This window comes from Meles meles, chromosome 20 (genome assembly GCF_922984935.1).
Source record: "Meles meles chromosome 20, mMelMel3.1 paternal haplotype, whole genome shotgun sequence".
Taxonomy (NCBI): Eukaryota; Metazoa; Chordata; class Mammalia; order Carnivora; family Mustelidae; genus Meles; species Meles meles.
In genome coordinates, this window is record NC_060085.1 from 9622588 (window position 1) to 9673194 (window position 50607).

General features: G+C 55.1%; 6 protein-coding genes across 8 annotated transcripts; 3 read left to right on the plus strand and 3 right to left on the minus strand.

Annotated features, from left to right (window-relative positions):
- The first annotated feature begins 222 nt into the window (after positions 1 to 222).
- RLN3 (relaxin 3) lies at positions 223 to 2666 on the plus strand. Its single transcript, XM_045991321.1, has 2 exons — positions 223 to 556; positions 2098 to 2666. Exons 1-2 carry the CDS (start codon positions 367 to 369, stop codon positions 2310 to 2312), a joined length of 405 nt encoding a protein of 134 aa, XP_045847277.1. The 5' UTR covers positions 223 to 366; the 3' UTR covers positions 2313 to 2666.
- A 379-nt stretch (positions 2667 to 3045) lies between these two features.
- IL27RA (interleukin 27 receptor subunit alpha) lies at positions 3046 to 18736 on the plus strand. The gene is made up of 14 exons (XM_045991320.1): positions 3046 to 3274; positions 3744 to 3861; positions 7289 to 7446; positions 7537 to 7694; positions 9085 to 9244; positions 9346 to 9419; positions 12354 to 12537; positions 12632 to 12820; positions 14539 to 14640; positions 14715 to 14873; positions 17465 to 17590; positions 17972 to 18065; positions 18247 to 18340; positions 18466 to 18736. Exons 1-14 carry the CDS (start codon positions 3181 to 3183, stop codon positions 18718 to 18720), a joined length of 1965 nt encoding a protein of 654 aa, XP_045847276.1. The 5' UTR covers positions 3046 to 3180; the 3' UTR covers positions 18721 to 18736.
- A 792-nt stretch (positions 18737 to 19528) lies between these two features.
- Positions 19529 to 28083, minus strand: PALM3 (paralemmin 3). 2 transcript variants are annotated; one of them, XM_045991318.1, is made up of 7 exons: positions 27872 to 28083; positions 25391 to 25439; positions 24256 to 24336; positions 23556 to 23698; positions 23330 to 23414; positions 21441 to 21486; positions 19529 to 21324 (listed from the first exon to the last, which is right to left on the minus strand). In XM_045991318.1, exons 1-7 carry the CDS (start codon positions 27910 to 27912, stop codon positions 19541 to 19543), a joined length of 2229 nt encoding a protein of 742 aa, XP_045847274.1. In that variant the 5' UTR covers positions 27913 to 28083; the 3' UTR covers positions 19529 to 19540. The 2 variants fall into 2 exon arrangements, with proteins under 2 accessions (XP_045847274.1, XP_045847275.1); XM_045991319.1 differs by having other exon boundaries at positions 25391 to 25459.
- A 6422-nt stretch (positions 28084 to 34505) lies between these two features.
- MISP3 (MISP family member 3) lies at positions 34506 to 39080 on the plus strand. Of its 2 annotated transcripts, none has more exons than XM_045990614.1 (3): positions 34506 to 36004; positions 36445 to 36518; positions 38801 to 39080. In XM_045990614.1, the coding sequence occupies exons 1-3, from the start codon at positions 35437 to 35439 to the stop codon at positions 38819 to 38821; spliced, it is 663 nt and encodes a 220-aa protein (XP_045846570.1). In that variant the 5' UTR covers positions 34506 to 35436; the 3' UTR covers positions 38822 to 39080. The 2 variants fall into 2 exon arrangements, with proteins under 2 accessions (XP_045846570.1, XP_045846571.1); XM_045990615.1 differs by lacking the exon at positions 38801 to 39080 and adding an exon at positions 36878 to 37262.
- A 3104-nt stretch (positions 39081 to 42184) lies between these two features.
- On the minus strand, positions 42185 to 44951 carry C20H19orf67 (chromosome 20 C19orf67 homolog). Its single transcript, XM_045990613.1, has 6 exons — positions 44617 to 44951; positions 43783 to 43927; positions 43561 to 43661; positions 43288 to 43473; positions 42811 to 42945; positions 42185 to 42359 (listed from the first exon to the last, which is right to left on the minus strand). The coding sequence occupies exons 1-6, from the start codon at positions 44949 to 44951 to the stop codon at positions 42185 to 42187; spliced, it is 1077 nt and encodes a 358-aa protein (XP_045846569.1).
- Positions 44952 to 46152: 1201 nt separating this feature from the next.
- On the minus strand, positions 46153 to 49697 carry SAMD1 (sterile alpha motif domain containing 1). Its single transcript, XM_045990611.1, is given in 7 exon segments — positions 46153 to 46880; positions 46983 to 47094; positions 47192 to 47288; positions 47380 to 47674; positions 48107 to 48463; positions 48465 to 49217; positions 49582 to 49697. Coding segments are annotated over 6 exon segments (1617 nt in total). The 5' UTR covers positions 49062 to 49217; positions 49582 to 49697; the 3' UTR covers positions 46153 to 46721.
- Between the last annotated feature and the right edge of the window lie 910 nt (positions 49698 to 50607).

The following is a 50607-nucleotide window of genomic DNA, read 5'->3' on the forward strand; positions in this document are numbered from 1 at the left end:
CCTGCCCTATGGGGGGCGGTGCGGTGTCTGGCTGTGTCCTCTCTTCCAGTGTGGAGGGATCTGGATTCCTGGTCTTTGTTGAACTGAGAACTTCTCGCCCTCTCTGTTGAAGACGACAGTGAACTGGACCACGTCACTCCATCCATGGTTAAAGGTTATCGCTCCGTCCTGGAAACAGGAAAGGTCGGGGTGGGGGGGCCATGCCCATGTCCCCTCTGCAGAAGGAGATAAAGGAGGTCACTTGCCTTCTCCATGATGAGTGGGGGGAGCCAGGATATATAAATGGGGGGCCAGGAGGCAGCAGAGACACAGACACCCAGGGAAGTGCCTCGCTGAGCCCCAGAGTCACAGGTGTTCCTGTCCAGCATGGCCAAGCGCCTGCTGCTGCTGCTGCTAACTGTGTGGGTGCTGGCTGGGGAGCTGTGGCTGACGCCTGAGGCCCGGACATCGCCCTATGGGGTGAAGCTCTGTGGCAGGGAATTCATCCGGGCAGTCATCTTCACCTGCGGTGGCTCCCGGTGGAGAAGGCTGGACATCCTGGCCTCTGAAGCTACAGGTGAGGCTGGGAAGGGAGGGTGTGGGGGGAGGGTGTGGACAGTGGATGGAACATGGGATGGTCCAAAGAGCCAGGGACGGGGCAGAAGAGTCCTGTCCTACTACATGCAACTGGGGAAACTTGCCCAGGCCTCAAAGCTGGGCAGAGGTGAGGGGAGCCAGTTAGCAGAGCTGGGATGGGGGAGGCAAGCCATCCACACCCTCTAGTCATCACAGAACTCGCTGCTATTTCTGAAGCACCTGCCGAGTGTGAGCCTGCCTTAAGGAAGAAGGCGGCTGCTTGCACAACTCCTAGGATGGGGGGTGGGGGTGAGAGGTGGGACGCCATTTAGACACCCACACTGAAGTGCTTTTCAGCCTCTGAGGAAGATGGGGGGGTACACAAGGCCAGATTTTGCCACCTAGCAGGTGACTGTCCTAATGAGTCGATTACCCTCTCCGAGCCCCTTTTATCTGAAAACAGGCACAGTCCGTGACTCTCCCAGGATGGTTAAGTGACGATACTGAGTCCAAAGCAGCTTCGGACACTGTCTAAACTGGGCGGGGGTCTCAGTCGGGGCTCAAGCGGGGGGCGTGGGGCCTCGTTTCATGAGGGGCGGGAGCTGGAAGACACACTGCCTGGGTTCAAGTAGCAGCCCTACAACTTCATAGCTGGGTTTTCTTGTGCAAGATAGTCCACCAGATGTTGCCTCAGGGTTCTCGTCTGGAAATTGGGGATGATAACAGCTGCACCCACCTCGTGGGGTTGTCATTGTGAGGAATAAAGGAGTTAATCCACTGAATCCTTTAAAGCAGTGTCTGGCGCACAGTAAGTGCTCAATAAGTGATCAGTGCTATTTTGAGGGCTTCTCGTATGCCAGACACTGTTTGAAGCTTTTCTGTGGGTATTGATTATCTCATCTACTCCATATAAAACTCTAGAAGACAGGAGTGACTACTACCCTCACTTTGCAGAGGAAACCGAGAGTCAGAGAAGTAAATTCATTTGCTCAAGATTGTAACTCAGAGAGACTGGATGGGTGCCTAGCTCTGCTCCCAAACACACGCTCTTTTTTTTTTCCTTTTCTTTTTAAGAGCCCCATTTTATTATTTTTTAATTTAGATTTATTTATTGATTTTCGAGAAAGAGAACTAGCCTGAGTTGGGGGGGTGCAGACAGGAAGGGAGAGAAAGAATCCTCAAGCAGACGCCCCACTTGAGCGAGCGAGGCTTGACCCATGACCCTGAGATCATGACATAAGCCAGAATCAAGAGCCGGATGCTTAACAGATGGGAGCCACCCAGTGCCCCCCAAACACATGTTCTTAACCATCAGTTTCTCAATAAATAAAGAGTAGGAGAAGAGAAATGACAAGAGAGGAAAGGCAAGCTCGGTGAGGTTGAATAATTTGCCCATCAAACCTGGAACCCGGGCCTGCATAGAATAAAACCTTTGGCTGTGAGGCTGCATCACAAGAATCGATGTAGCTAGACCAGCCAGACTGTGCGTTTGACAGAAGCTGAGTCCCAAGCACTAACTCTTTTCATCTTTCCGCTTCCCAGATGCAGACTTGGACACAGACAGTGAGGGGGATGAGGCAGTAGCCTCCAGCGAGTGGTTGGCCCGGACCAAGAACCCCCTGGCTTTCTATGGGAGCGAACCCGGCTGGCAGGGAGCTCCAGGGGCTCTGCGGGGTGGCCGCGATGTCGTGGCAGGTCTCTCCAGCAGCTGCTGCAAGTGGGGGTGCAGTAAGAGTGACATCAGCGGCCTCTGCTAGACCAGCGACTGGGCGGCCGGGGGCCCGGGTCCGGCTGGGCACCCACCTCTGGCCCCTCATGCATTCATTCATCAGCAAGTCAAGTCAGGTGCTTGCACTTGGACACAGTCACCCCTAAATGACCCTGACCTTTGACCAGCCTATCCTGACCCTGAGCAAACTGCATCTACCTGGCCAAATGGGAACCTCTGACCCTGACCTCTCCCCAGGCCATATCACCCCTTTGCCTGGCCTGCACTGTTCTCTGCTGCTGTGGTGCCCCGACCCTACCCCAACGGATCTACCCCCATCCAGACCTTTGCCCACACTGATTCTCTTGCCCCCACTGGCCACTGTCTCCTGACCAGAGCAAATTAGGTTCCTGCTCCATCCCAGCCTTTGCCCACTCCTTCCTCCCTGCCTTCCTCCCCCTCCCCCTCCCCCTGCTGGGGTTCTCAAGCTGGAGACCCTAGAACTGGTGGTGGGAGCCCTGGGTTCCTTCACATCCTGGGGGGGGGGGTCTGGGTGGGAGGACGGATCAGAACCTTCTTCAACCCCCAAAATAAAAGTTCCTAAGGACTTAGCGGCAGCGTGTGTGTGTGTCATGGGGAGGGAGGATGCCGCACTCGTCTCAGCGGTGCTCGGCGGCGCCCTGCAGCAAGCCCCGGGCTGTGCCCCCTCCCCTTCCGCGGCCGCAGCCGGCGCCGCGGGGGACTTTCCGCCTCGGAGGGAAGGGGCGGGGTCCCGGAGAGCAAGGTGCGGAGGCGGCTGGGAGCTGAGGGACGCTTCCCTTCGCCGCTCGCTGCTGGGGCGGGAGAGCCAGGCGGGCGGCGCGGCCGCGCTGGGCCGGGCAGGGCCAGGCGGGACTCGGGGGGCGCGGTGGGGCGCCATGCGGGGGCCCCGGGCCCTCCTCTTCGGGCCGCGGCCGAAGCTGGTGCTGCTGCCCCTGCTGTTGCTGCTGGGCCACCGGACCCGGTCCCGGGGTGAGTTGTGGAGCGAGCTCGTGTCAGGCGCCCTGCCGCCGCGATCGCCACGAGAGCGCCGAGCCTCCGCGTGCACCGCAAGTTTGCGGAACGAACCCGGGAGGGGCAGATGCCCCTCTGCACCTCCCCGGGCAGGGACCAGGCTGAGAGAAGAGTTGGCGAAGGGGGTGGGGGGCGGGGGGGCGGCCTCGAGGTGGGAGCCCGAGGCCCAGGGGTGGGGTGGAGGCTCTAGGGGTGGTAACAGGATGTGGCTGGCAGAGGGAGGGGAGGAGTTGTGCCCAAAGACTGGGGAGGGGTATCCATCGCCCCCTTCCTGCTGCTCTCGCCGGGAAGGGAGTCCCGGATCGCCCTCCACAATTGGCAGAAGTCGGGGGAAATTCAGGTTCTGGGATGTGCAGGATGGGGGAATTGAGCCCCTTCTCTCGGACACCCTGCGCGCCCCCACCCCCATCCCCGCCTCCCTCTCCAGACAGCCCTGGGCCTCTGCAGTGCTATGGAGTTGGACCCTTGGGCGATCTGAACTGCTCGTGGGAAGCTCTTGGGGACCTGGGAGCACCCTCCACGCTGCACCTCCAGAGCCAGAAGTAGTGAGTACAACCGGCGGACTTGGGGAAACTGACGCTTTAGAGGGTGGCCGCTCAGGTCCTAGCATACTCGGGTTGAGAGGACCCCAATAGTTCTGCTCTGCAGCCCTCCCCCTTTCAAGCCCTTCGGTTCCAGGTTTCAGCATTTCCTTGTTGTGTGACCCTAGACCAGTCACCGACCCGCCCCCCCCACCGCAGCCTCTCCTTCCTCCTCTGTCAAAAGAGGATGATAAAGAAACCTGCCTCCCGGCGTTAGTTCTGAAGGTTCAATGAATTAGGCATCGGCAAAGAGATATTGCTTAATAATTAGAAGGTGTTTTTTATTGCTGTGTGACCGTAGGCAAGTAACCTAACTTCTCTGAGGGTATAAAAAGATAATTTGGTCTGGTGCCAGGGATGCAGCAATGAAAGAGGCAGTCAGAAAGCCTGTCCCTCGTGGAGTCAAGGGGAGACCTAGGTTCCTTCATGATGAAGCACACCTGCAAACTCGAATTCATTTCAAATTTGGCTGCTTGAGGGAGGAGTAAAAGGGGCATTGAAAGGTGGGAACCACAGTGGGGTGGGTGGGTTGGGTTTTATTTATTTATCTATTTATTTGAGAGAGATTGAGAAATAGAGAGTGAGCAAGCACACGCAGAGGGAGAGGGAGAAGCAGGCTCCCCACTGAGCAGGGAGCCCCATGCAGGGCTCAATCCCAGGACCCTGGGATCATGACCTGAGCCAAAGGCAGACACTTGACCACCTGAGCCACCCAGGCACCTGGTTTTTGTTTTTTATTTTGGGGGAGTTTTTAAAAAAGATTTTATCTATATATTTGTCAGAGAGAGAGAGAGAGAGCGCACAAGCAGGGGGAGCTCAGGCAGAGGGAGAAGCAGGGTCCAGTGCAGGACCCTGGGATCATGACCCAAGCCTAAGGCAGACGCTCAACAGACTAAGCCATCCAGGTGCCCCTTGTTTGTTTGTTTTTAATGATGGGTAAAATACTCGTAAAATTTACCATCTTTTTTTCTCAACTATTTTTAGTGTACAGTTCAGTGGCATCAAATACATTCACATTGTTGTGCAATCATCACAGCCATTCCGTTCCAGAGGGGCCTAGTTTTAAATGGTGTAAGATGGAGGAGTCGGAGAAGGCCTCCCCTTTTTTTAATGAGATAAATCCACATCACATAAAGCTAACCCATTTTTATTTTTTTTTAAAGATTGTATTTATTTATTTGACAGAGATCACAAGTAGGCAGAGAGGCAGGCAGAGAGAGAGAGAGGAAGGAAGGAGGCTCCCCGCTGAGCACAGAGCCCGACATGGGGCTCGATACCAGGACCCTGGGATCATGACCCGAGCTGAAGGCAGAGGCTTTAACCCACTGAGCCACCCAGGTGCCCCAAAGCTAACCCATTTTTAAATGAACAGTTCAGGGGGCACCTGGGTGGCTCAGTTGGTTAAGCGTCTGCCTTCTGCTCAGGTCATGATCCTGGCCTCCTGGGCTCAAGCTCCATGTCGGGCTCCCTGCTCAGCTGGGAGTCTACTTCTGCCTCTCCCTCTACCCCTCCCCCTACTCATGCTCTCTTCCTCTCTCTCTCTCTGTCAGATAAATAAATAAAATCTTAAAAAACCCAAACAAACAATGAACAATTCAGTGGCATTTGGTACATTCACAGTGTTGTGCAACCATCACCTCTGTCTAGTTCCAGAACATTCTCATCACCCCAAAAGGAAGTTCCATCCCCATTAGCAGCCACTCCTCATCCTCCTCTCCCTGCCCCCTACCAGCCTCTGACAAGCACCACCCTGCTTTCTGTCTCTATGGATCTGCCTGTTCTGAACATTTCCTATAAATGGAATTCTAAGAAATGTGGCCTTTCGTGTGTGGCTTCTTTCACTTAGTATGTTTTTGAGGTCCATCCACGTTGTAGCAGGAATCAGAACACCCTTCCTTTTTTATGGCTCAGTGATACTCCACTGTATGGATCTATCACGTGTGGGGTATCCACTCATCTTTTGGTGGATATTTGGTTTGCTTTCATCTTTTGGTGATTGTGACTCGCACTGTTATGAACGTGCATGGCCAAGTTCTTGAGTTCCTGTTTTTCAATTCTTTGGGGTCTGTGCCTAGGCATGAAATTGCTGGGTCCTATAGCAATTCTGTGTTTAACTTTTTGAGGAACTGCCAAACTGTTTTCTGCGGCAGCTGCGACATTTTCCATTCCCTCCAGCAGTGTACCATGGCTGCAGTTTCTCCACATCTTCACCAGCACCTGCGTTTTTGTTGTTACTGCTGTTTTATGAAGGCCTTGTTCTGAACTTTTGAAATCTAATCAGACAGGACATCCTAAACACTGCTCGCTGTCACCCGCATCTGGTCTGTCAGCAAGCCTTGCCAGCTCCACCTTCTACGTTATCCAGAATCTGACGTGCTCTCCTTCCTGGGCACCCACCCTGGTCCAGCCCCCATCCACCATGGCTAACGTGGGCCATGCGGTCAGTCACCTTCTCCCCTGGGGCCCCTGGCTTGCACCTTCCAGCCCACAAGTCTGTTCTTCGCCACAGCCGCCAGGGGGCACCTGTGAACATCCCTGTCAGGGCACATCTCTGCTTTGCTTCCGGCCCTCGAGGAGTCCCACCTCACTGGGGTAAAAACCCAAGTCTTTCCTGTGGCCTGCTAGGCCTCGCACAGTCTGCCTTTCGCCTCGCTGCCCTTGCCTCCTCCCACTCTCCCCCTCACTCATTCCACTCCTGCCGTGTGGGCCTCCTCCTTGCTGTTCCTCAAACACAGCCGTGAGTGTACCTCAAGGCCTTTGCACCTGCGGAGGCTGCTTTTTCCTGAAATGCTTTCCCCGAGGTACTGCATGGCTCCGCCCTTATGTCCTTCAGGCCTTTGTTCAAAAGTCTCATCTGAGAGATCTCTGACCTGAAACAGCGCTGTCATTCCTCACCACCCTGATGATTGTTCTTTATCATCCATTATATACATTAGGGATTCTGCCTCCCGCACAGGAAGAGCAGCTCCAGAGAGCGGGTCCTCACCCGCCTTGGTTGTAACCCTGTCCCCAGCTTCTAGGAGAGGGCCTGTCAGTAAGTATCTGCTGACTGGATAGTTGCGTAAGGGCAAATGGCATACTCATAGCAGGTGCCAATGAACACAATAAGCCATGCTCGCATGACATGTACTGGGCAGCCAGTGCAGTTTTAAACACATTCTGTTTATTGTCTCATTGATTGCCCTCACTCTCCAGCCCTTCAGCAGGTACTGCTCTCACCCTCGTTTTGTAGATGAGGACACAGGCACAGAGAAGTCAAGTCAGTTGTTCAAGCTCACGCAGCTCTGAAGCGGCAGGGATTTGAACCCAGGGAGAGGAGCTATCATTATGGCTCTGGCCCCAAACCGATATATACCACACCGCCTCATCCCCACCTCATCTCTCCTCACAGCCATTCCAACAGAACGTGGACTGTGCCAGTGCCTGCCGGGCAGAGCTGGGTGACCATTCCGAGGGAACAGCTTACCATGTCTGATGAACTGCTTGTCTGGGGTACCAAGGCAGGCCAGCCTCTCTGGCCCCCAGTCTTCGTGAATCTGGAAACCCAAAGTAACCGGTGGGATGGGGGGGGGTGTGCTCTATGTGGGGTGGGTGGTCCCGGAGGTCCTGGCTTAATGCACCTGGCCTCCCCTTCCTCAGTGAAGCCAGATGCCCCCAGGCTGTACCCTGACGTGGACTTTTCAGAGGATGAGCCCCTGGAGGCCACTGTCCATTGGGCCCCACCTGTGTGGCCACCCCATAATGTCATGGTCTGCCAGTTCTACTATCGAAGATGCCAGGGGACGGCCTGGACCCTGGTGAGTGTCAGGGGCCCCCCTTTTCCTCACTCTCTTCTAGGCAGGGCCCAGGGCATTATACCCAAATCAGAAACTCAGCCCAGGACCTGTTCCTTACTTGCCCTTATGATCTGTCCACATCTCACACAAAAGGCCTGTACGTGCATCTTGTTCAGCTAAAAAATCACCCCCCACCACCAAATAATCTAAAATTCCTTGCAGTCCCGATCCCAAATTCCAGTTGGAATTTTTGAGAAACTCAGTAAATGTCCTCAGACATTTTTGTGAAAGAATAGAAGTTCACCAATAGCTTACACTAACCTTAAAATTATGGAACCCTTCCAAGAACTCTTTGAAGTGGGTGCATTTTATACCTACCCATTTTACAGATAAGGAGCAAGGTTTAAACACCCCAAAATAATGAATAAAGGCAGCTGACATTTCTGAGCACCTGGTGTACATCAGGGCCCAAGCTAATTGCATGGATTATCTTGATGAGTCCCTCCCCACCTCCCTCTATAGTAGATGCTTTTATTTATTTGTTTGTTTGTTAATTTTTCTTTAAGTAAGCTCTGCCCCGCACATGGGGCTCAAACTCAGGACGCCAAGATCAAGAGTCGCATACTCCACTGACTGAGCCCGCCAGGTGCCCCTATAGTAGATGCTTGTAAGATTTTTATTTCATAGCTGGGGGAGCCAACCTCAGAGAAGTGAAGCACCTTAGCAAGCTCACACAGCAAGAAAAATGGAAGAGAACTTTAGAGCAAGGAGACCCCAGAAGGAGTTGGGGACCAGCCCATGTCCTTGGTACAACCCAGAAGTTACCAGGATTGTTTCCTCTTATATCCATTGGCCAGAGCACAGTCACGTGGTCTCGCCTGATTGTAAGGGAGGCTGGGAAATGGAGTCCTTACTCTTGACAGCCACGTTTCCAGCTGATATTCAGAGCTTCCATTTCCAAAGGAAAAAGGGGAGAATAGATATTAGGGATAACCAATAGTCAACTTTGACATGTAGAAGACAATTGTTGCGGTGATTACTCATGCAATTCAGAGAAATGCTGAGATACAGGCTTTGGAATCTGACTGCCCGATTATGACTCTCAGCTCCAGCATTCATCTGCTTTGTGACCTTGGGCAAGTCACTTCCCCTCTCTGGGCCTCAGTTTTCCTCAACTGTAAAATGGGGATAATGGTAAACTTTACTACCTACTGCTATACATGACCCATAGGGTGGCCAGTTCGTCTCTTCTTCTTGCCTGGGATTGTCCCAATTTCAGATACAAAAGCCCTGTGTCCTGAGAACCGCGGGGTTTGGGACAAAGCAGGCTAGTTGGAGTCTGCTGACATACTGGGTCAAGTACTCTCAACTCAGTCCTCAGCTTCATTGCTCTTTCCCCTCTCTCCCCCAGCTGGAGCCGGAAGTGAAGTCCATTCCCCTGGCACCTGTTGAGATTCAGGACCTGGAGCTGGCCACGGGCTATGAGGTGCGGGGCCGCTGCCGAATGGAGAAAGAAGAGAATCTGTGGAGCGAGTGGAGCCCCATTTTGTCCTTCCAGACGCTGCCCTCTGGTGAGGGTCTCCAGGCTTGCCCCTATAACCCCGTCTCCCCTCCTGGCAGCCTGTCCCACTAGGCCGCTTTCATTTGTACCCCCTTCCCTTATCCTTGGCAGCTCCGAAAGATGTATGGATATCTGGGAACCTCTGTGGGACACCAGGCAGACGGGAACCCCTGCTTCTGTGGAAGGTGAGCTATGGAGAGCCGTTCCGTTCTTTCCGCACATGTCAAGAAGCCCCAGATAACGCCAGTGTAAACAAGATGGCGGTTCCAGGGCCGCCTTCTGGAGATTGCTCCGAGGCTCCAAGGAGGGGTGCTCAGAGAGGCCCTGGCATAGTGCTGGGCACAGAGCTAGTCTCCACCCAGGTCAGCTACTTCTGGGAGATCTGAGCTGAGACATGAAGGTGTGTACAGGTGTTCCAAGCAGGGGGGAACAGCAGGTGCAGAGGTTTGAAAGCCAGACTAGGCTCAGCTCCATAAAATACAGCACAGTGTGCCAGGGCTTGAATGCTAGTATCGGAATGACATTAGGAGCTGATGGACAATGATGTAGCCGTCCTCACTGATCCAAATCCGTTGAGCATCTGCTATGTTCCAGGCATTGCTAGGCCCTACAGTAAATATGGCAAGGAACGAAACACCAGAGCCCATACCCTCTTAGGCCACACAATCAAATATTAATTTTAACCACATGGAACACAGACCTCTTACTATGTGCCAGGTTCTAGCCTAGTTTCTATTAACTGACTTTGCAGATAAGAAAAATGAGACACACTGGGGCGCCTGGGTGGCTCAGTGGGTTAAGCCTCTGCCTTCGGCTCAGGTCATGATCTCGGGGTCCTGGGATCGAGACCCGCATTGGGTTCCCTGCTCAGCGGGGAACCTGCTTCCCCGTCTCTCTCTGTCTGCTGCTCTGCCTACTAGTGATCTCTCTCTCTCTGTCAAATAAATAAAATCTTAAAAAAAAAAAAGAGAGAGAGAGACACAGAAAGGTTGCTTCAGACCACACAACTGGTTAGTGGCGGAACTGGGACTCACACCAATTCACAGCCTCAGTGTCTATGTCATAAGACATACTTTGTAAACACCCCTTCGCTATGCTGAAATGAAATGCATAGATAACCCATTTTTCTCGTGTCTTTTTTTTTTAAGATTTTTATTTATTTATTTGACAGACAGAGATCACAAGTAGGCAGAGAGACAGGCAAAGAGAGAGAGAGAGAGAAGCAGGCTCCCCGCTGAGCAGAGAGCCCAATGTGGGGCTCGATCCCAGGACCCCGGGATCATGACCTGAGCTGAAGGCAGAGGCTTTAACCCACTGAGCCACCCAGACGCCCCTTTTTCTAGTGTCTTAATGAACATATAATAAAGTGTTCTAATTGTAATATTCTGTAGAGATAAAGGGAAAATAAAGTAACTGCATATGGCAATTACGCAACTCAGCAATATGAGAACACTAAATCTGTATGTACCTAATAATATGGCTTTAAAATACATATAGCAAAAATTGACTGAACTACAAGGAGAAATACATGAATCCACAGCCGTTGTGGGAGATTTTAATATACCCCATCAGTGATTTCATAATAGATGGAAAACAAGTGAAGATCTAGAATATTTGAACATGTAATTAACAAACAACCTAATGGACTTACATAGGAAATGTCAGAATATGCCTTTCTTCCATATATAATTAGGATATTTACCAAAGTCGACCACATGCCAGGCCGTAGATCCAGTTTCCAGGGATTTCAAAGGCGTGAAGTGATGCAGGGCACATTAAAGAATTTTCTAATTAGAACAGAGACTGTAGCATGCCCGGGTGGCTCAGTCGTTAAGCGTCTGCCTTCGGCTCAGGTCATGGTCCCAGGGTCCTGGGATCGAGCCCCACATCAGGCTCTCTGCTTGGTGGGAAGCCTGCTTCTCCTTCTTCCGCTCCCCCTGCTTGTGTTCCCTCTCTCACTGTGTCTCTGTCGAATAAATAAAATCTTAAAAAAAAAAAAAAAGAACAGGGGCGCCTGGGTGGCTCAGTGGGTTGAGCCGCTGCCTTCGGCTCGGGTCATGATCTCAGGGTCCTGGGATCAAGTCCCGCATCGGGCTCTCTGCTCAGCAGGGAGCCTGCTTCCCCCCTCCCCCTCTCTGCCTGCCTCTCTGCCTACTTGTGATCTCTCTCTGTCAAATAAATAAATAAAATCTTTAAAAAAAAAAAAAGAACAGAGATTGTGCTGCAAATTGATCAAAATTGATCATAAAAACTGCCTAGAAAGTCCCCATGTATTCTGAATATTTATTTTTTTAAAAGATCATATTTATTGAGACAGGAAATCTTTTTTTTAAAAGATTTTATTTTATTTTATTTTTTTATTTGACAGACAGAGATCACAAGTAGAGAGAGAGAGGCAGACAGAGAGAGGAAGGGAAGCAGGCTCCCTGCTGAGCAGAGACCCTGGGGCTCTATCCCAGGACCCTGATGCAGGGCTTGATCCCAGGACCCTGGCATCATGACCTGAGCCAAAGGCAGAGGCTTTAACCCACTGAGCCACCCAGGTGCCCCTATTCTGAATATTTAAAAATTCGGTGAGCATTAAAACCAGGGTCCCCCCCGCAAAGATTTTATCTTAGTACATCAAAAGGAGTTTGGTTCTAGGATCAGTTAACATTATTAGACAGGATAATCATCTACAACAGTAGGAATTTTGAAATCCCAAAGAATTGCACCGGACACAGACTGGGATGAGGCGAGCAAGGCAGGCTCATATAAGGGCAGGGTCAGATCCTGTCCGTGCCTCAGATCTTGAAATTTAGTTTGTCGTGGGTTCTTTGCCCTTGATTTTGATGGATTAAAATATAATTCGTCTTGATTACTGGGTTTTTGGTAACCTCCCCTTTAACTTTTGCATCCAAGGGGAGTGCCTTACTCAGTTCCTCCTAGTGTGGGTCCTGGAACTGTATTCTAATGTCACCTTTGCCACTGAACCCCCCGAGACTTAGTTTCTTCGTCTGTAAAGTGGAGCCAAGAGAAATATTCCACTGACTGGTCTGCGGGGTGGGCCTCACTGAGATACACAGGATGTGAATCTGGTACATGGGAGATCCTAACCCCTTCTTCCGCTCATCCCCCAGGACCCGGGGCACTGCATGCAGATGAGCTATAAAGTTTGGTTCCAGGCTGGAGACCAGGAGCTGATCCAGAAGACGGCTCCCTGCTGCAGCTCCTTCATTCCCACCCTGGCCAAGTGGGTTGGGGTGTCTGCCATCAATGCTACGAGCTGGGAGCCTCTTACCAACCTTTCTTTGGCCTGCCTGGGTAAGAGGCTGTGAATTTCCTCGGAGCGGTGCCCTGGAGAGGGAGGCGGGGACTTCCCGAGAGAACAGCCAAGACTTCTCCAACCCCCATCTAGGTCCAGATCTCGCCCCCCGCGACGTGGTGGTCAGCAGCATAGCCGGCAGCACAGGGCTGCTGGTGACTTGGCAGCGGGGGTCTGGGGAGTTGCAGGAGCACGTGGTGGACTGGGCTCGAGACGGGGATCCCCTGGAGGACCTCAGCTGGATCCGGCTTCCCCCTGAGAACCTTAGTGCTCTGTTGCCAGGTGAGGCCGTGGGACACCTAGGTTCCCATCCCAGCTCCTGTCCAGCAGAATGACGTGTGGACCTACAGGAGGGAGTGTTGTGGTTAAAATATCATTAATTCCTGCAAGCAGTGTTCACTGACCACTCACTGTGTGCCTGGCCATGTTCTAGACACTGGTATGCAGGGACAGCACCTGCTGCCTGTTGGCACTTACCAGCAGCATTAAATTATTCAAACTTCCTTATAAAGTAAGTTTCTGTTATTATCCTGCTCAAGGTAGAGACAAAGAAAAAAGCCCAGAGAGGTGAAGCAACTGACCCGAGGCCACACAGCAAATAGATGGTAGAACCAGGATTTGAACCACATACTCAGGCCCCTCAAGCCAGGCCCTGAACCTTCACACCACTCACTCTCGCAGCAACATCCCCATCCTCATGGAGCTGACTTTCTTGTGGAGTGAGCAGCCCAGTGAAACAAACAATAACAAAACAAGTACATCCATAATGTAATGGGGGGGGGTGGAGAATAAAACAGGGCAAAGGGAAGGGAGGGAGAATTGCTATTTTAGAAAGAAAGGTTTTTAGAAAAGGCCTTCCTGGAAAAGCAGCCTTTGAACCAAGACCTGAAGTAGGCGAGAGGGGGAGCTATGAGGACGTCTGAGGGAAAAGCAAGAGGGAACAGGCAGTGCAAAGGCCCAGAGACAGGAATGTGCCTGGTGTGTTAGAACAGTGAGGAGGCCTGCATGGCTGGAGTGGAATGAGTGAGGGGGAGAGCGGGAGGAGATGAGGGTCGGGAGGTGACAAGCAAATGTGCAAGGCCTGGTGGGCCACAGGAGAGACTTGGGCTTTTGCTTTGTGTGAGGTGGGAACCATGGAGAGTTCTGAGCAGAGGAGGGATATGCCCTGACTCTGTTGCTTACAGGTGATCTCTGCCTGCTCTCGGGGTGGGGAACGGACCGGGGAAGGGGTGAGGGCCATACCAGGTAGGAACTGAGGAAGGGAAAGAAGCAGGCAGGTTCTGATTGGAGGTCCTGGGATCCGTTTGGATACATTGTGTTGGAGATGTTCATCCAAATGGAGGTGTCCATGGCATGAAAAGGTATTGAGGGAAACATTTAGGAAGGGCAGAGTCCTTCCTAAGGAAGGAGGAGCCCTGATTCTGGAAATTTCCCATTTGGGGAAGGCCAGGCATCAGCAGTAGGTTTTGTGAAGGGACTTCAGGGCCCTCACCCACCATGTTGGGGGGTGTCGGGGCCCCACCCATAGCCTGGTCTTTGAGCATCTCCCAGCCTCTGGCACCTGTCTTCCCTGGCCTGAAGGATTTCTCCGGTCACTGAAGCATTTTGCCCATCTTAGAAGCAGTCTGGAAGTGCTGGTGAATTAAGTCGCCCCAGATGCGACCCTTCACCAATTACTAAGTGTTGGTGGATAAATATCCCAGCTTCCTCCCCCCTTGGTTCGCCTCACTTTCCGGCATCTGCTCTCTGCTGCCTCCGAGAGGTCGCCATCGCGATTGAGCTTCCAATGCCTGCTTTGGGAACTTGTTCTCATTTACTGGCTGCCTTTCTTTCCCTATTTCACTTCCCAGCTGCCCTGTTGGCGTTCCAGAACAATTACTGTTACCCAAATATTTATCTCAACGAATTTTTCAGGAGGCCCAAATGAAGACGTCTACCGAGTAGAAAATGAGTAGAGGAGGGAGAGCCAACTCTAACTGTCTTTCTCCTCCACCGACCAGGGAATTTTGAAGGAGGGGTCCCCTACCGAATCACAGTGACAGCAGTCTCTCCTTGGGGCGTGGCCCCTGCCCCCTCAGTCTGGAGGTTCAGAGAGGAACTGGGTAAGTGGTGGAGCTGGAGAATGGGGGAACCCCTGGAACCCTAGCTGGCCTTGACCCACTGGCTTTCTCCCCAGCGCCCCTAGCTGGGCCCGTGCTTTGGCGACTCCAGGATGCTCCTCCAGGGACCCCTGCCATAGCGTGGGGAGAGGTCCCAAGACTTCAACTCCGGGGCCATCTCACCCACTACACTGTGTTTGTACGGAGCGGGACCACGCCTACTGTCTGCATGAACGGTGAGCTTTACCGCCTCCTGCCCCCTGCTCCTAGCCCCGCCCCCAAGACCCACCCATCAGCCTACCCCTCCCTCATCCCCCGATTGGCCCCTTTGGTTCCCTCTCGGCGCCTGGGAAAATTTGTGATGTCGTCTGTTCCCTAGTGGACAATAACCCTTGTGGCTATCAATATAATGGCCTGTCATTTGGCCATTAAAAATGAAGTCTCTGATCTATATTTATTGATATTGAAAGATCCCTGTCATGTTCATTAAGTGAAAAAGATAAAAAGATGACAAAACTCCACGAGATGGTTCCGTTCGTGTAAAATAAACCTGGCATTGTGCAAAGCAGAGGCACAAATGTGAAAACAAATTGCCCACAATGTCAACAGGATCACAGGATTATGTATGATTTTCATTTCTTTTTCATACCTTTGGGTATAGGCTGCATTTTTACTCTGAACACAAATTCCTTTTTAGAAATACTGTTATTCCTTTTTTTTCCCTAATTACTAAAGTTACCTGTGCTTATTGCCATAGCTGACACATTAAAGGAATATATCATTAAGAATATCAGCATTCTTGGGGTACCTGGGTTGCTCAGTCGGTTGCACAACCAACTCTTGATCTCGGCTCAGGTCATGATCTCAGAATCATGGGATCAAGCCCCACATTGGGCTCCCCACTTGGGAGGGAGCCTACTTGGGATCCCCCCCACACCATGTTCTGTCTGTCTGTCTCTCTCTCAAATAAATAAATATATAAATCTTGAAAAAAAAACCAGCATTCTCATAATTTTGCTGATACTGATAATGCAGTTTCCAGATTTTTCCATGTGTCTATTAACACTGAGATAGGAGTTGTGTTCTTTGATTTTTTTTTTTTTTTTTTTTAATTTGACAGAGATCACAAGTAGGCAGAGAGGCAGGCAGAGGGGGGGGGGGGGAAGCAGGCTCCCTGCTGAGTAGAGAGCCTGATACGGGGCTCGATGTGGGGCTTGATCCCAGGAACCTGAGATCATGACCTGAGCCAAAGGCAGAGGCTTTAACACACTGAGCCACCCAGGCACCCTATCTTTGAAGATTTTAAACTTTGTATTATAGAAAAGCCTAGCACACACAAAAGTAGGGAGACTAGTATAATAAACCCTGGTGTGCCCACAGGTGTCAAAAACTACTTCCTGCCAATCTGCTTTCATTTTATCCCCTGCACTTTTTTTTCTAGAGTCTTCAGTGTCATTTTACCCCTCATTACATCAGTGCTTCGGCATTTGTCTCTGATAAAGCCTATTTTTTAACATAGTTACTTTGCCATGATTGCACATTACAAAAGTATGTATGGGTAATACAATTTTTGTTTTTCTATTTTTTTAGGATTTTTTTTTTTTTGAGAGAGAGTGTGTGTGTGCATGAGTTGGGGGGAGGAACAGAGGGAGAGAAGCAGACACCCCGCTGCCTGCCTCGGGGCCCTAATCCTAGGATCCTGAGATCATGACCTGAGCCAAAGTCTGATGCTTAACTGACTGAGCCACCCAGCTGCCCCATTTAAAAATTTTTTAGATTAAAATGTTTATACACATCTATATTATTAAATATATATGCATTTATTATTATTATTATCATTTTATTTTTTAAAAGATTTTATTTATTTATTTGACAGAGAGAGATCACAAGTAGGCAGAGAGGCAGGCAGAGAGAGGTAAGCAGGCTCCCTGCTGAGCAGAGAGCCCAATGTAGGGCTCAATCCCAGTACCCTGGGATCATGACCTGAGCCGAAGGCAGAGGCTTTAACCCACTGAGCCACCCAGGTGCCCCTATCATTATCATTTTAGAGAGGGAGAAAGGAGGGAGAGGAAGAAAGAATCTTAAGCAAGTTCCATGCCCAGTGTGGAGCCCAATGCAGGGCTCAGTCTCAGGACCCTGAGATCATGACCTAAGCCAAAATCAAAAGTCGGATGCTTAATCACACCCAGGTGCCCCTGGATTATTATTATTTTAAAAAGATAACAGTGTTAAAGACTATAGTCTGGCCTCAGAATCTCTTATGACTGTGATGTTTTGCAACTTTCTTTTTTTCCCCTGCTGATTTAGCTTGAACATCTTCCTTTTTTGTTGTTGGTTTTTTTTGGACATCTTTCTGTGGCAGTAGAGCCCAATCAGTGTTCCTGTCTCCCATAATCCTACAACAAACCGAAAAGCTACTTCCTCTTTTGGCTTAAAAGCAAACAAGCACCGCTTAGTAAAAATAAGTAAACAGACATAGTTCTGCGAGGTGCACTCCTCCCCACCTAGGGAGAATCTCCATTCACTGGGTTAATGTGCATATGGGGAATATGGTGCTCATTCTTTCTTTTATTTGTTAGAATATATATCATTTTTGAGGGCTTTCTGTGTGCCAGCCACTGATCTAGGTGCTGGGAATACAGCCCTTGTGGAGTTAACTTTCTAATGGTCAGGGAAGGCCTCACTCAAGAGGTGAAATTTGAGCAAAGACCTGAAGGTGGGAGCAATGTGGATATCTGGGGAGAGTGTTGCAGACAGAGGAAGCACATGCAAAGGCCCTGAGGTAGGACTTGACTGCCTCCCCAACCTCTCTGGGTGTGTCCTTCAGTGAGCGGCAGCACCCGGAACATCACCCTGCCCGACCTTCCCTGGGGTCCTTGTGAGCTGTGGGTGACCGCATCCACGAACGCAGGACAGGGGCCACCAGGTCCCAGCCTCCGGCTTCACCTTCCAGGTAGGGGGGAGGGGTGGGACTGCCATAGGAGGGGCCCTGCTCAGTTTCAAGGAGATAGGGGTTTCAGTGAGTGAGCAACCTTTTGACTTGGGGGTGGTTACTGATGATGCCTCAGGGGTATTCGGATCCTACTAAATACTTGGGATTATCAAGTAGTGTGTCTCTGACCCTTTCACCCATCCCTGACCGTGACCTCTCACCCGTGACTGTTTTATTCACAAGCCTCACTCCCATCCCAAGATCTCCCCCACCCTTAGCCCCTACCCACTCATAAGCCCCTCTCCTTTACCTGCCTCCCTCACCCAACCCGGCCCCATGTGTGCTCCTTTCCTGATCCCTCTCCCATCCCTGGTATCCCAATGTTCTGCCCCTCTGCCTCAGATAACAGCCTGAAGTGGAAAGTTCTGCCGGGTGTCTTTCTCCTGTGGGGCTTGCTCCTGACCGGCTGTGGTGTGAGCCTGGCCACATCTAGAAGGTGAGGCTGTCAGATATGTGGGTCTTTGCCCAAGTGGGAGGGCAGTTGGACACTAGCTAAGCTTTGGTGGGGGGCAAGCAGTAAGGGAACGCCTCAGGGTTCTGCGGACATTCCTGGGTGCTGCAAACTGGGCCTGGGTATCAGGTCACTTAGGTTCTCTGCCCTCTTACCTGCTTGCCAGGTGCCTCCACCTTCGGCACAAGGTACTGCCCCGCTGGGTCTGGGAGAAGATTCCTGATCCGGCCAATAGCAATTGTGGCCAGCCCCACGTGGAGGTGAGCGAAAAGCCTGGCTTGTCTGGGCCCTCTGGGAGGTTGGCGAATGAGGGGGTCAGCGGGGAGTGGGTGGGAGCAGGCCGGGGAGAATGGGGATGCAGAATCCCTGTCTCTTTTCTTCCCAGGAGGTGCCTCAGGCTCAGCCCCCCAGGGACTTGCCCATCCTGAAAGTGGAGGAGATGGAGCCGCTCCCAGTTATGGAGCCCCCCCAGACCTCCACCCAGCTGGGCTCTGGCTATGAGAAACACTTCCTGCCCACCCCCGAGGAGCTGGGCCTTCTGGGCCCACCCCCAGTTCCCAAATTGTGGCCTGAACCCAGCCCAGGCCAGGAGAGGGGTGCCCATTTGACAGATGAAGACACTGAGGCTCAGAGAGGCTGAGTCACTTGCCTGAGGACACCCGGCCAGGAAGAACAGGTTGAAGGACCCCTACAGAGGGAGGGCCTGGCCCTCTGGGGAGTATATGGATGGAGAAGGGAGCAAAGGAACGTGTATGAAATTGAGTGGCAGCTGCCTCCCCAGATCCGTCCTGCTGCTAACATAAACCACAGCTAGGCATCCCGCTGCCCCACCCGCAGCCATGTGCAGCCCCGGATGGAGATCCTGCCGACGGACTGCGGGCTGGAGTGCCCCGGGCTGATGCCCAGACGAGGCCCAGAAGGGTCTGGGCTCTTCCCCACTTACCCTTGCCCGTGAGCTGGAACACCGGCGTGCCCGCCATCCAGCCTTAACGGGAGAAGGCGGAGCAAGAAGAGGAAAGGAACCTCCGTTCCCAAGTGACTGTGTGACTCCAAGCCACCCAGACAAACACCCTTGTACGTTTCTGTAGCTCCTGTAGCTGGGGCGCTGTGTCTGGCAGCCACGTCTGCTCACACCGACTCCCTCCCTGCCGCCAGCGGGAGTGAAGCCCTTGCTCTCTCACCAGGTGAGGGGGATCCGTGCCAAGAGCACACATGCTCAGACTGTCCGGATGCTTGAACGTTTTATTTTCAAGTATAAAGGCTTTGTCGTAGAAGGGGGCCAGGGTCACAGGCAGTGGGAAGCGTCCAGAAGGCCGGGAGGAGGTGACGTGCGGGCCAGCTGGCTCCCAGGTGGCCCAGCCAGCCCGGCGGCGCCCTGTCTGCGCCGGGGACCGGCTGCTGGATGCTGAGAGGCCGAGGTAGCTGTGAGAGGAGCCGGACGTGGGGCGGAGGGCGTGGGCTCACATGACCGCACAACACTGGCACGCCTTTTGCTTAGGACCACTTGCCTCTTCGCCCTCGGGAGGGACAGATGGCTCGGGCTGCCGGGCAGGTGCATAGGTGGGCACAGGCCGGGCACTGGGGTTGGCCCGAGGCCCTTGCGCCCGAAGCAGTGGCTGGCACTCGGCAGGCTGCTCTGGGGCTGGGGTCTCTGCCAGGAGGGGGGTGGCGTCCCCGGAGGGGCCCTGGCCCTCAGCAGGGGTTTGGGGCCTTACAGATCCCTCCTCCAGGGAGCCTTCCTGCTTCTCCTGGGGCTGCGGATCTTCCTCTTCTGGCCTTGACTCTTCCTTGGCCCCCACGGGAGCCCCTGCCTCCCTCACCTCCTCTGCCTGACATTCCTGTCCGCCCTCAGACTCTCTCTGCTCTTCCAGACTCGGATCTTCCTTGACTGCTTCGGTCTTCTCCGCCTCCAATGGCGCCTCACCTCCTCCTTTCTCAGCCTCCAGTGACTCCTCGCCTTCTTTCTCGGCCTCCAATGGCGCCTCACCTCCTGTTCTCTCTGCCTTCGGTGACTCCTCACCTCCCCCTTTCTCGGCCTCCAATGGCGCCTCATCTCCTGTTCTCTCTGCCTTCGGTGACCCCTCGCCTTCCTTTCTTTCCAGCACCCCTGGTTCTCCAGTCACCCTGAGCTTTTCCTCATCCCCTTTCTGCTCTACTCCCAATGGTTCCTCGTCCTCCTTCTCTGCCTCCAGCTCTTCTGCACTTTCCAGCTCTATTTGCAGTGGCTCCTCGCCTCTCTCCCTCTCTGCCTTCAGCGGTCCCTCAACTGCCTCTCTTGCTACTGACAACAGTTCCTCAGCTGCTTCCCTTGCCGTCCCCAGCTTGTCCTCACCCCCTCTCCTCTCTGGTTCCAAGGAGTCCTTGCTTCCTTCCCTGTCAGCCATCAGAGACATGTCTGCTCCTTCCTGCTCTGTCTCTGCCTTCTCCTCACTCCACTTTTTTCCTCCGCCCACCGGTTCCTCTGCTTGGCCGCTCCCTGCCTCCCCGGCTTCCTCCCCTGCCCCCTTCTCTGCCCCCAGTGGACTCTCAGGTCCTCCCCCTTTTGCCCCCATCCTGGGCCCTTCCAATCCCTCCACCCCCAGCTCTTCCCAGTCCTCGCTGAGGGTCACCCTCTCCACCCAAATGAAAGACCCCTCCTCTCCTCCAGAGCCCCCTGGCCCATCACCGTCAGGGCTGCCCCCGGGAACACCTCCTTCTCCAGGAGCTGCTCCCTCTAGTCTCACCTGAAGCCTCGGGGAGCTGGCCTGCGCAGCCTTCTGGCCCCTGCCCAGCTCCCCTGTGGCCTCTGAGTCCCCGCTGTCTGGCCCTCCCACGCCCTCCCAGACCACCTCCACGATGCCCCTGTCCTCCTTCACCCAGGATGGGAGCTCTGGGCAGCTAGCTTCCTGCCTGTCCCCGATGGCCTCCAGCACCATCTCCTCTACCTTAGCCTCTAGCTCTGGGCCCGTGGCCACCGTGGCACAGTCCTCTGTGGCCCTCAGCCCCTCCCATACCACCTTCACCACACCCCCTTTGGCCTCGTCCACGCCCCCCTTGGATGTTGCTGGCGCCTGACTAGGCTCTGGAGGGGGGCTGGGTCCAGGGCAGGGGCCATTGGCTTCTGAGGAGGCCCCTGCTGCCCCAGGGAACGGCCTCAGGGCTGACGGAGCCCTGGCAGCCTCATCTCTGGCCTCTGAGGGGGACTCTGGAGATGTGTCCACTGGTCCAGCTGGTAGGGAGGCTCTCTTGTTCAGATCAGCGTGGTCTTGGGGAGTGAGAGGAGGAAAGGAGAGGAGACAGGGGGTGACAGAGTGAGATTCTGGCCCCCCAGATTCAGGCCCCTCTGCTTGGGACCCCCAGACCTGGAGCACAAGCACCCACCTGTGAGACCTGCCTCCACGGTAGGCTGGGAGAGAGGTCGGTGACCCTGCAGGGATGGCAGAGACAAGGTCAGGCCAGCCCGTGTCTGCACCTCCAGCCTCCCTGCATGCGGTACCCTCCCCTGCTCAAACACCCTCAATGCACCCCCCGACCCCCCATCACGTTCAGGATCAAACCCTCAGCCTTCCTCACCTGTCTTACCGCCCTCTGGTCCAGGGCCTCACACACAGTAGGTGCTTATCAATACTGTGTCTGTGAGCCACTAGCTCTGTATTAGGGACCTACTCTGTCACAAACTGAGATCGCCGTGGACAAGGGACACTTACTTAAGCCTTTTGCTTTGGGGACTTACATTCCGGGGGGGGGGGTGAGGTATAAACAAAAACACAAATAAATATGTAATGCCAGGGAGTGAGAAAGACTACAGCAGAAAAAAAATAAGCAGGAGGGGGGACTCTTGAGGAAGTGACACTGAACAGAGAGAGACCCGAAGGGTAGGAGGAGCCAGCCTTGAGTCAAGAGGTACATAAGGGCATTCCAAGCAGAGGAGAAAGCCAGTGCAAAAGCCCTGGGGCTGCAATGAGCTACACAAGTTCAAGGACTAGAAAAGAGGCTCAGCATAGCTGGAGTGGCGCGGGGGTGGGAGGGACAGTGCGAAAGTAGGAAAATGGGCTCAGGGAGGGGAGTGGAGAGGCAGCCAAACCCCAGGGATCTCCTCATAGTTCTCTGATCTTATTCACTTTCCAGCCTCCTCCAGGCCTTTATGTGGGCTGTTTCCTCTGCCTGGAATTCCCTTTCCACTCTTGCCTGGATCCCACTCAGATTCAATATATACGGCATTGCCTCCAGGAAGCCTCCTCTGAACCCCCAACCTCACTCAGGTGATTCCTCCATGCTCCTCCCCTGCCCAGGGCTCCCCCCATCACAGACTCTTGGATGGTGAGCTCCCATGGGCCAGGAATCCTTCCTTGCACCTCTCTGGCAAGGAACTCCCAGCCAATGCTTAAAACCCAATGAGTGCTGCTTCCCACATCCGTAAACAAGTCTGCTTCTCCCTCTGTGCCCTGAAATGGGCACCTGGGAGCTAAGCTAAGGCACCAGGGAGAGCGAGGGGCTGTGGCCCTGCTCTTCCCTATGGCCAGGCACAAATGTTGGCAGATCTTTGGACTTCGGGGACAACCCAGGGAGCCAGATTTTAATGTAAGGGTGTCAAAAGCCTGTGTGTTGCGTAGCATGCACACTGTATCTTAATAAAAGTGCTGCTAGGGGCGCCCGGGTGGCTCAGTGGGTTAAAGCCTCTGCCTTCAGCTCAGGTCATGATCCCAGGGTCCTGGGATCGAGCCCCGCATCGGGCTTTCTGCTCAGCAGGGAGCCTGCTTCCTCCTCTCTCTCTGCCTGCCTCTCTGACTACTTGTGATCTCTGTCTGTCAAATAAATAAACAAAATCTTAAAAAAAAAAAAAAAGTGCTGCTAAAACAAACACCCATGTGGATGCCTCCGATCACAAGAGCATCTCATGGTGACCCGCTCCCCACTCTGAGGCCGCATTCCACAAGCACTGCCCCACCCCCCCTTTTCCCCACCTTATTCCTCGTTCTGGCTGTAAGAGCAATCCCACGGCAGAATTCCTCAGGCCTGTTCCTGGTGCGTAGCCATGATCTTGACCCGCCCCCTCACCTCTCCCCGCCCTATGCTGTTGCTGTTTTCATTTTGGACACAGGGAAACTGAGGCTGGAGCAAGGAATGCGACTTGTCCAAGACCACAGAGCGGAGCAATGGCAGAGGGCTCAGTGGTTAAACGGCCCTTGGAGAAATCATGATTTTGTCCCTGCTGGCTGCCTCCTCCCCCCCCCCCCCCCCCGCACCCATTGGCTCCCCTAGCCCCTCACCTGTCTGCGCCAAGTGGGCCTCCCTGAGGGCTTGTGCTGGGCACCTGTGGACGCACTCTGCAACAGCTGCAGCTGGGACTGGAGTCTGAGGAAGGGAGGAGCTGCTGGGAGCCAGGACCCCAGGCTCAATGCCCCTCTCCCCCCACCCCCGCCCGCCCCCCTTTGCCTCTTCCTTGGGGTGGACCTGGGCACCTGGCCTAGCCGGGATGGCAGGGGCTAGACTCACGTGAACAAGCTGTCTTCCAAGTTCCGGATTCGGGCCTGAGCCTGGCCCTCGGGTGACTGGGGGTCTTTCGAGGTGGAGTCCTCCGGCCGCTCCGTCCCCTCAGCCGCCCCGTCCATTAGCCAGCGCTCCCGGAGAGACTTCCTCTGGGCACGGGAAGGTAGCTGTGCATAACGACTACCCCACCCCATGTCGAGTACCCTCCTAATCCTCCGGGCTGAGAAGATTTCCTATTGCCCAAAACCACCCGGAATGGGGCAGACATTTCTCCTTCAGGGTGGGATATGATACATGCCTTCACTGTGCACCCCCAATATTGCCAGGTGGGACAGACGCCCCCACTACCAGCCCATAGCTCTTCCAGCCTAGAACAAAACACCCATCATCTCCCCACCCCTTCCAGCATGGGACAGGCGCCCCCAGAGGTGAAATCGCTTTCGGCCCCTCCCTATACCCAAGCTGGGCAAACACCTTCACTGTTCCCATACTCTGCCCCCAAAGGTGGTACAAATGTCCCCATCACCACCACCGCCACCTACCCTCCCAGGCTGAGGAAAAATGCCCCCCCCCAAAAGCTGGAACCCATGCCCCCAGTTGCTCCCCCAAATTGGACACAAGCTCCTATGATTCCCCCAAAACCGACTCTCGTAGGCACCCCCACTTCATTGCCCAGGCTGGGCAGGCGCCCCTGCCCGCCCCCAACCTTGAGCCGCTCCACGCGGAGTTTCTCCTCTTCCAGCTCCCCGCGCGCGGCGCGGATCTCCTCCTGCAGCCGCCGCTTCTCCTGCGCACAGAGGACCGGGAGCTGCCCGCGGGCCGGGCGGGGCCGCCGCCTCCCTTTCCGCCTTCCCTCCTCCGCGGGGCTCGCGGGGGTTCCCGGGGCTCCCGGGGCTCCCGGGGCTGCGAGCTGGGCGGGGCCGCGGAGCGCACGTCGGGGCCCCGGGCGGGGAGGGGGCTGCGGAGGCGCTGACTCAGCAGCGGGTGGGGGCGGGGCGGCGGGGGCGGTGCCGGCCGCGCCCGGGATGCTGCGGAGGCCTCGCCCGCGCGGAATGGGGGTCTGTGGAAGGGGGTGGGGACGGGGCCTTGGAATGGAGATCTTCAAGTGGGACCGGGCTGTGAGGGTCCGAGATATGGAGATATGGAGAGGGGTTCAGAGAAATGGGGGTCCAGATATGGATATCAGAGGGGAAGGGGACTAGTGCGACTGGGGGTCCGGAGAGGGGCCGTCGTGAGTGTCCAGAGAGACTGGGGCGTAGAGATGGGGTCCGAAGAGATGGAAGTGCAGAAATCGAGGGCTGAGAGATGGGAGTTAGTGAGATGGGGGTTCAGAGGGATGGGGTACAGATATGGGTGTCAGAAGGATGGGGGTTCAGAGAGACCGGGGTGTAGAGATGGGGTCCAGAAAGATGGGGTGCAGAAGGGGGAGATCAGAGACATAGGGATTAATAAGATGGGGTTCACAGGGATGCGATCTAGAGAGATGAGGATCCAGAAATGAGGGTCTAAGAGATGGGGTTCAGACATGGTGTGTTTGGGAGACAGGGGTTCAAAATGGAGCATTGGATGTGGATTCAGGGAGTGTGGGGTACACAGCCTCACCATTCTGGGGGCGGTGGTGGCGGCCAGATAGACGAACTGGGGAGCAGAGGGGCCTGAGGATTTAGGTGGGGTGCCCTGGGCAGGGCTGGAGCTGAGGGTGCCTTCCCGCCCTCCCCCCACATGCACACACTTCACAGCGTTAAGCCTGCTTCCCGGATTGAGAGTTGAGGAAGAGACCTGGGACAAGAGTAGGAGGGCCCAGGATGCCGGGTGGAGTGCAGTGGGAGGGCTTCACTTACAGCGATGACCTCTAGCCGCTGCCGGTAGAGGGAGCTCTCGGCCATGGGCCTGTGGGGAAAAGGCAGAGACTGGGGAGGGGGTCACCCAGGGCAAGGCCCGCGTCCGGCCACCTCCTGAATGCCCCTCTCTGAGCCAAGATCCCTGAGCTGCTTGGAAACCAACCGAAGCCTGGCATTTTCTTCTATTTCCCCTTTGCAACTGAAAGGAGTTGGGGGAGAACTCAGGGGTCCTTTGGGGGGGGGGGGGCGGGCAGAGACCATGACAAGTTAAGCTAAAGCTCTTCCTAGGCCTGACATCTCCTCTCTGAGCCTCAGTTTCCTCATCTGTAAAATAGGCTGGGATAGCTTGATTCTCACCTTGCAGAGAGGTGCCCTTGCAAGGAAATATCCATGCAGGAAAAAAACAGGACATAGTGTTCCAAAAACAGTAGTGTCATTTATTATTAATAATGTTGGTAATTCCCGTGATTAATAATGTTTATGGTTAATTATAAGAACCAGTCCCAGGCTGTCCTACAGACACTCTCAAATCCTGCCAGGCCCCTAACATGCTGTGTGTCTCTTTCCAATTCCACACCCTCTCCAGACCTCTCGGCTCCTACCCAAGATACCTTCAGCCCCGGGGGATGAGGGAATCTGGGGAGAAAAGTGTCCATCCCAAGGTGGACACATGCCATTGCCATGGTAACTCTGGAGCTACCTGCCAACTCCCCTCCCTGGGAGCAAAGGTTACCAGGTCATGTAGCCTAGCATTGGACTCTGAGCTGGGAGGAGGCAGAGGGGTCTTGGTGTTTAAGGTTTAACCTGAGCTCACCCCATCACTGACCTCTATGCAGGACCCCAGGATCCCTGCTTCCCAGCCTACAGAGCCACCCCTTCTGTGGGACAGTCATTGTCACATGAACCTATACATAGATGTGCGTTGAATGCCCGCTATGTGCATGGGCTTCACAGGACAATATCTGGAAGGATCTATCTATGTGCCTGTTGTCCCTGATATTTAGCCCAGGGAGGACAGCACAGGACAGACCCTCAAACATTTATTAATTTGAGCACAACTCTATGGGGTGAGCATTAGCCACATTGTCCAAACTCTGCTGGGGCCTCCCAAGTCTTCCCTGGCCACACCATAAAGACATTATAATGCAGGGCTTACTGCCTATAGTGCTCTAAGGGCTCTAGAGGGTTTCTGATAGACTCCCACAGTCACCTCTGCCTCTCCCTCCCTGCCCTAATCTTGAGACACTAGTTCATTCTTTGCTGAGTTGCTATTCTGAGAATAAAACCAGCCAACCATGATTAGCCAGCACTTACCGTGTGCCAGGTGCTGTTAAATGCTCTGCCTCTAGCAATTCATTTAATCTTCCCAATGATCCTGGGAGGCAAGAGTACTATTGTCCCTATTTTATGGATGGGGAAAGAGGTGGTGAAGAGACTCATCTAAGATCACTGAGTCAGGCGATCAGAACTCAGGGGTCTCAGGCCCAAAACACTGGGAACACTGCAGGTAAGAGGGGTTTAGGCACCCTCTTCTTGGCAGCCACGAGGCCTGGGGGTTCCCGATTTCAGTTGACCTAGGAGGCTAATGTCATGCTTAATAGGGTATCCCAAAGGGAGCCCAGGCCCCCTGCTAATAAGTTTGCCCTTGGGGGAGGGCTAAACTCCCCCACTCTGTCCCATTCCCAAGATGTAATCTCCCTGCCTCTTCCTTGCTGGGGGGGGGGAGTGTGTGGAGATCGGGTTCCCATTGCTAAGCAACCAGGTTTGTAGTTGGTGAATAATGCAACGGGGGACCCAAAAGAGTGAGCAACCAAATTGGGGTCCCTGGGGGGAAACGCTTACCCAGAATTATTTACAAACCTCTGGAGTCCCTCCCCCCTCTTACTTTAAAATGCCCTCAAACCTTGAATATTAAAATCCTCTGTGCACCCCGTTTGATAGTGTTTATCTCCAACGCTACAAGAACAGTGTTTGTGGACGTGGCCTTTTGTCGCCAGGAACAGCTGGTGGCCATTTCACTAAGGAACTAAGGTTCCGATTTTGCCATCATCTTTCCCAGTTTAGGAGCCGTTAACTTTTTCTGTTATATCTCAAGCATTTCTTCCCACTCGGGACACTGAGGGATGTTTCTCGAGGCAGAACATGGGAGTGAGGGACCCTGGTATTTCCCGCCACTGTCCCCCTCAGTCATAGCCCCACCCCCAGGCTGGACTTTGAGCCTGAAGACTGCCTGCAGAAAATCTCTGAAAAAAGGAGGTGGAGGTCCACATCTCCCACCTGACTCTCTGCGGAGGGGGACATGAAGAGCCTGCGGGTTTGGCCAGCCTCTCTCCATTCCCGCTAGGGTCCTTAGAGAGGCCAGGCTGGAGCTCTTACCTCCACCCCCCCCCCACCCTGCCCTGGGAAAGGCCAGTGTCCTCCAAAGAACCCCTCTCAGACCCTGCCCACCAGCCACCCCCACCCCAGACCCTGGACACTTACATGGGTGTGGCTGGAGACCACATCTGGCTCTGCAGGGCCATCTCTGCCCAGAAGCCCACCTTCAGGTCTCCAGGATCAGGACCCACCGCGCCCGTTTGCCTGAAGGTCCCTGGATGCTGTGACTTGGCTGGTGGGAGGGGGGGCTGCAGGAGGGCACTGGGAGAGCTGGTCCAGCTGGTTTGGGCCAGGAGGCAGGAGACGCAAGCACGAGGCACAAGGGGGGCTGGGGGCTGGCGGGTAGTTCTGGGGAGGTACTATCAGCTGTCCTGATAAATTATTTACCAGCCACTGGCCTCCTTGCTGCACTTGGCTGGCTCGTAGCAAACACCCTCTCACATGCATGGTGCAGGGTGTGGGTGAGAATGGGGAGTCACTTGCCCCCTCCAGAGGACGGCAACTGTCCCTGGCACCCCAGATGCCTTAAGTCCAGCTGCCCACCAAGGGTCACCAACGTGGCACATCACACATGTGTGATACCCTTATAAATGACTAATCACCCCTTCTTGGACCCTGGCTCTGAGGTGGAGGGAGGGAGGGACTGATCCGGCTAAGGGTTTCTGGAGACCAGAGGCTGAGCACTATGGGAACCGGCAGGCCTGGCCCATGGATAACTGTGGTTGACTTGCCCCAGGTTTCTAGGACATGGTTTGCCCTTTGTGAAACAGGAAAATTAGACCAAGTGGTCTCCAGGACCCTGACACCCCTTAGAAGTTATAACAGTTAGGGGTAGAGCAGTGGTGAGAAAGGTCCAGAACACTTCCTACACAAATCTTCAGGGTTCCTGTTCTATCTTACGTATCCTCTTTTTAAAGGGCCAGCACCCCATTTCTCAGGAAACAGCATGCCTCATTTACCCTTTTCCATTTGGGGAGATCATCTCCTACTTTCCAGACTCATTTCCCAGTCCTTCCCCCAACACAGTCCTGGTCCTGCGGTACAATTTTTCTAAAAAAGATTTTATTAATTTATTTGACAGAGATGGACACAGCGGACACAGTGAGAGAGGGAATATAAGCAGGGGGCGTGGGAGAGGGAGAAGCAGGCTTCCCGCTGAGCAGGGAGCCCGATGTGGGACTCAATCCCAGGACACAGGATTAGGATCATGGCCTGAGCTGAAGGCAGATGCTCAACCGACTGAGCCACCCAAGCGCCCCAACTCAGCATAATGGTTTTAAGATCCCAGGAGCCCAAGGAAGATGCTTAACTGACTGAGCCACCCAGGCGCCCCCCTCTGCTGTGCAATTTGACATGAGCCTCAGTGAGAATGGTGCCCCATTCTTGCCCCAGCTTGGACCTTCCCCATGTGACAAAGAATGTGTCTACCTAACTCTTCCCTCCCTCTTTTACATCTTACTTGGGGTGCTCAGACCCCAGAATTCCCTGTCCAAATGGTCCTGAGCTCATCAATAAGGCCTCTGTGCCTCTTGAATGCTGTCCATGCAGCCAGGGTGTGCCTCACCCCTACCTCCAGCCTGACAAGTCATCAAGGGCAGCCATTGGCAGAGGGGTGAGGGTCAAGCTTAGACAGGCTGCGCGGGGTCCCCAGGTGCAAGCACAAGGCTCTTTGCTATGCAGAAGAGAGTTGAAGGCAGGAAGTCAAGGGGACCAGAGTGAGAGCTGGGGTTTCCCAGCGCCCCATGATCTAGTACAAGACTCCTAGGGATTCAAAATGTTTTCATTTGAACCTGGCCTTCTAAGTCATTCTGAAAGTACATTTGCCATGATAGGAGGAGAGAACACACTTTTTAAATTGGCTTTTAATTATGGTAAAATACATATGAAATTTACCATTAGTGGCATTTAGTACCCTCACGGTGTTGTGCAGTCATCCCTTCTGGGGCCAGAACATCTCCATCATCCTGGAAGGAGACCCCATGCCCATTCACAGTCTCTTCTGATTCACCTTCCCCCAGGCCCTGGCAATCACCAACCTGTCCCCATAGATTTACCTATTCTGGACATTTCATATAAATGGAATCATATACTGTGTGGTATTTTGTATGTCTGATTTCTTTCACTCAGCACAATGCTTTTTTTTTTTTTTTTTTAAGATTTATTTGAGAGAGAAAGAGAGGGAGAGAGAGAGAGAGAGAGAGAGCGCGAGCAGGAGCAGGGGGAGGGGCTGAGGGAGAGGGAGAAGCAGGCTTCCTGCTGAGCAGGAAGCCCAATGTGGGACTCAATCCCAGGACACTGGATTAGGATCACGACCTGAGCTGAAGGCAGATGCTCAACTGACTGAGCCACCAAGGGGCCCCAATTCAGTATAATGGTGTTTTTTTTTTTAAGATTTTATTTATTTATTTTTTTTTTTTTAAAGATTTTTATTTATTTATTATTTCACAGAGAGAGAGATCACAAGTAGGCAGAGAGGCAGGCAGAGAGAGAGAGGAGGAAGCAGGCTCCCCGCGGAGCAGAGAGCCCGATGCGGGGCTCGATCCCAGGACCCTGAGATCATGACCTGAGCCGAAGGCAGCGGCTTAATCCACTGAGCCACCCAGGCGCCCCAAGATTTTATTTATTTTGACAGAGAGAGATCACAGGTAGATAGAGAGGCAGGCAGAGAGAGAGAGAGGGAAGCAGGCTCCCTGCCGAGCAGAGAGCCCGATGCGGGACTCGATCCCAGGACCTGAGATCATGACCTGAGCCGAAGGCAGTGGCTTAACCCACTGAGCCACCCAGGCGCCCTCAGTATAATGTTTTTAAGATCCATCCACAATGTAGTGTGTGTCCGTGTTTCATTCTTTTATGGCTGAATAATATTCCTTTTTTTTCTTTAAGATTTTACTTTTTTGAGTCATCTCTACACCCAACACGGGGCTTGAACTCACAACCCTGAGATCAAGAGTCGCAAGCTTGGGACGCCTGGGTGGCTCAGTCCATTGGGCATCTGCCTTTGGTCCCGTCGAGATCCCAGGGTCTTGGGATTGAGTCCCACATCCAGCTCCTTGTTTGGCAAGGAGCCTGCTTCTCCCTCTGTCTGCCTCTCCCCCTGCTTGTGCTCTCCCTGTCTCTGACAAATAAATAAATTAAAAAAAAAAAAAAGATCACATGTTCTACTAACTGAGGCAGTCAGGCACCCCCGAATAATATTCCATTTGGGGGAGCTACCCCCATATTGTTTATCTATTCATTTGTTGACGGGCATGTGGGTTGTTTCTACCTTTTGGAGGAAAGAATGTATCTTTAAAAAAAAAAAGGTTTATTTATTTATTTGACACAGAGAGAGAGAGACAGTGAGAGAGGGAATACAAACAGGGGGAGTGGGAGAGGGAGAGAAGCAGGCTTCCCGCTGAGCAAGGAGCCCAATGTGGGGCTCAATCCCAGGACCCTGGGATCATGACCTGAGCCGAAGGTAGATGCTTATTGACTGAGCCATCTGGGCACCCCGAGAATGTATCTTTTAAAAAGATCTATTTATTTATTTGAGAGAGAGAGAAAGAGAGAGAGAAACAGAGCATGCACACAAGTGGGAGGGGCAGAGGGAGAGGAAGAGAGAATTCCAAGCAGACTCCTCACTGAGCACAGAGGCGGACGCGGGGCTTGATCTCACAACTCTGAAATCAAGACCTGAGCCGAAATCAAGAGTTGGAGGCTCAACTGACCGCACCACTCAGGTGCCCTGAGAATATACTTCATTTAATCGTTTGTAATTTAATTTTATAACTGTTAAATATTGAGATATATGGTTTGTGGACTTCCCTTTGTATTCTTGTCCCGTATTCCACAATGAAGCAAGATTGTTCTATTTACCATTGTGTTTGTCTCCCAAACTCAACCGCACCTCCCAAGTCTGATTTGTTTCTTTATTCCCAGCACTGGGGCAGACACCTCGTGCATATCATTAAATAATTCTCAAGCAACTGTTTTGTATCAGGCACAGTTCTAGGCATGGGGTAGTTGGGTCTAGGGGTGACCAAACAGAAAATGCTGTAAGACAACTCACTTTTGGTGGTGGGGAGGAGAGAGATAATATACAAATAAAGGCAATTAATGATCATTGCTGTATAGGGTGAGTATAGAATAGCAGGGTTAGGGGCGCCTGGGTGGCTCGGTGGGTTAAAGCCTCTGCCTTCAGCTCAGGTCATGATTCCAGCGTCCTGGGATCAAGCCCCATATCGGGCTCTCTGCTCAGCAGGGAGCCTGTTTCCTCCTCTCTCTCTGCCTGCCTCTCCTCCTACTTGAAATCTCTGTTTGTCAAATAAATAATTTTAAAAATTAAAAAAAAATAATAGCAGGGGTAGGGTTATGGAGAAGGGCTGTGTGTGATGCAGGCTGGGTGATCAGGGACTATTTGTCTAAAGAAGTGATACTTGAGTCGAGACCCACATAGCAGAAGCCAGCCATGTGATGAACCATTCCAAGCAGAGAAAAAGGCAAGTAAGTGCAAAGGCCCTGAGGTAGGAGTGCACTTGGGGGGGGGGGTAAGGGAAGCACAAAGGCTGGAATGGAGGAGTGAGGGAGAGAGTGTCAGAAGATGAGATCTGAGAAGTGGACAGGGCCTTCTGGGTCAGAGGAGGGAATTTGGGTTTTCTTCTGAGTGTGATGGGGAGCCATTGGAGGGACAGTGAAGTGGCTGGGATAAGTAAGGGTGGAGAGAAGTGGACAAATTCAGAATATATTTTGGGGGCAGAGCCTGCAGATCCAACAGCAATCCAACATATGGATGGATTGGAGCAGGGCTGAGAGAGGTTGCAGTAGATTCCCAGGTTTAGGGCATGAAAAACAAACTGTTGTAAGTTGCCACACATAGGAGATCTAGGGGGATCCGAGAGTTCAGAAAAGTGTTCAGTTTGACACCTACTACACTGAGAGTGTTGGAGAGGAGTCCAAAACCCAGAGAAGTCAGAGATGGAGATATAAATTTGAGAGACACCAGCACAGAGATGGCATTTAAAGTATGATGTAGGGATTGGTCAGGGGTTGAGTGTTGGGAGGAAAGAGATCGTGTGCTCACACTGAGTAACTGATGAGAGCTTGATAAAGAGTTGACTTATAAAGGTGTCCGGCGGTCCCCCCTGACTGGCTCAGCCAGAGGAGCCCATGACCCTTGATCTCGGAGTTGAGTTCGAGCCTCACACTGGGTGTGGAGATTACTTAAATAAATAAATAAAATTTTAAAAAAAGAAAAAAGAAAAGGAAAAGAAGAACACAATCTCGGTTAGTAACAGCGAGGGGCTGTTTCCATGCCTTGGCTTTGGAGACAGAGCTGTGTGGAGTGGCTACCAGAAGGGGAAGGACACAGGTACTTCCCTCTCTCTCATCAGCCAACTCCATGGAAACCACAGGGAAAGAAAACGTGTAATGCAGGTGAAACAGAAGCCTGAGAAGAAATGCGTGGGAGGGGATACCTGGGTGGCTCAGTCAGTTAAGAGTCTGCCTTTGGCTCAGGTAATGATCCCAGGATCCTGGATTAGTCCTGCATTGGCCTCCTAGATCGGCAGAGAGCCTGCTTCTCCCTCTGCCTGCCGCTGTGCTCCTGCTTGTGCTCTCGCTCTCTCAAATAAATAAGTCAAATCCTTAAAAAGAGAGAGAAAGAGAAATGCCTGCAAGATAGGAGGGAAACCAGGAGAAGATGGTGTCCTTGGACACCAAGGAGCTAATGGAAAGGAAGTCAGGGAGGAACCAGTGACTGGATCTAGCAAATGAAGTCCTTCGGTGTCCTTGGACTGAAAAGGCTCAGTGGGATGGTCGGACCAGGAGCCTTGTTAGCACCACCAAAGAGGAACAGGAAGTGATGAAGAGGAGAGAACACTATAGACAGCTCTTTCCATAAGTATAGCTTTAATCCTCATTACCTCCCAAGGGAGTAGGTGCTGCTTTCCCCATTTTACAGACGAGAGAACTGGGCCTTGGAGAAGGCTGGTACCTTACTCAGGTTTTGCGTAGGATGGAACGACGTAGCCCCAATTCCAGTTGGGCCAACGGGGTTAGAGGGAGGAACTGGAGACTAGGATCCAGGAGAGGGTAGGAGAGGGTGGGAAGGAGGGGAGTCACCAGGGTAGGTAGAGAGCTGGGGGAAGGAGTGATCAGATATGGATTGTTGGAGGTTCCCAAAGCTGTTTAGCACCCTCCCTCTTTCTCTAGGTAACTATTCTTTCTTCCTGGTCAACCCAGAATGGTGAAGTAGGGCCAGAGGACAGATTTGGAGAGGGCCTGGGGGAAGAGAGTGGAAAATGTCTTTGCGGGCGTCGGTCTTGCCCTTGAACGCCACGGATCTGGCCTCCGCGGCAGGGAGCTGCTCCATACCGCCTCTCCAGGGCCTTTCCAGCTGCCTGGGCCCAAGGTGACCGCCTTTCAACCGCAGCTGCTCGGCTAAGCCCTGGGCTCATTGTGTCCATCCCTCCCACTTCCCTCAATCTGGAAGTGCACTTGGCCGCGGACGCCTCGCGGACTTTTCCAGGAGGCGTGAGGGAAAAGCAGCCTCTGGGCGTGACGCGGCCCATGGCACACCTCTCTGATGAGGCCTCGCTGAGCCCAGAAACAGGGAGGGAGCCTGGGGCGCGCCATGAGAGGGCTCCTGGCGCCCCCTCCAGTCTGAGTCGTAGGCTGCAGGGGTAGAATGTGGATGGACAGCCCAGAGGCCAGGGGCGTTGCTGCCTGCCGGCCTGGGCGGGGCTAGCAAGGTCCCGGAAAGATGGCTTTGGAGGACACCTGCACCAGAGGGCCAGTGGCTCAAAGGCCCAGCCAGGGGCACGGCTGGGATCAGACCTCCTGGGAATGCTGCGGAAGTGGGAGCGACGAGGTGCCACGGTGGCGCCCCGAGAGTTGAACGGTACCCAGACTTGCCGCCGAGTCCAGGTAAGCCCTTTTACAAGAAGTCTGGTACCCTGAACTGACCTGAGGCGCGTCAGAGCAGGAAAGGCGGTACCCTGCCGAGCCCCGCCCCTTTCCGCCCCGAGGGCGGGGCCGTAATCTTCCCTTCAGGTGCAGAGGGCGGTGCCCGATTCTGCCCCGGGGGGCCGTTCTTAGAGGCCAGGGGCAGGTCAGAGAAACCGCCGCTGTAGGCGACGCCTTGGAACCCGCGGGTGGTGACTGCCACAGGTGCCGCGCAGGGTACTGTGTCCGAGCTCTGGGCATCAAAACTCCGGCGTTGGAAACTAAGTCTTCCGAGCTGCTCCCAGCCCGGGACTCCGAGGCCCTCGGGCCAGAGACCGGAGCCTTGGGGTCATCTGAAGAGCGGGGCCCTGAGGCCCCCGGGTCAGACAACGAAGTCCGGGGCCTGCCCCAGAGCAGGACGCCGAAGTCCTCAGGCCAGGAAGCAAGGTCTCCGTGGCCTCTTTAGAGTAGGGCGCGGAGATCCCTGAGCAAGGGAGAGAAGTCCCTGGTCCATCAGCGGGGCTGGACGCAGAACGCCCCGGGCCGTCTGCAGCTGAGGGTTTTGGGAGTCTCCCGCCCGGCACCCGCGACCCTGAGCCGTCTGAAGCACGAAGCGCGGGGTCCCCGAAGCACTGTCCTCTTCAGGATCCCGAGACCTCCTCCCCGGGGTCAGACTCCGAAGGCCCCCTGCAGCATTTCTACAGCCCCCGAAGACCCCCCCCCCCCACGAGGGCCCCGAGGAGCCGCTCATGGAGACGCCCATTGAGCGAGAAATACGTCGCAGCTGCGAACGCGAGGAGAGCCTGCGCCGGAGCCGAGGCCTGAGCCCTCGCCGCGCAGGCCGAGAACTCGTCGAGCTGCGCGTGCGGCCGGTGCTCAGCCTGCCCGGCCCCGGCCCCGCGCTCCCGCGCGCCTTGGAGCGCGCGCGGGCGGGCGCGCAGATGCAGCGAGACATCGAGCGGGAGGCCCACCGTCAGGCGGCGCTAGCGAGCCCCGCAGCCCCGGAGCAGTGCGCCGGGCCGCCGCCGCAGCCGTTGGGTGAGCTCCGGCGATTCTTTGAGGCCGCTGGGGGACGCGGCTCCTTGTCGGCGGCTGAAGGCGGCGCGGACCTGCAGGGGCTGCCGGATCCCGGAGGCCGGCCGCGCTTGGCGGTGCAGGGACGGTGCCCGGTGCTGGCCCGCGCCCCGCCGCGGGTCGCGCCGTCGCTGCTGGAGCAGGAGGTGCGCGAGGTGCTTGAGCGCGAGCGGGAGCTGCAGCGCCAGCGGCTCAGCGTCTACGGTACCGCCGACTTCAAGGAGCCCGCGCCGAGCCTCACGGGTAAGTACGCGCGCCCCGACGCTGGGGTCTGTCGCGGCTCCAGCCTCCCTCACCGACTGCCCTACTCCAGTGGCCCCTCTTCTGGACCTCAAGGTACCCCCCTCTGGCTCCCAAACGCCCTGCGCTCCACTCTGTACTCGGGATGGTCGACTCCCGAATCCACCTTACTAGGCTCTTGGTGAGGAAGGGAGGGGGGTTCTAGGTGTCTTTATCGGGTTCCAGGGAACCCTCTCTGGGTTCTGGCACTCCTGGAGCCACTTCCGCACTCTGGGTTCGCCTCCCTCCTCCCTCAGGTTGCTCCCTCCTTCAGAATGGAGGTTTCCATGGGAAGGAGGGTAAACGCCTGTGTGTTTAAGGGGCGCGGCCGGCCTCCTTGGTCCTGGCCGCCTCCAGCTGGTGACAGGAGGGGCAACCCCGGCTGAGCGCCCCTTCCCCCGCAGCAAGCAGCGGCGACGGAAAGCTGGCGGTGATCTGGCCTCCGCGCAGAAAGGCATCTGAGAGCGGCTTGGAGCAGGTGGGAACCCCCTTTCTCCTCTTGCCTCAAGCGCTAGTCGCTCTTCCCTCCCCTCACCCCGGGCGCCAGGGTGCTGGGCCAGGGAAAAGTGCACCCCCGAGCCCTTTGGAAACTCACTCTAGGCTAGGACACAATGTTCTGGGCATGGCCCGGGAGTGACCAGAATGCGGCCAGGGAAAAGTGCACCCCCGAGCCCTTTGGAAACTCACTCTAGGCTAGGGCACAATGTTCTGGGCACGGCCCGGGAGTGACTAGAATGCGGTAGTCCCAGGGCCCAAACCGCCCCACCCTGGGTGGGTGTCGTTCCTGCGGTGCGCGGGTCCTTAAAGTCAGCCTTCGGTCTGGCGTCCTCTCCCCAGGAGGAGCCGAAGACTTGATGTTCCAGCAGGCTGGGACCCCCTGCCAGACGTAACGTGTACATCAGAGGAAACTGGTAGGGCTGCCCAGGTGCTCTCAGAATCCACTGAAGGCCTGGAAGAAGGCCAGCGGGTCTGCACAGGACAAGATGAAATCGACCAGCCCTTCCTTGAACCTGACTTTGTGAAACTGACCAGTCTCTTCCATAAATCTGTTAGTCCCCACTGGGGGAACACTACCACTCTCAAACCGCCAGTGAAACTGTTCAGCCCTTCTCCGCCTAACTGCAAACCGAGCTGGTCTCTGCCTCCGGCCTTTGCAATTAGGGGACCAGGGTCTCCGCCTCGGCTATCCTCACTCCCCAATAAAGCCCTTTCTTTTTGGGCAGTTGAGGCTGTTTTCCTCTGGGTCCTCTTCGTCTGGGCTGGGGCGGGAGCGCGCCCGGCAGAGGAAGTCCTGAGAAAGCTGCAGAAGGCGCGGGCCAGAATACAGAACGTGCCCTTTAGTGCCCAGTTCTGGGGCAGCTGGTCTCCCCCGGCCCTGGCCGGGTCCTGGTGCCCCCTGGCGGCGGATGCGCAAACTGCGGCGTTCGGAGGAATGAACTCAAGCCCTCCCTATTTCCAGACAGCGTCAACATTTATTGGTGCCAACGGAATGCCCAGAGCTGGGCGCTGGCTAGACAGAGGTGATAAGAGGTTGTTCTGCCCTGAGGACGTAAACAATACCCCCCAAAAATGGGGTGGTGGTGAAGGTACAAGCTTCTCAACAGGGTATAAAAGACCATATATAATCTGTCCAGCTATGGCAAACTTCACATGCCTTATAGATCCCAGACAGATATTAAGGAGAGAAATGGGGTGTGTTGCAAAATGCCTGTTTCAACGGGCAGATAAGTGTTCCTCCATATCAACGGTACTACCAATGAGTGAACTCAGTGGCACCAGAGCTTCTGATTTCCAAAGGGGGCGGGGGGTGGGTGAGGAGGGAACCCAGCCTTTAAAAGAGAAATCTAGGGGAGTCAGGTGGCTCAGACAGTTAAGCACGTGACTTGGGTTCAGGTTATAATCTGCAATCTGGAGATGGAGCTCCATGTCTGCCTCCCCCCCACCCCCCTTGGCAGGGGAGTCTGCTTCTGCCCCTGGCCCTCCCCCTCTGCTTGTACATTCACTCTCTCACTCTCAAATAAATAAAATCTTAAAAAAAAAAAAGAGGGCCACTTGGGTGGCTCAGTCATTAAGCGTCTGCTGTGGCTGGGGTCATGATCCCAGGGTCCTGTGATCTGGCTGCCTCCAGCTCCCTGCTGGGCAGGGTGCCTGCTTCTCCCTCTCCTACTCCCCCTGCTTGTATGCCCTCTCTCGCTGTCTCTGTCAAATAAATAAAATCTTTTTAAAAAAATAAAAGAGAAATCTACTGAACTTTAAATGTGACTTTTGGGGCACTTGGGTGGCTCAGGTCATGATCCCAGGGTCCTGGGATTGAGTCCCACATAGTGCTCCCTGCTCAACTGGGAGCCAGCTTCTTCCTCTGCAACTCCCCCTGCTTGTGCTCTCTTTCTCTCAAATAATAAAATATTAAAAAAATAACTAGAAAACTTTTTAAATTGGGGGTGGGGGACAGGAGATGCAATAAGCAGCAGCCGTTTGCCATATAGCTTGTAGCTCTCAATTGGCAAGCCCTTCGTAATTTCTCTCCTAAGCTGAGGGGTTCAAGTTCCCCTTTGATGGAGTTCAAGAGAGTCTGTGAACACCCTAACTTGAATAACTGTATCTGTGCACTTTTATTCTTTGGTTTTAGGGTACCGGCTTCTTAGGGGGCACCCTGAGACCAAGAAAAGACCCAGGAATGTTTTAGAGTCACTGTTTCAACTCTTGGATTTGTCCAACTCTGTATGCCCTGGGTCTAACAACAGGCTTGATTCTCTATAGGGAGGACAAGTAGCTAATTAAGAATGAAAGAAGGCACACACAGCATTGGACCCCACGAGAAGCTCAGTCCAAAAAGGAACACCTGATTCCGGCATCAGCACACTGAGCACATACTTGATGGTGACTGCTGAGAGAGCAAAGATCCAGCACTGCCAAGGGGGGAAATGGAAACAGCCAGAGCAGATTTTTTTTTTAAGATTTTATTTATTGGGGTGCCTGGGTGGCTCAGTGGGTCATGATCTCAGGGCCCTGGGATCGAGCCCCACATCAGGCTCTCTGCTCGGTGAGGAGCCTGCTTCCCCCTCTCTCTATGCCTGCCTTTTTGCCTACTTGTGATCTTTCTGTCAAATAAAATCTTTTTAAAAAGATTTAATCTTTTAAAAGATTTTATTTATTTATGACAGAGTGAGAGAGGAAACACGCACAGGGGAGCTGGAGAGGGAGAAGCAGGCTCCCCACCTTAGCAGGGAGGCCAATATGGGGCTAGATCCCAGGACACAGGGGCCACCCAGGCGCCCCCAGAGCAGAGTCTTAATTCCCAGCAGGGTTGCTAAGAACTAAGCCTGTAGAGTTGACAGCACTACTTAAGTGTGGACCCGGGTTCTCCACCTTCCCTGCAAATTAAAATCACCTGAGGCACCCTTACGCCAAGCAAATCAGAATCTGAGGGGCAGCTTGGCTTCAGTATTTTTTAAAGCTCTATAGTTGTTTCCTACATGGAGCCAAGTGTGAGAACCATCATGTAGGTAGATGTAGGCTAGCAGTTCTCAAACTGTAGTGTTTCGACCAGCAGCCTCTAGATGTCTTGGGAACTTCTCACATTCTGGGCCCCCAACCCAGACTTAAAAATTAGACCCTCCACACGATTCCATGCTAAAGGTGGAGAATCACCATTATGGATAGTTCAAAAGCAACAGGATTCAGGACATCAAACCTGTTTCCTTCTTCTCCGAGTACTGCCACCATGCGCCAGAAATCATTGGTCTTTTTTTTTTTTTTTAAAGACTTTATTTATTTGTTTGTTTGACAGACAGAGATCACAAGTAGGCAGAGAGGCAGGCAGAGAGAGATGGGGAAGCAGGCTCCTCGCTGAGCAGAGAGCCCAATGTGGGGCTCGATCCCAGGACCCTGGGATCATGACCTGAGCTGAAGGCAGAGGCTTTGATCCACTGAACTACCCAGGCGCCCCCAGAAATCTTTAATCTTAAGTGGCCTGTGGATTTGCCTTAAGGGACATAGTCTAAAGCTATGTCTGAACTGAGATGTGCTGTAAGTATGAAAGACACACCAGACTTCAAAGACTTATTAACTGAAAGGGGGAACTATCTCAATTTCTTGCATTGAGTATATATTGAAATAATATTTTGGATATATTGGGTTAAATAAAAATCACTAAGATTTATCTGATTGTTTTTTTTAACCTCACTTTTTTTTTTAAAAAAGATTTAATTTATTTATTTGACAGAGATCACAAGTAGGCAGAGAGAAAGGAAGAAGCAGGCTCCTTGCTAAGCAGAGAGCCGGATGCGGGGCTCGATCCCAGGACGCTGGGATCATGACCTGAGCCAAAGGCAGAGGCTTTAACCCAGAGCCACCCCGGCACCCCTTAACCTCACCTTTTTAAATGTAGTTACTAGGCGGTTTGAAATTACATATATGACTCGCATTTGTGGCCCAATTTAAACTTCTACGGACTAAGCTAAAGAGCTTACTGTGTGTGTGTGTGTGTGTGTGTGTGTGTGTGTGTGTGTGTGTGTGTGTGTAACTCAGAGAGCTTACTGTGTGTGTGTGTGTGTGTGTAACTCAGAGGGACTAACTTAAAACCTTATTGGGGGGGCGCCTGGGTGGCTCAGTGGTTTAAGCCGCTGCCTTCGGCTCAGGTCATGATCTCGGGGTCCTGGGATCGAGTCCCGCATTGGGCTCTCTGCTCGGCAGGGAACCTGCTTCCCTCTCTCTCTCTGTCTCTGCATGCCTCTCTGCCTGCTTGTGATCTCTCTCTGTCAAATAAATAAATAAAATCTTAAAAAAAAAAAAAAAAAACCTTATTAGGGGGTGCCTGGGTGGCTCAGTTGGTTGAGCAACTGCCTTCAGCTCAGGCCATGATACCCTGGAGTCCCAAGATCGAGTCCGGGGATCAAGTCCCGCGTAGGGCTCCCAGTTCCGCGGGGAGTCTGCATCTCCCTGTGACCTTCTCTCACTCACTCTCTCTCCCTCTCTCAATGGATAAATACAATCTTAAAAAAAAAAAAAAAGTATTAGGGAGCTTCAGAATCCCCTTGAATTCATTCAGACTAAACAATCTTAATGAAGTCAAATTGTACCCCCTGCCGCCCCCCAAAGATGAAGGGTTTTGGTGTCCAATCCAGACGACTCACTTTACCTCTCACGTCCGTTTTTGTCATCTTAAACTGGGGTTTACACTACTATGTGCCAGGGAGTTTTAGGTGAGTGCTTTGCTCAAAAACTTAAAGGTTAGGTCTCCCCCGACTCCAAAAATGCTACAAGGAACGAAAAGGCATGCCTTAAATGAGGGGGTAACTCGCAGATGAGTGACAGCCGGGTGAGGAAGCACACCTTTCCTCTCGCAAGGGACCAGCTGCAATCGCCCCGCCACTTGCCCGCTGTAGCTTTGAATAGGTGAGTTTACCTCAACCCGGGTCTCCTTTCCTGTCCAAGGTCGGAGTTAAGCTTAGAGATCCCAAGTTGGAGTTCCTTACGGCTTTTCCACCCGCCCGCGTCCGGGACAACCCGCCGAGTAAGACGACCTGCCCACTCCAAGACCCAAAAGCTTGAAGAAGATTTAACTCTGACCTTTCGGAAACTGACCCGGGGCCCTTTCCTGGGGCACGTCGGGAAATATAGTCTTTTCGGTAAAAAGAAGCCACTTCCGGGTCAAAACACGGGAGTGGGCGTGGCTCCGGGGTCCCTTCCCCCATTGGGTGTTGAATTTCCCGGCTACCCAAAACTTGCGGTTTTTTGGGTTCCGGTTGTTGACAGTCACCGCTATTTCCCTTTTAGCTTCATGTGCCCCTCTGCGCATGCCTTGAGCGCTTGTCCGCCAGTCGAGGGACTTTGGTTTTGTTTCAAAGACTACATTTCCCAGAAGGCCGCGCGAGTGGGCGGGGCTCCCTCGCCCCAAGGGGTGGGGCGCGGCACTGCGAGCGGAGGCTGAGCCTGTGCTCTCTTTCTTTTATTTAACGCAAAACTGGTGTGTCCACACGAAGGGCTCCGCGGCCGAGCCGGACCCGGTGCCCACTGGCCAGCTCGACCTAGCTCCTTGGAAGGCGAGGCCGAGGTGTCCTGGGAGAACGAGTGAGCCCCTCCCCTGCTCCCTCTCCTGGAGTTTGGAACTGTCAAGCTCCAGCTTACACTCTCTCTCCAGGCTCAAGACCCCTGCGCGGCCCACGCAGCGGGCCCGGCCGCACTTGGGGGCCGGGCCGGGCCTGCCTGGCCCGTGAGGATCTGCACCAGCAGGTCGGTGGCCAGCATGTGCGAGGGCTCCTCAAAGCCGATGGTCAGCAGCTGCTGGTAGTCCCCAGGCGGCTGCGGGCACAAAATCCTGGGGGCCAGGACAGAGAGGCCAGGACGTGAGCGCCCCCCTGTTTCTCGGGAGGCCCTCCCCTCAAGTGAAAGGCTGTAGCTGAAAGCGGCTTTGTTTCAGCTGGGGTGGGAAAAACCCTGGGGGGAAAGTGGTTTCCTTGTTGATGAGAAACCTAGAGGGTAATGGCTCTGGGAGGCTGAACAGCTCTAGCCCTGACCTCGCCTATCACCCAGCTAACTGTGTGTCCTTGGCAGGTAACTTAACCTCTCTGAGCACCTGTTGTAAAATGGTGCTTTAAGTGTAGACCTCAATGGGTTGTTACACAAGTCTGCATAAAGCACTTTTCAGGGCACAATAAAATACTGTCCTTATTACCAAGGGAAACAATATTGGGGGCAGTTGGTCTTTGGTGGGGTTCTGCCCCTCCCTCCAAGTCCCAAACCCATTTTGCCATCACCCTAACTCCTACCATGAATAAAGGTCATCCTCGGGAGGTCCTAGCGGCACCCACCGGCCAATGGACCACAGCTTCTGGATCTGGGGGCACGAATTGGCCGGACTCTTGCCTGTATCTTCCCATGTATCCCGATAGCACAGGAAGTAGCTGGGAGGGGAGGGGGCATCAGTTAAGAATGAACAGTTTCCTAGCTTCTTCTGTTGAGAGCTTTGATTTTGGGGGTGAGGTGGAACTCCTCAGAATTTGCCCTCAAATTCTCAGGAGGCTCAACACTGAGGCCTTTTCTCCCTGTCAGCTTACTTTTAAGATGAGGACTTTTTTTTGCTAATGGGAGGGTGAGTTTTAGTTTTTTTTTAAAAGGTGGGGATGGCCTTTCAAAGATCTTTGGTTTCCTGCTTGGCTTTCCATGCTCTGATGGTGGTGGTCACCAGAGGCCTACACTGGCATTCTGCTGAGAGGGGAGAACTTTGGTTCTATTAGAGGACTCACTAATCCACATGGGAATCTTGTCCCCTGCTGCTGGGCTCCGGGGTGGTTTCCAGGTTCCAACGCATCTTCTTGTAGAGGTATCTGGGGAAGCGGCTGGCGGTGTAGGCGGCTGGCGCACAGTATCTGAAGATGGACACCTCGTGAGAAGGGCTGATGGAGAACCTCCCGCAGAAGAAACAGGAGATGCTGGCAGGAGATGGGAGAGTCCGGAGTGAGGCTGGGCTCTGGACTCCACGCTCTCCCCACCCCCATTCCTGTGTCCTACCCTTTTACCTTAGGGGGTCAGTATCCTCCAGGTCCACGAACCCAAAGGAGGCATACATGAGGACCAGCTGTTCCAGGCGCAGGGTCAGCTGTTGGGAGATCTCCAACAGCTGCATGGAAGAAGGGGTGTAATGAGATTAGCTGGCCTACCAGGATCGCCCTCCCCCACCCTTTCCCACTCCTGAGGGGTGAAGAAAGGGGCATAGGGTCTAGGAAACCTGCTCCACACACCCCCTTTCGGACCAGCTCCTGCAGGGCTCCATAGATGGGGGGCACACTCCGTGCAGCTGCCTCCAGGTAGAGAAAGTAGGGCTCACACATCTGTAAGAAGGTGGGCATGGCCTTTGCCAGCTGTTCCTTCTGTACTCGGTCCCTGCTAAAGGGAAAAGAGGGCCTTTGCCTGGGGTCCCTCACTCCCCATTTCCCATTCTACTCACTGCTGACTTACACCCCTGGCCTGGACCCCCCATTAAAAATTCCACTTGCACCAGGCCTTTCTCAGAGTATCTTCTGGGACCATTTCCATCAAAACCATTGGGAACACTTGTTAAGATGCTGACACCTGAGTTCTACCACTGACTTTCACTCAAATTTTCCTGTAGGGCGGAGCCCAGAAATTTAGGGTTTAAACAGCCTCCCCAAGAATTCCAATGGATACTGAAATGTAAGAATTTCAGTCCCTTTCCCCCTGGACTGGGCATCACACTATCCTTTGGTGGTGGTCGTGGTGGGGCGCTCACACTGGTAGCCAGCTGGGCCAAATCTGGCACAGATTGGTTTTGTTTAGCCTGCCCAGAGTTCAAAATGTAAGCCAACAGTTAAAAATTAGGAGAAAAGTCCTCATGAATTGGGGGCCCCTGGGGGCCACCTAATAGCAGGCACTCTCTAGCCCCAAACTTCTACACAGTTCTTATCACTCTTCGAGATGGGATCCGCCATCGACTAGCTTCATTTACAGTTTCTGGCTCCTGGTGCTTTTGAGTTTGGGAACCTAGCGTGTGTTGCCCATCCCATTACCCTCTCCTCAGTCTCATTCTCGGGACCTAGGACCCCATCCAGCATCACCTGTAAAGCAAGTAGCTCTGGAAATCATCTGCCTTCTTGAGCAGGTAGCGGAGCTGTTCAGTGATGGGGCTGAACATGGTGTCCAAGGGTAGGCGAGGAGGGGCGGGGCCGGGGCCCGGGGCCAGGGGCTCCGGGGAAGGAGTAGCGGTGGAGGCCTCCGGCAGCTGCCCCTGGATATCCTCCGGTTCTGCCTCCGGGGGGTTCCCAGACCCGCCAGGGGACGCCGACCAGGAGGGGTCTCCGCAGGGCTGCGCCCCAGGTTCCAAGTCGTCCGGGGGCGGTGTTTCCCCAGGGCCCGGGGGGAGCGGCTCCACGAACCACTGCTCGGTAGCCATCGTGGGGTCTCAGGCTAGGACCGCAGCTCTTTAAGCCTCCGCCGCTCACGTTGGCCGCGGGTTCGACCCCGCCCCGGGAACCTTGGACTTGCCCGGACTGGGAATGCGGCCCCCGTCCAACTCGCCCCTGCCTCGACCTCTCTGCGCGAGCGGCGCCGCACGGAGGGAGTTCGCCTCGTTTGAATTTCAACACGCGGGAGGCGCGCGCCTCTCCGGTCGGCGCTGCGCGCCCGCGGGGCCCCGCGCACATGCGCGCTCCCGGAACCTGGCTTGAGGGACGCGTCCAGATAAAAAGAGGCGTCTTGGGCCGGTGCTGGCGCGGTCCGGTCCTGGGGTGCGGCCCGGGGGGCCAGCACCTTTCTCCTAGGCGGTTTCCTAGGGAAGAGGGGTCTTTATCGAGCCTCCAAACCGGGGGTGCAGGTACATGAAGGGAGGACGCCCCTGCCGCGTAGAGTCTGACTCTGGCCCCCGAATCTGTATATTTAAAAAAAAACTCTGATGGAGTTGGAAAACTGCATTTGAACTTAATAGGGACTTGTGATGTCAGTAGCTGTTCCAACTGGTAACAATACTAAAAATCTTCACTTGGAAAAACGTGCAGGTCCCATGATCTCATCCCTTCCGTTCCTTTTAATTGGCCCAGACCGGGAGGCCTGGAGACCCTACCATGGGTCCAGAACAGACCCCTGCCCCCAACACTTAGAGACTAGATTCTTGGTGGTGTGCCAAAGCTGACAGACGTACAGCTAGGAAGCCAAATACATTAATTACACTTAAAAAGACTGAGTAAAGAACTCAGACAGGTGTCTGACCCCACCCTCTGTGACCCTGAGCAAGCATCTTTGCTGTGCTGAGCCAGTTGCCTCTTCCAGAAAGTGGTGTTTTATGAGCTCTCTGCCTATGGGGCGGCAGAGAGAAAAACCGAGAAAATGCTCATAAAGCCTAGTTAGCTGCTGGTCACTCAAAAAATATTTGAGCACCTAATGTGTGCCTGGGCACTGTTCTGAGCATGGGGAGGTGACCCAACTAGGCAAATATTCCTGCTCTCCCCCAGCACTTCCTGTCCTAGCTCGCTGTCAGGCAGCCCCACACACTACCTATGTTCCTCCTCAATTTTGTCTGAACCCTAGACTCTCCCAGGAGGCCCATAGCTCTTCAAGCTCCTCCTCCCATTTCCATTCATAAAATTGAACTCCTGGCATTTTTTTTTTAAAACTTTATTTAAAAAACCTTCGGTGCAATATTAAAAAGCAATACAGCCAGCTGGAGCGACAACCAACAGAAAGAAAGGAGAAGGTTAGGGAAAACCCAGAGACCCCACCCCAGCTGTTCCCAGGGGCAGACTGGGATGGGGCATGGGCGGTGGGGGAGAGAGGAAAGGCCACCCACCAAAATGAATAGGCAGAATAGAACATTTATATAGGAAACATCTGGCTGAACTGAAGAGGATCTAGGGGAGATAGGAAGCCCCCGTTTTTCTTTTTTTTTTTTTCCAAAAATGTCCTAGACTTGGGGGGAGGGCTAGCCTCCTGGGGTGACATGAGCAGGCCCTGTCCCACCCCACACTCCTCTATCATGGAGTATAGGATGTGCTGGGGGCCAGATGTGTGTATGCTGGGGAAACACAGGGAAGAGATGAGTAGGGAGGAATGCCCCCTCACTGGAATCTGTTATGAGGGCTGAGAGTGTCCCCATCCAGCTCCTGGACTCTGGGGGGTCTTGGGTGAGATGGGGGCTGGAATGGGCTGGGGCTGGGGGGAGGCTGGGCGCTCAGCCTAGAAAGCCATCAGGGTCGTCATCCTCAAAGTGGCCTTGCTGCAGCACCTTGATGTGGTGCTCGTAGATTTTCAGGGCTGGGCCCAGGCGGATGGACAGGCCAGTCAGCACATCTGTGCGCTGCATGAGCAGCAAAGACTTGCCATCGATTTCCTGGGTGGGACAGAGAGAGAGCGAGTAGGGTGAGAGCAGGGTGAGAGCTGACCCCCACTGAGGCCCTGGAATAGAGCGGCACACCGAGGGCTGGGAACTCGCCTGCTCTTGGAAAGCTGTTGCCTGCTCCGGGAAGCCGGCCTCAGTGAAGTACTCAACCACGTCCATCACTGTCCACTCCACGGGGTCAGCCGGCTTCTCTTTGCGCCCGGAACTGTGTCAGAACAGAAGGAACCAGTGAGAAGTGATACTCCCCTGGTTCTGTTACACCCATGAAGGGAACACCCCGTGTCTCAAATACCCCAACTTACGGACAGCCAAAGGGGGTTCCATCGGCCCCTGGTAGGGCTGGTTTTCCTGGGGGCAAAGGCACAGGGGACGGGGAGTCTGGCCCAGTGGCAGCAGAGGCTGGGAAAGAAAACACATATGCCTGTGGCTTTGTCTTGGGGCTCAGTTCCTCCCCACCAGGCAATACCCCCCAATTCAGAGAGATGCTTACCTGATCCCCCTTCCTTATTCATGGCTGCCATGGAGAACACTTGGCGGTTACCACTGCCTGGTGCCGGCCCCCGGCTTTCATCCTGGCCCTGGTGGGGTCCACAGGGTGTCCACTCCTTGACCCTCTCCTTGGCACTCTGAGGGCCTCGCTCGCCATTAAGCTGGTGGTGCTGGGCACCTGCTGGACGGTCACCCTCAGGCACCTCTGAGCCTTCAGACACATCGTCCTCGTCATCCTCCTCTTCATCGTCTTCTTCCTCCTCTTCCTTCTCAAGCACTCGCTCTTCTCCACCTCTCTGGTGCCGGGGAGAGAGGCAGGAAAGGTTAGTAGCTGTTCTGGCCCTGAGCCCAGTGCCTGGGATCCAGGACCGGGTGGTGTGCTTAACACCCACCTTTAATATCAACACGGACTAACTTTTACGCATTCAGTCCGTGCCAGGCTGTGTTAATAAAGCCCTCAGTAGCCAAATCTCACTAAACTCGCTCAACAACCTCAAGGGGTCGCTACTGCTATTAAGTCGCGTTTTACAAGCAGAGGAAACTGAGGCTCGGCAAGATTAAGTCACTTGCCAAGGTCACCATGCGCCGAACCCGCAGTTAAGACGCGAAAAGCCAGGGCCGCCCGCCGCCCGATTCCTCCCGGGACTCGCGCCCCGCCACCAACTTCGCCCGCACCTGCCTACCGCGCAGCACCCCCCCCCCCCCCCCCCGCTCCTCGGCGCGCTCACCTTGCTCCGCGACGCGCGGGCGCTGGCGGCCGGCGGCGCCCGTCCGGGCCTGTCCCCACGGGGCAGCGCGAGCGCTCCGAGGCGGGTGCGCTCCAGGCGGCCCCGCGCTGCCGCCTCTTCCTCCAGCAGCCCCTGCACGCGGCCGCGGGTCAGGCGGCCGCCGGCGCCGCCGCTGCCCCCGAGGTAGCGCACGACTTCCCGCAGGCTCACGGGCCGCGCCGGGCCGCCGGCCCGCGCCGCGCCCCCCTCCGGCGGCTGCTGTGGCTGCGGCGGCGGCGGCTGCTGCTGCTGTGGCGGCGCCGGCGGCTGTGGCGGCGGCGGCAGCGGCGGCTCCCGGGCGGCGACGGCGGGCGGGGGGGGCGCGGCGCGGGCCGGCCGGGGGCGCCACTGCCGGAGGAGCGGCGGGCGCGGGCGGCGGCGCGGCCAGGGGCGCGGCCCGCTGCGCGCGGGGGCCCGGCTGCGCGGGGCCGGGCGAGGGGGGCGCTGTGGCGGCGGCAGCGGCGGCCGCGCGGGGCGCCCGGGCCGGGGCGGTGGCGGCGACGGGCGCGGGCGGTGGCGGCGGGGCGGGCGTGGGCGGCGGCGCGGCGGCGGCGGCGGCGGGGCCCCCGCGGGGGGCGCGCGGCGGGGCCGGCGGGGTGGCTCCGCGCCGGGGCGGCTGGACGCGCGCCGCGTTGCGGTACGAGATGCTCCCCTTGTAGCTGACCCGGAGCACGGCGCGCTGCTGGATCAGTTTCTCGAGCTCGGCGCGCGTGCGCTCCGGCTCCGGGCCGTGCCGCCGCCGCACCATCCGGCAGATGCGCTCCAGGTCCGGCCGCGCCTTGCGCGAGCGCAGCGAGTCGATGGTGTCCAGGATCCACTCTTGGTAGTGCGGGGAAGCGGCGGACGACGAGGCAGCGGCCGCCGTGGTGGCGGCCGCCGCCGTCTCCGGCGGGGGTAGGGCCGGGGGCCCCGCCATGCCTCCCGCCCGGCCCGGCTGCACCGTGCGCGCTGCCTCCCTCCCAGCGCGGCGCCCCCCCTCCCCGGCTCCCCTCCCTCCGCCGCTGCCCGCCTCCTCCGCCTCCCCCCCCGGGGGGCGCAGCGCCTCGGCGGAGCGGCGGCGGCGCTGCTGTTTCTTTGCAAAAAAAAAAAAAAAAAAAAAAAAGCGAGAGAGAGGGAGCGCGAGAGAGAAAAAACAGTGAGAGAGAAAGAAAAGAGAAAAAAAAATATGCACACACTCACTCACTCGCACGCACGCACACACAGACCCGCTTCTGCTGGGCGCGCGCGGGGCCGGGGATGCGAGGAGGGAGGAGGGGAGCGCGGCGCGGCCGGCCCCTCCCCGCCGCCGCCGCCGCCGCACGCGCGCCCTGCGCCCGGGACACTCCGGCCCCCCTTCCTTCCCTCCCTCCCTCCTCCCCGCCGCCCGCCTTCCTCCCTCCCACCCCCACGCGCCCGCTTTTAAGGTGGAGCCCGGGCCCCCCGCCCGCCCCCTTTACCCTGCGCTCTCGCTCACTCCGGCTCGCTCCGGCCCCCCCTTACAACTCCCGCGCGCTTTTTAAGGAGGCGCCGTGGAGTTGGCGCCGGGGCGGGGGCGGGGGAAAGCGGCGGGCGGGGGAGGGGGAGGGGAGCGCCGGGGGGAGGGGAGAGGGGGCGGGCGGGGCGGGCGGGCGGCGCTCGGCCGCCCTCCAGCCATTGGGCGCGGGACCCAGACGTCCCCGGCGCCCAGCCCCCCTCTCCACGCCTCCCCGGCGCGCTCCGCTCTCTGGACCGCACTTACCGGGAACTCGCCGCCCGCGGGCCGGGCCGCTGCGCTCGCCGGGCGCCGCGGGGACCCTCGGACTGTCGCCACCCCCCGCGCCCCAACGGCGCGCTTCGCCCCGCGCTCCGCGCCGAGGATGCGGGGAGGGGGGCGCGCACGGTCTCCCCCACCCTTTACCCCCCCCCCCCCCGCCAGGGCCGCCCCCGCCGCCGCTCGGCCTCCCGGCGCGCCGGCCCCAGCGTTTCCCTAGAGCGCCCTCTCGGCGGAGGGCTGGACGCCGAGGGGGCGCGCCGCAGATTGGGGACACCGAGTCCAGGGTCAAAGGGCAGTTTGGCGCCCCCTTCTCCTGCGGGGCGGGGTAGTGGCTGAATTCTGGCCAAACCCGGTTTTACAAGGACTCTAGGCCAGATCCTGATCAGCCTGGACGTTGGGGTCCGAAATTCTCTTTCCAAACCCCTGGGGGTATGTGGGCGGGTGGCCGAAGTCGGGAACACCAACACTTTTTTTTAAACAAAACTTTATTGGTAATAGTTTTCAAATATGTTTACAACAGCACACTGTTCAAGAGGAAGTCGCGTCCTTCGCAGCACACAGGTTGAATCGCCCCGTGCCCACCCGGGGCCCCACCCCAGGTCTGAGAGCTCCTCCTGGATGGGGAGAAGTTATGAGAGGGACAAATACAGGGATGAATGGGGTGGTTCCCCACTTCTAAGAGAGAAAAAAGCACAAATTGGCGGGGAGAAAGGGTGATGGACAGCTGACA

Coding starts and splice junctions, on each gene's coding strand:
- PALM3 (XM_045991318.1), bottom strand. CDS start 27,912: ATGGCCCTGCAGAGCCAGATGTGGTCTCCAGCCACACCCAT. Junction 24,337..25,390: donor AGCGGCTAGAGGTCATCGCT/GTAAGTGAAGCC, acceptor CTCTGTGCGCAG/GAGAAGCGGCGGCTGCAGGA. Junction 23,699..24,255: donor TCCGCGTGGAGCGGCTCAAG/GTTGGGGGCGGG, acceptor TCCCGTGCCCAG/AGGAAGTCTCTCCGGGAGCG.
- RLN3 (XM_045991321.1), top strand. CDS start 367: ATGGCCAAGCGCCTGCTGCTGCTGCTGCTAACTGTGTGGGTGCTGGCT. Junction 557..2,097: donor CCTGGCCTCTGAAGCTACAG/GTGAGGCTGGGA, acceptor TCCGCTTCCCAG/ATGCAGACTTGGACACAGAC.
- C20H19orf67 (XM_045990613.1), bottom strand. CDS start 44,951: ATGGCTACCGAGCAGTGGTTCGTGGAGCCGCTCCCCCCGGGCCCTGGG. Junction 43,662..43,782: donor AGGAGCTGGTCCGAAAGGGG/GTGTGTGGAGCA, acceptor TCTTCCATGCAG/CTGTTGGAGATCTCCCAACA. Junction 42,946..43,287: donor CAAGATTCCCATGTGGATTA/GTGAGTCCTCTA, acceptor CTCCCCTCCCAG/CTACTTCCTGTGCTATCGGG.
- IL27RA (XM_045991320.1), top strand. CDS start 3,181: ATGCGGGGGCCCCGGGCCCTCCTCTTCGGGCCGCGGCCGAAGCTGGTG. Junction 12,538..12,631: donor CCTTTCTTTGGCCTGCCTGG/GTAAGAGGCTGT, acceptor ACCCCCATCTAG/GTCCAGATCTCGCCCCCCGC. Junction 14,641..14,714: donor GAGGTTCAGAGAGGAACTGG/GTAAGTGGTGGA, acceptor CTTTCTCCCCAG/CGCCCCTAGCTGGGCCCGTG.
- MISP3 (XM_045990614.1), top strand. CDS start 35,437: ATGGAGACGCCCATTGAGCGAGAAATACGTCGCAGCTGCGAACGCGAG. Junction 36,005..36,444: donor GCCCGCGCCGAGCCTCACGG/GTAAGTACGCGC, acceptor CTTCCCCCGCAG/CAAGCAGCGGCGACGGAAAG. Junction 36,519..38,800: donor CTGAGAGCGGCTTGGAGCAG/GTGGGAACCCCC, acceptor GATTCTCTATAG/GGAGGACAAGTAGCTAATTA.